General features: G+C 40.4%; 2 protein-coding genes and 1 pseudogene across 4 annotated transcripts; all 3 read right to left on the bottom strand.

Moving 5' to 3' along the window:
* Window positions 1-17,453: 17,453 nt before the first annotated feature.
* Window positions 17,454-18,166, bottom strand: LOC108590975 (large ribosomal subunit protein eL43 pseudogene; annotated as a pseudogene).
* A 7,741-nt stretch (window positions 18,167-25,907) lies between these two features.
* On the bottom strand, window positions 25,908-57,043 carry LRRC66 (leucine rich repeat containing 66). The gene is made up of 5 exons (XM_008993356.5): window positions 54,253-57,043; window positions 51,376-51,876; window positions 36,731-36,900; window positions 31,207-31,396; window positions 25,908-29,572 (listed from the first exon to the last, which is right to left on the bottom strand). Exons 2-5 carry the CDS (start codon window positions 51,869-51,871, stop codon window positions 27,303-27,305), a joined length of 3,126 nt encoding a protein of 1,041 aa, XP_008991604.4. The 5' UTR covers window positions 51,872-51,876; window positions 54,253-57,043; the 3' UTR covers window positions 25,908-27,302.
* On the bottom strand, window positions 54,654-71,243 carry SGCB (sarcoglycan beta). Of its 3 annotated transcripts, none has more exons than XM_017970566.4 (6): window positions 70,914-71,243; window positions 65,971-66,180; window positions 62,347-62,532; window positions 61,399-61,590; window positions 60,944-61,075; window positions 54,654-57,752 (listed from the first exon to the last, which is right to left on the bottom strand). In XM_017970566.4, exons 2-6 carry the CDS (start codon window positions 66,148-66,150, stop codon window positions 57,549-57,551), a joined length of 894 nt encoding a protein of 297 aa, XP_017826055.1. In that variant the 5' UTR covers window positions 66,151-66,180; window positions 70,914-71,243; the 3' UTR covers window positions 54,654-57,548. The 3 variants fall into 3 exon arrangements, with proteins under 3 accessions (XP_017826055.1, XP_008991608.1, XP_002745896.1); XM_008993360.5 differs by lacking the exon at window positions 70,914-71,243 and adding an exon at window positions 70,721-70,777 and having other exon boundaries at window positions 54,654-59,368; XM_002745850.6 differs by lacking the exon at window positions 70,914-71,243 and adding an exon at window positions 70,721-70,777.
* Between the last annotated feature and the right edge of the window lie 846 nt (window positions 71,244-72,089).

The following is a 72,089-nucleotide window of genomic DNA, read 5'->3' as shown; positions in this document are numbered from 1 at the left end:
CTGCTGATGGGGAGTCTGTGGGAAGATAGTACTTCTTGAAACGTGCAGCCTCCTGCATGCCCGTGGAGTTCTTCAGTTTCATGGTTGCTGATTAAGAGCCTACTGAGATTTGAACATTCTCCTTTCTCATTCTTCTTCTTCTTTTTGTTTTGAGACTGGGTCTTGTTCTGTTCCCCAGGCTGGAGTGCAGTGGTGTGATCATAGCTTACTTGGCTCCTGGGCCAAGTGATCCTCTCACTTCAGTCTCCCAGTAGCCAGGACTACAGGCATGTGCCACAATGCCTGGCTCATTTTTGTATTTTTTTTTTTTGTAGAGACAGGATCACAACATATGTTGTCGAGGCTGGTCTCAAACTCCAGAGCTCAATTGATCCTCCTGCCTCTGCCTCCCAAAGCATTAGGATTACAGGTGTGAGCCACCACACCCAATTCTGTTCTTTTAAAATAAGCAATAAGGCAGAGGTTCCAAGCTAGCAATGTTTTAATGGAGAATAACGAAAAGCAACCTGTGCATTCATAGCCAGGATGCACAATTTTTTAAGGAAAAACATTTCCTATTTTGTGTAATGGTAATCTTATTCATATACAAATGAATGCACATTTGCATTTCTTCTAGTGTGTTGAATTTTGCTCACGTATTGCATTTTGTAACATTACAGACTCAAAGATAAAATTTCCATATGCTTTCATCTGTAGATTTAGACTGTCCAAAGTGGTTAGGCCTTCATAAACTAAATGTAAATAAAAGCTGGTTCATGAATTTGCAAATTGATTTTTCTTCTACTGGCTCACGTAGGGACATAGCCTTTTATATTCTAGTAGTTTCGAATGCAATTTAACATCTATTATTTAGATATGTCATCTACACAACACATTGGTATTACTTCTGCGTAAATCCATATATTACTTTAAAATATGAAGAAAAGTCTTGCTTGCAGAGTCCCTACCTCCCTAGCTCTCCCCGTACTTCCTCTCCGCCATCCCTCCCTTCCCAAACATGGAGTTGATCTCTCTGGACAGCATATGTTTGAACTTTTGGTGTACGGATTTGTCTTGATTGTTAAAATGCATGCTCTGAATGAAGAGCCCCCAAACAGGCTTTATGTGAGCAACAAGGCTGTTTATTCACCCGAGTGTGAGTGGGCTGAAAAGAGAGCAGAGGGCGGTGGGTAGGAGTTGGTTTTATAGGTTTGTAGCGGGCAGTGGAAAGTTACAGAAATTATAGTTTAGGGCGTTTTTTTGCAAACTGTGAGAGGGTCATAGGGCCTGGAATCACAAGGTTGACTAAGGTTGGTTACGAAGTCCAATGGCCTTATTATTTGAGGCAGGAATAAGAAACAATAGAAGAATGTTTCAAGTTAGTTAGGCACGGCAGGAGTTGATCGTTCTTCCACTTTTCGTGGTCTTCTAGCTACTTCAGGTTTTGTAATTCCAGAAGACCCTCCAGAGGAATATGTGGGGGTCACGGGGGTCGCTATAGTGTCCATGGTGCCGTCAGTCAGCCTAACAGACCTTACGTTGATGAGTCTTTCTCACTGGATTCCAAGCTCTTTGAGGGCAGAACTGTATTGGCACAGCCCCATCTCTGTTCTCCCATCTACCCCACTCTTCCCATGGCTTGCATTGCATTTTGCGTAGTAGATGTGTTCGGCTGAATTGAGTGGTACATATTTTGCATGCATGTGTGTACAATTGAGCAAGGCAATGCAGTGCTTATAGTGTTTTTTTTAAATGCATCATAGAGTTAACTGAAAGTAATTCCTTCCAGGCTGCTGAGTCAGCCACAGTAAGAGCGGCTGCATTTTGAAGCTGTAGGGATGTCGTGGTAGAATTTATAGCATGGAAGACTCTGAGGAAGCCTCACCTTTTGAAACTCTCAAGCTTTTACGTAATCCACACTCTCCCTGCAAGTGACTCTCTGCTGTTGTGCAAGAAAACACTTTTGCAAGTATTTTGTTTTGTCATGGTTTATTTTGTTTTTCCTTGGCAACTGCAGGCAGGACTGGATGTTCTGGGTTTTCTCCCCTCTGGATTTGGGTGTGAGTGAATTTCCACTTTTACTGTTTTGTAAATCATTGCCTAGGCTTTGACAGAGGCACTTTTGTAGGCAAGGGTGGTATGTGCTTAACGCCTCATGGAGAACATACCAGACATGTAATCACTTCTTTGCTGCAGCAGATGAAACTCAGCAATATTTGCTTTCCTCCACCCTAGCTGGAACTGCAGAACCTTTCTGCACATTGCATGGAAGATTTTCCAGTTCATTTTATTTGAATACTAAAGTAGGATTGCCAGATAAAATACATTTCATCCAGTTGAATCTGAATTTCCGATAAGCAATGAATAATACATCAGTATAAATAGGTCCCAAATATTACATGGGAAATGCTTAAATATTAAAAAGTATTTATTGTTTATCTGAAATGCAAACTCAACTGGACATTCTGTGTTTTTATTTGCTAAGTTTGGCAGCCCTAATTAAAATCACAGTCGCAGCCAGTACTGCTGGCTGATACTCTCCCTCAGTAAGCGGGAAGATGTTTGATGGCACACGCTGGGTTGAGGCTGTCTTTAGCAGGAACAATTTCAGAACAAACACAGTCCAGCTACTTTTTAAAAAGGCAATTGAAGGCCACTTACTGTTGTTGCTGCTCTTGTGAATGGAGAGCTTCCCTGCTGCTGGCTGCAGGGTGTGCCCAGGTAAACCCGAGGGAAAGACGTGTGGGAATGGCATTGTGTGGAACTGGAAAGGGTGAACCGCAGGGAGTGATGGAGAAAGAAGGAGGACTTGGAAGTGCTCATCTTTGAAGCTGGCTCCATAGAGCCAACCTCAGATGCCAGGAAGATGAAAGTTCAGGCTGGAATGGTGAGCAGCACAGGGCTAAATACAACTGCAAATTACCACCCACTCTCTTGGTGGACGGAGAAGTTAGGCCATCAGACATGGCGTTGCTGCTACGGCAGCCAGTTCTCTTGGAAAGGAGTGTCTGTCTGCAAGATGCTGTGATCTTGTGGAAAGAATGTTTTCTAACTCCTCAGTGGCAGGGTTTGCCTATGAAGTGAGCAAGCCAGCAGGAGGCAAGCAACAGGAGTGGTAGATACAAGGATGAAGATTGTCCTCATTGATGGGAGACATCCAAGGTAAATTCTGGTTGGAAACAAGAGCTAGCTGGGTGACCTTGGGCCCACACATTTACTAATCAGTGCTTGCGTTTCCTCATCTACAGAATAGTTGGTCAGACTGGTGGGTTCTTCCAAGTCTGAATTCATTATTTAACTGGAAACTGCTCCAAATTGGAACAGCACTTCTTCACTATCAGTTCAGATATCTACATTAATCATAAGAAAGAACAGAATGACAAGTTGGGGAAAAAAGGGGAATGGGGTAAGATTTGTTATTCCCTGCCTAATTCTCGACATTTCTCATCTTCCAGCATCAGAAGCTTATTCCTCAGTGAAGGATATGTGGATGGCATTCAGGGAATGTGATAACATGAGTGAACTGCTGAGAGAAAAGAAAAAATAAATCTATGGTGTTTTTGGTGTTTACAAGGTGTCCATAAATAATACTGTTTCAGATGGAAGATATTTGTGACACAGTATGTATATTTCCCTATGTTTCTAGATGTTATGTACACCTTGTATAACTACTTGATTTCACATATATGTATATGTATGTGTATACAGATTATTTTTATGTATTTATATTTATATAATTTTTTTTTTTTTAGACAGAGTCTCACTCTTTTGCCATACAGGAGTGCAGTGACACCATCTTGGCTCTCTGCAACCTCTGCCTCCCAGGTCAAGCAATCCTTCTGCCTCAGCTTCCCAAGTAGCTGAGACTACAGGCATGCACCACCATGCCCAGCTAATTTTTGTATTTTTAGTGGAGACAGGGTTTCATTGGCCAGGATGGTCTTTATCTCTTGACCTCGTGATCTGCCTGGCTCAGCCTCCCAAAGTGTTGGGATTACAGGCTTGAGCCACTGCGCTGGCCAATAAATATTTTTTTTCAGAGAGAGAAAAATATAATTATGTAGAGAGACATAGAAAGAGAGGAGTCACATGTGGCAGAAATGTTAGTGAGTGTAAACATAGTCAATGAAGGTATAACTCTAGGTTTTTCACAAGTGTATTCAGGTAACTACTACTTAAATGGTCATAGAATTGAATTTGTATGCAAAATCAGCCTTTAAATCAATGAGCTAAAATAAATGACTGAAATATTAAGGGCATAAGTATAGAGAAAGACGACTTTGCATGAATTTAAATAATTTATGGAAAATAGCTAGTATTAATAAAATGTTCTCCTTTCCAGAAATAGACACTGAAGGAATAATTTTTGTTGTTGTTGTGGTTCATTTTGGAACTGTACATCTTATTTGAAAAGGATTTCTAATCTCTGCACTAAAATGTAGACAAAGTTGTAAGGACCATTGGGTCCCATTCCATCCAGCTACATCTGCATTGAGTGGGTCACAGTGCTCAACTTAGAATCAGTTAAGGCTCTGCTAATACCTCTTGTTTATTAGCTAAAACCTAGCTGATTTCATGAAAACTAAAGAGTCAACTCTATTTACTTTAGTTTGATGAGATAATTCACCAGAGCAGGATTATTTGAAATATGACTTTCCTTGAGGTCTGTTTTATACCTGATACTGGAATGTAGCGGGTAGGAGAAATGGACAAAACATGATCCTTGCTCTCAGTGACCTCGCCGTCTACATGCTGTAGGACACAGGTTACGATCTCCTGAGGACTGCAGTTTTAATTCCAGAGATGAAATTGGAAGCAGGTTCTTTTTCCTCTCTCCCTCCCTCTCTACCTCCCTCCTTCCCTCCCTCCCTTCCTGCCCTCCTGCCTTCTTGCCTTCCTGCCTTTCTGCCTTCCTTTCTTCCTTTCTTTTTTCTTTTTTTTTGAGGCAGGATATCACTCTGTTACGCAGGCTAGAGTGCAGTGGCATGATCTCAACTCACTATAACCTTCGTCTCCTGGGCTCCAGCTATCCTCCCACCTCAGCCTCCTGAGTATCTGGGACTAAAAGTGCGTACCACCATGCCTGGCTAATTTTTGTATTTTTTGTGGAGACAGGATTTTGCAGTGTTGCCCAGGCTGGTCTCAAACTCCTGGACTCAAGGGATCTGCCCGCCTCAGCCTCACAAGGTGCTGGGATTACAGGCATAAGCGACCACCCTCAGCCAGGTTCTTCTTTCCCTAAAAGTGGACCTTTATGCAGCCCCATGGAGAATGGGTAAAACCCCGGTAAGTTTCAGTGCTGTCTCCAGCTCCTTCCTTGGGGAACTCCATCCCAGAGTGGCACTGACCTGATGCCAGCTGGAATGCTCTTGAACAAGGTTTCTGACAACGTATGTTGTGGGGTCTCACCAGGTCAGGAGGCACAGGATCAGGGACCCACTTAATGAAGCACTCTGACTGTCCCTTGGCAGAGTGGGTGCACTGCGTTGGGGCACATCTCCCTCATCCAGACTGCCTGGAGTCTTCAGAGCCTGCAGGCAGGGAAGACTAAGTCCACTGAACCATGGAGAACGTGGCCATCCCTCCCAACTTGGGGCTCCATCCCAGGGAGGTGAGAATTCTGTCTGTAAACCCCTGGCTAGAGTTGCTGAAATTCCCACAGGGAGGCCCTGCTTGGCGAGGAGGGATGGATCCGGTTTCCACCTAAAGAACAGTCTGGCCACGATCTGCCATAGCCACTGTACTGTGCTGTGGGAAATTCCTCCTGTTCCAAACCACCCAGTCTTCCTGGAACCTACAGGGGAAAACAGCAGACTGGAACTGCAGTGATGGCAGCAGCCTCTCCGCTCTGGGAACTCGGTCGTCTTAGGCAGTCTCCAGTCTGCTGCTGTTGCTGGCTGCAACCTGAACAGCTGCCGACAGTCTGCATAGCTATGTGATTGAGACCCGAGGCCCTGGTGGCGTGGGCTCATGAGGGGATCTCTTGATCCACAGGTTGCACAGATCCGTGGAGAAAGTGTGGTTTCCCAGGCAGGGTAGCACAATCACTCACTGCCTCTTTTGGCTGGAGTGGGGGCTTCCCTTCCCCTGTGCAGCTCCTGACACCCTGCCTTGCTTTTTCTCATTCTCCATGGGTCACACCAACTGCCTAGACAGTCCCAATGAGAGAACCTGGATATCTCAGTTGAAGGCACGGGATTCATTCACCATTTTCATTCTTCTCCTATTTATTTTTAATTGAGAAATAAACATTGTACATATTTATCACATACAAAATATATCAAAATATATACATTGTGGACTGGCTAAATGAAGTTAATTAACATAAGCCTTACTTACTTCACATACTTATCTTTTTTTTTTGGTAAGAACATGTAAAATCTATCCTCTCAGCGATTTTCAAAACTACAATACATTGTTATTAACTATAGTCGCCGTGTTGTGCAATCTATCTCTTGGATTTAGTTCTCCAATATAACTGAAATTTGTACCCTTTGACCAACGTCCCCTTCACGCTACAACCGCCCCATTCCCCAATCCATGCTAACCACTCTTCTACTCTCTATTATGAATTCAACTTTTCTATGAGTTTGGGTCTTATATCTAAGTCTTCAACTTTTTGGATTTCACATACAAGTGAGATCATGTGATATTTCCCCTTCCGTGCCTGGCTTATTTAACATCGTGTCCTCCAGGCTCATCTGGGTTGTCCCAAATGACAGATTTTTCTTCTCTTTAAAGTATGAATTGTGTCTACATGCCATATTTTCTTTATCCACTCATTCATAGATGAACACTCAGGTTTGCTCTTGTGAACAATGCCACAGTGAAACAGTGAATGTGGGAGTGTAGATATTTCTTCAACATACTGATTTCATTTCCTTTGGATCACCCAGTAGTATGATTGCTGGATCATATGGTAATCCTATTTTTGATGTTTTGAAGAACCTCCATACTATTTTTCATAATGGCTCTACTAATTTACATTCTCACCAACAGTGTACAAGCGTTCCCTTTTCTTCACATCTGCTCCAACACTTGTTATCTTTCATCTTTTATGTAACAGCAATTTTAACTTCTGTGAGGTGGTATCTTTTAATTTGGATTTCTCTGATGATGAGTGATGCTGAGCATTTTTTCATACACCTGTTAGCCATTTGTATGTTCTTTTTTTGGAAATGTTATTCAAGTTTTTTGCCCATTTTGAAAATTGGGTTATTTGTTTTCTTGCTATTGAGTTGTTTGAGCTCCTTATATATTTTGGATGTGAATCCCTATTGTCTCTTCTGCGGTTTATTCACTCTGTTGATTGCTTCCCTTGCTGTGCAGAAGTTTTAAAATTTGATATAATCAAATTTATCTCTTTTTGCTTTAGTTGACTGTGCTTTTGGGGTCATATTAAGAAAAAAATCACTGCCCAGAACAATATCATAACATTTTTTTCTCTACATTTTCTTATAGTAGTTTTATAGCTTTGGGTCTTATATCTAAGTCTTTAATATGTTTTTAGTTGAATTTTGTATATGGTAGGAGATAAGGATGTAATTTGTTTTTCTACAAATGGCTATCTGTTGTACCAATATCATTAATCGAAGAGACTGTCCTTTGCCCATTGTGTTTTCTTGGCATTTTTGTTGAAAATCAACTAACCATAAATGTGTGGGTTCATTTCTGGGCTCTATTCTGTTCCATTGGCAAATATGTCAGTTTTTATTCTAGTACCATGTTTTTTTTATTATTATTTTGCTCAAGATTGCTTTGGCTATTCAGAGTTGTTTGTGAGTCCATCATTTTTAGAATTGTATTTTCTGTTTCCATGAAAAATATCCTTGGAATTTTGATAGAGATTGCATTGACTGTAGATTGCTTTGAATAGAATGGACATTTTAACAATATTAATTCTTCTAGTCCATGAATATGGGATATCTTGAGATCATGAACAGGATCTCTCTCTGTTACCAAGGCTAGGGTACAGTGGTGGAATTGCCCCTCACTATAACCTTGAACTCCTGGACTCAAGTAATCCACCCACCTCAGCCTTCTGTGTAGCTAGGACTATAGATGCATGCCACCATGCCTGGCTAATAAAGTCATCTTTTTTTATTTTTATTTTTGCACCAAGAATTACCAGAATCATGAAGTCACCTTTTTAAATAAAATGTCTGGCATACAGACTGGAATGCATGGGACAATTGGAGTAAGTTGGTAATCTCTCTCTTCATGTGGCTTCTCCCCATGGCTAGATTGGGCTTTCTCCTATATGGTGGTTTTAGGGCAATTGGACTTCTTACATGGTGACTGGCTTCATTCAGAATGAACATTTCAAGACACCTAGGTGGAAGCTGCAAAGTTTCTTATGACAATCTCAGAAGTCCTGAAGTGTCATTTTCTCTGAACTCTACTGGTTAAAGCAGACACAGGTCATTCCTCACAGAAATAGAAAAAACAATGTAAAAATTAATATGAAACCACAAAAAGACCTTGAATAGCCAATGCAATCCTGAACAACAAGAATAAAGCTAGAAGCATTATACTACCTGACTTCAAAATATACTACAAAGCTAGAGTAATCAAAACATCATGATACTGGCATAAAAGCAGACACATAAGCCAGTGGAACAGAACAGAAAACCAAGAAATAAACCTACATATATACAGCCAACTGATTTTAGAACCAGCCAAGAACATTTACTGGGGAAAGGAAAGTCTCTTCAATAAATGGTGCTGGGAAAACTGGATATTCATATGCATAAAAATAAAACTAGACCCCTATCTCTCACCATACAAGAAAATTAACCCAAAATGTATTAAGAATTAAATGAAAGACTCAAAACTATGTGCTGGGTCCGACCCACAGACCTTGACTCAGTGACAGATGAACAAACACACTCAGACACAGATATTCAGTGAAAGCAGACTAGGGGACTAGTCCACTCACAGACACCAAGGAGGGTGCTGTAAAGAGTCAGCAACTGTGGCTCAATAAGCCAGCCCCTTTATTTAGTACAGGTTTATTTAGTATAGGTTTAATGACAAAGGCCTAAATTTAATACAGGTTTAATGACAAAGGCCTAAAGCAAACACCATTTGTGGGTAATTAACATTGCCAACCCCCTAAGTAGAGAGCAGTCATGTACCCACAGAAGATCAAAGATTGGTCTTAGGACCACATGAATAAACAAGCTCTTTAAGTAAACTCCTCTATGTTCCCTTGTTATCTGCTTTATGCTATTAACTCAAGGTGAGGGGATTAGGCTGCCTTCAGCCATAAACTTTTCCTGATGCTTTTGCAAAAGCCTCCCAGCCTTCCAAGAAGGTTTATATCCTTTTCCTATAATTTCTCCCACCACCCTGACTGAACTTCTACAACTGTGAAATTACCAGAAGAAAACATAGGAGAAATGCTTCAGGACATTGGTCTAGGTAAAGATTTCATGGAGAGTATCTCAAAAGCACAGGCAACAAAAGCAAAAATAGACAAATGGGATTATAATAAACTAAAAAGCTTCTGCAAAGCCAAGGAAACAATCAACAGCGTGAATAGACAGCTTTCAGAATGGGAGAAAAAACCTGCAAACTGTTCATCCAACAAGGAATTAATATTTAGAATATACAAGGAACTCGAACAGCTCAAGAACAAAAAAACAAATAACCTGATTAAAAGTAGGCAAATGAGCTGAATAGACATCTTGAGAAAGAAGATATATAAATGGCTAGCAGATATATAAAAAAATACTCAACATCACTGATCATCAGGGAAATGCAAATCAAAGCCGCAATGAGATATCATCTCACCTTAGTTACAATGGCTGTTATCAAAAAGACAAAAATAACAAATAATAGTGAGGATGTGGAGAAAGGGGAACTCATATACACTGTTGATGGGAATACAAATTAGTACAGCCATTATGGAGAGCAGTTGTAAAGGTTCTTCACAAAATTAAAATTAAGCTGAGTGCAGTGGTGTGTGCCTGTAGTCTCAACTACTCTGGAGGCTGAGGCAGGAAAATAGGTTGAGCCCTTTAAAATGGCAATGTACAACAATCACACCTGTGAATAACCACTGAATTTCACCCTTGGGCCATACGGCAACATGTGAGAACCCATTCTTTAAAAAATAACAAATAAAAAAATGGAAATAAAATATGATCCAGTAATCTCACTACTGGGTATATATCCAAAGGAAAGGAAATCAATATGTTGAAGACATAGCTGTACTCCTATGTTTATTAAAGCACTGTTCACAATAGCCAAGATATGGAATCAACCTACATGTCCCTCAACAGATGGATAAAGAAATTATGGGGACGGGGTGTGGTAGATCATGCAGCACTTTGGGAGACTGAAGCAGGAGAATCATTTGAGGCCAGGAATCCAAGATCAGCCTGGGCATCAAAGTGAGACCCTTCCTCTTCAAACAATTTTTAAAAATTAGCCAGGTGTGGTGGCATGTACTTGTAGTCCCAGCTGCTTGGGTGGCTAAGGCTGGAGGATGGCTTGAACCTAGGAGTTTGAGGCTGCAGTGAGCTATGATTATGCCACTACACTCCAAAAAGGAAATAAAAAATTGTGGTACACAAACACAATGGAATGCTATTTAGCCCGAAAAAAGAACAAAAATGTCATTCATTGCAACATGGATGAGCTTGGAGGACATTGTGTTAAGTGAAATAATTCAGGCACAAAAAAGATAAATGCCACATGTTGTCACTCATATGTGGAAGCTAAAAAATTAGATTCATTGGGGGAGGACTCAAGATGGCGCTGTGAGAACAACCCAGGATCGGAGCTCTCGTTGAATCCGCAAACGGTGAGTCGGAGCTGCATTTCCAGACTGATCTTTGTTGCCCACAGAACGGGGAAACTCCCAAGTATAAAAAAGACACGGGACACCAGGCAGTAGGTCTGCCTGGCGAAGCCGGCAGCCGGGGTGGCAGCGGCCGGCCCTACCCAGCAATCCCCACAGGGTGCGCTTGTCCAGGTGCCCTGTTGAACCAGCAACCTGAGACTTGAGAGGGCTGGACTTGAGACTGAACGAGACTTGGACAGTAGGCCAGCCCAGGGGATTGCAGGGACAGATCGTTTGGGATACCCAGTGGGACAAACAAAACCGTGATTTCAAACTATCCCGAGCAGATGGTCCAAGACGCTCTGTGGTGGAGGGGCGTCCACCACTACTGAGGCAACCCACCCCAACTGAGATACACGCCCACTGCTGATGCAGCCAGCCATTGCCGAGGCAACCCGCCCCAACTGAGATACATGCCCACTGCTGATGCAGCCAGCCATTGCCGAGGCAACCCATCCCTACTGAGATACACGCCCACTGCTGACGCAGCCTGCCATTGCTGAGGCAACATGCTACAATGAAGAGACTCCACCGCAGGGCATGGCGGAGACCACAGCAGAGCCTCCAGGAACAGGGTGAATCACACAACAGCAGAGCGGAGCCTCGGCAGCCAAACAGTGGCTAGTCTGCCTTCTAGCTGGGCAGGACACCTCATCGGACATCGAAAAATAAAGCCCGAACCCCCCAACACAGAGCATTTGAGAAAAAAAGGGTTTTTTTTAATGAGCTCTGTTGCAGCAGAATCAAACATAGCAGCCTAACAGCCCTCAATGAACAACAGAGCTCACAGCTCAGCAATTGAGCTCCAAAAAAGTACAGACTGTCTCCTCAAGCAGCTCCCTGACCCCTCTATATCCAAAAGACTGACATTTGGCAGGCATCATCCTGGGACAAAGATAGCAGAAAAAGAAACCGGTAGCATCCCTCACTGTGCCACAGCTGCTAGAGGTGCACCCCAGACAAGCAGGGCCTGGAGTGGACCTCAGCAGTCATACAGCGAAGGGGCTAGGCTGGTAGAAGGAAAACCAAGTAACAGAAATACTTCATCATCAACAATCTAGGTGTCCACTCAGAGACCCAATCGAAAAGTCAGCAACTACGCAGACGACAAGCGGATAAACCCACAAAGATGGGAAGAAACCAGCGAAAAAAGGAGGAAAACACCCGAAACCAGAACACCTCGCCTCCTAGAAAGGACCAAAACTCCTCACCAGCAAGGGAGCAAAGCTGGACGGAGAATGACTGTGACGAAATGACGGAATTAGACTTCAGAAGGTGGATAACGAGAAACTTTTGTGAGCTAAAAGAACATGTATTAAATCAATGCAAAGAAACTAAGAAACTTAAAAAAAGATATGAGGAAATGATAACAAGAATGGATAACTTAGAGAGGAATATGAATGAATTAAAGGAGCTGAAAAACACAATATGAGAACTTCGCGAAGCATGCACAAGTTTCAATAGCCGAATTGATCAAGCAGAAGAAAGAATATCTGAAGTCGAAGACCAACTCAATGAAATAAAACGAGAAACCAAGATTAGAGAAAAAAGCGCAAAAAGGAATGAACAAAGTCTCCAAGAAATGTGGGACTATGTGAAAAGACCTAATCTACGTTTGATAGGTGTACCAGAAGGGGACGAAGAGAATGAATCCAAGCTGGAAAATACTTTTCAGGACATCATCCAGGAAAACTTCCCCCACCTAGCAAGACAGGCCAACACTCAAATGCAGGAAATACAGAGAACACCACAAAGATATTCTGCAAGAAGAGCAACCCCAAGGCACATAATTGTCAGATTCAACAAGGTTGAAATAAAGGAGAAAATACTAAGAGCAGCCAGAGAGAAAGGTCGAGTTACCCACAAAGGGAAGCCCATCAGACTCACAGCAGATCTCTCGGCAGAAACACTACAAGCCAGAAGAGAGTGGGGGCCAATATTCAACATTCTTAAAGAAAAGAACTTTCAACCCAGAATTTCATATCCAGCCAAACTGAGCTTCAGAAGTGAAGGAAAAATAAAATCCTTTGCGAACAAGCAAGTACTCAGAGATTTTGTCACCACCAGGCCAGCTTTACAAGAGCTCCTAAAAGAGGCACTACACATAGAAAGGAACAACCAGTACCAGCCATTCCAAAATCACACTAAAAGTTAAAGAGCATCAACATAATGAAGATTCTACAACAACTAACAGGCAAAACAGCCACTTAGCATCAAAATGGCAGTATCAAATTCACACATAACAATATTAACCCTAAATGTAAATGGACTAAATGCACCAATCAAAAGACACAGACTGGCAAATTGGATAAAAATCCAAAACCCATCAGTGTGCTGTATCCAGGAAACCCATCTCACATGCAAGGATACACAAAGGCTCAAAATAAAGGGATGGAGGAAGATTTACCAAGCAAATGGAGAGCAAAAGAAAGCAGGAGTTGCAATTCTCATCTCTGATAAAATAGACTTTAAAGCAACAAAGATCAAAAGAGACAAAGAAGGCCATTACATAATGGTAAAAGGATCGATAAAACAAGAAGAGCTAACAATCCTAAACATATATGGACCCAATGCAGGAGCACCCAGATACATAAGGCAAGTTCTTAATGACTTAAAAAGAGACTTAGACTCCCACACAATAATAGTGAGAGACTTTAACACTCCACTGTCAATATTAGACAGATCAACCAGACAGAAAATCAACAAGGATATCCAGGGCTTGAACTCAGACCTGGAGCAAGCAAACCTGATAGACATTTACAGAACTCTCCACCCCAAATCCACAGAATATACATTCTTCTCAGCACCACATCACACCTACTCAAAAACTGACCACATAATTGGAAGTAAAGCACTGCTCAACAAATGCAAAACAACTGAAATCATAACAAACAGCCTCTCAGACCATAGTGCAATCAAGTTAGAACTCAGAATACAGAAACCGACCCAGAACCGCACAGCTTCATGGAAACTGAACAACTGGCTCTTGAATGTTGACTGGGTAAACAATGAAATGAAGTCAGAAATAAAGAAGTTCTTTGAAACCAATGAGAACGAAGACACAACATGCCAGAACCTCTGGGACACATTTAAAGCAGTCTCTAGAGGAAAGTATATAGCAATAAGTGCCCATATGAGGAGAATGGAGAGATCCAAAATTGACACCCTATTGTCAAAATTGAAAGAGCTAGAGGAGCAAGATCAAAAAAACTCAAAACCCAGCAGAAGAAAAGAAATAACTAAGATCAGAGCTGAACTGAAGGAGATTGAGACACGAAAAACCCTTCAAAAAATCAATAAATCCAAGAGCTGGTTTTTTGAAAAGATCAACAAAATAGACAGACCACTATCCAGATTGATTAAAAAGAAAAGAGAGAACAACCAAATAGATGCAATAAAAAATGATAAAGGGGAAATCACCACAGATTCCACAGAAATTCAAACCATCATCAGAGAATATTACAAACAACTCTATGCACATAAACTAGTAAACCTGGAAGAAATGGATAAATTCCTGGACTCCTGCATCCTCCCAAGCCTAAACCAGGAGGAAGCTGAAACTATGAATAGACCAATAACAAGGTCAGAAGTCGAGGCAGCAATTAAGAGCCTACCACACAAAAAAAGCCCAGGTCCAGACGGGTTCACAGCCGAATTCTACCAGACACACAAAGAGGAGCTGGTACTATTCCTTCTAAAACTATTTCAAACAATCCAAAAAGAAGGAATCATTCCCAAATCATTTTATGAGACCAACATCATCCTGATACCAAAACCCGGCAGAGACCCAACAAGAAAAGAAAACTTCAGGCCAATATCCATGATGAACATAGATGCAAAAATCTTCAATAAAATATTGGCAAGCCGAATGCAACAGCAAATCAAAAAACTTATTCACCATGATCAAGTAGGATTCATCCCGGGGATGCAAGGCTGGTTCAACATACGCAAGTCTATAAACGTAATTCACCACATAAACAGAACCAAAAACAAAAACCACATGATTATCTCAATTGACGCAGAGAAGGCATTTGACAAAATTCAACAGCCCTTTATGCTAAAAACCCTCAATAAACTCGGTATCGATGGAACGTATCTCAAGGTAATAAAAGCTATTTATGACAAACCAACAGCCAATATCATACTGAATGGGCAAAAACTGGAAGCATTCCCTTTGAAATCCGGCACTAGACAAGGATGCCCTCTTTCACCACTCCTATTCAATATAGTTCTGGAAGTTCTAGCCAGAGCAATCAGGCAAGAAAAAGAAATAAAGGGTATTCCAATAGGAAAGGAGGAAGCCAAATTGTCTCTATTTGCAGACGACATGATAGTATACCTAGAAGACCCCATCACCTCAGCCCAAAAACTCCTGAAACTGATAAGCAACTTCAGCAAAGTCTCAGGATATAAAATCAATGTGCAAAAATCACAAGCATTCGTCTACACCAATAACAGACTTAAAGAAAGCCAAATCAAGAACGAACTGCCATTCACAATTGCTACAAAAAGAATAAAATACCTTGGAATACAACTCACAAGGAACGTAAGGGACCTCTTCAAGGAAAACTACAAACCACTGCTCAACGAAATCAGAGAGGACACAAACAGATGGAGAAACATTCCATGTTCATGGTTAGGAAGAATTAATATCGTGAAAATGGCTATACTGCCCAAAGTAATTTACAGAATCAATGCTATCCCCATCAAGCTACCATTGACTTTCTTCACAGAACTGGAAAAAACCACCATGAACTTCATATGGAACCAAAAGAGAGCCCGCATAGCCAAGTCAATTCTAAGCAAAAAGAACACAGCGGGGGGCATCACACTACCAGATTTCAAACTATACTACAAGGCTACAGTAATCAAAACAGCATGGTACTGGTACCAAAACAGAGATATAGACCAATGGAACAGAACAGAGGCACCGGAGGCAACACAACATATCTACAACTATACAATCTTTGATAAACCTGACAAAAACAAGCAAGGGGGAAAGGATTCCCTGTTTAACAAATGGTGTTGGGAAAACTGGCTAGCCATGTGCAGAAAGCAGAAACTGGACCCCTTCCTGACACCTTACACTAAAATTAAATCCAGATGGATTAAAGACTTGAACATAAGACCTGGCACCATAAAAACCCTAGAAGGAAATCTAGGCAAAACTATCCAGGACATAGGAGTAGGCAAGGACTTTATGAACAAAACACCAAAAGCATTGGCAACAAAAGCCAAAATAGACAAATGGGACCTAATGAAACTCCACAGCTTCTGCACGGCAAAAGAAACAGTCACTAGAGTGGATCGGCAACCAACAGAATGGGAAAAAATTTTTTCAGTTTCCCCATCTGACAAAGGGCTGATATCCAGAATTTACAAAGAACTCAAACAGATTTACAGGAAAAAAACAAACAGGCCCATTCAAAAGTGGGCAAAGGATATGAACAGACACTTTACGAAAGAAGACATATATGAGGCCAACAATCATATGAAAAAATGCTCATCGTCACTGGTCATCAGAGAGATGCAAATCCAAACCACATTGAGATACCATCTCACGCCATTTTTAATGATCGTTAGAATGGTGATCATTAAAAAATCTGGAGACAACAGATGCTGGAGAGGATGTGGAGAAAAAGGAACACTTTTACACTGTTGGTGGGAGTGTAAATTAGTTCAACCATTGTGGAAGACAGTGTGGCGATTCCTCAAGGCCTCAGCAATAGAAATTCCATTTGACCCAGCAATCCCATTACTGGGTATATATCCAAAAGACTATAAATCGTTCTACTATAAGGACACATGTACACGAATGTTCATTGCAGCACTGTTTACAATAGCAAAGACCTGGAATCAACCCAAATGCCCATTGATAATAGACTGGATTGGAAAAATGTGGCACATATACACCATGGAATATTATGCAGCAATCAGAAATGATGAGTTTGTGTCGTTTGTAGGGACATGGATGAATCTGGAGAACGTCATCCTCAGCAAACTGACACAAGAACAGAAAATGAAACACCGCATATTCTCACTCATAGGTGGGTGATGAAAAATGAGAACACATGGACACAGAAAGGGGAGTACTAAACACTGGGGTCTATTGGGGGGAAAAGGGGAGGGCGAGTGGGAGGGGGAGGTGGGGAAAGATAGCCTGGGGAGAAATGCCAAATGTGGGTGAAGGGGAGAAGGAAAGAAAAGCACACTGCCATGTGTGTTCCTACGCAACTGTCTTACATGCTCTGCTCATGTACCCCAAAACCTAAAATCCAATAAAAAATTAAAAAAAAAAATTAGATTCATTGAAGTAGAGAATAGAATGGCGGTTCCAAGAAGCTGGGAAGGATAGAGCTAGTGAGGGAATAACTAAGGGTTGGTTAATGGAGGCAAAAGAACAGCTAGAAAGGAGGAAGAAGTTCTAATGTTCTACAGCACTATCGGGGACTATAATCGAAGCAGGAGAGGCCACGAGAAACGGACCTCTCAGACAGGGAACTAGGAAGGAAAGAGTGATTTATTTCTGCCTAATAGCCAAGCTTGTCTAACAAGAGAAGCTCTGCCTTTATATAGGCTTACAACTCTAGATATCACACATGAAAGGGTCTTGGGTTTACAGCCTTAGAAATTACACGTGAAAGGATCTTGGGTTTATAGTTTTAGAAATTACATGTGAAAGGGTCTTGGTTTCATGCAGTAGGTGTGGGGTGGGGGTTTGATCTTGTTTAAGTAAAAACAGTGCCTTCTGGAAAGATTCCCTCTTTCTATGCCTGCTATCTATAGGAAGGCGATTTAGGAGGTGCCGGTTGGCCAGGCTTTTCTTTTATTGAAATGCATTGTGGAAGTCAAGGGGCAGGTGATCTTAGATGCTTGGGTCTCTTTCCTCATAATTAACAACAATTTTATTTATTTCTGTATTTATTTTATTACATAAATACACCCATTTATGATAGACTAGTGATGTCTCATATAGTGGAGCTTCTACTGATCTTTCAATTCCTTCAGTCTTCTGATGGCAACTTTACCAAGACAGTGGAAATGGTGTGATAGGTCCAGGCAGCACCAGCTACCATTTCCATGCAGGAACCACAGTGCCAGATCCCCACAGCTCATTTTTAATCTTGCTTTTGCAACAGAAGGAGCAAGTGTCCTTGGCATGCTGGCAAATTTAAATTTTCTTCGCCATTTTCTGGAGGGAGGCACCATATTGGGTCCCATAAATATTGATAATTCTGACTTTCTTGTTGGGTTTAACCATTTCACTACCAACTGGGTCCAAACCCAGACAGCAACAACAATTTATTGTATATTTTCAAATGGCTAGAAGAGCAAATTTTGAATATTTCCAAAACAACAACAAAGTTTGAGATGACAGATACGCTGATTACCCTGATTAGATCATTGCACGTTGTATACATATATTGAGATATCACCCCATACTCCATAAGTATGTTTAATTATTGTGTCAATTAAAATTAGTAATAAAAGGGAAAAAAGAAGTCACAGGTCAGCTAAGATTGGAGGTGAAAGAATAACCTCCACCTCTCAATGTACTTGCATGGTCAAAGACACAAGTAATTCATGATTTCACAGTGTGTTTCTATAATCTGGTTAGTTATGTGAAGAGAGACTGACGTCTATGTAACTGAGAAATCACGTTTGATCTGACCAGGTTTCTCCTAGGCAAGGGGAGCCAGAAGAATGGGAACAGAATCACAACTTTCTGTAGGAAAGAGCAAATCCCACATTTTAGTTGCTGTTCAGAGAGTGGGATGCTTCTAGCTCCGTTTTAAAAAAACGAAAAATGAACCCAGCATCAGGTTCTCTGGGGAGGCCCCCAGAGGTGTGTTCCAGCCTTGTGCCACTCTTGCTTGGTGCCTGTGCCCTGGGAGCGTCTGGCTTCGAGTTCCTTCTGTGTGCATTGTTCTGGCTCCCCAGCTCTGTTCTCATGCACCTGTGGCCGGTGTTTCCCCTCACTGGTTTAGGTGAATTTTTGGTCTCCACTGTTGTAGCCTCTAGCCATGCCCATCTGCCTGTCTGGAGCATTCAAGGTACCAGTGATTGTTTTTCTTAGTCTTCCGGTTACAAAGTTGACTACATTTCGAGTGGTTTCCCCACTTCATTTGCCCCATGAGCTCCGTGGCTTTTAGTTTTAATTTTGCAGAATGTGAGGCATTTCAGTAATGTAAATTTTACATGATAGCAGAAAAATCTGAACTATTTATTCTCCATTAATATAAAGCACCAGTCCTTAGAGAAACTGATTCTATTTTTGGGGTAATATCCTAGACTGGCTTGGAACATTTCTTGCCTCAAAGACATGATGCTTTAGAAATCCCAGAGAAAAATATTGAAACCAGCTTAAAGGAGGATCCTATTGGCCAAATTCTGATAATTTAAGTATAAAAAATACAATACAATAATTATGGTTAAAATAGATTGAGTCATAAAAAGCAAGAGTCAATGGTATTTAAAGAAAAATAGTGAGAGCTTTCTTTTAAAATAACACATGATATACTTAGATAGTATTCAAATGAGCAAAGATGTTATTCACTTTTAATTGTATGAGTAGTCGAGTATTACAAATACACATACACACACACACACACACACACGCACACACACACACACATACAGGTGGACAAAATATACGTCAGTCAAAGACTAAAACAATTTTATGCCCAGATACGGGACATCTTTGTTCACTATGGCAACTGAGGTACGTTCATTATATGCTAAATTATTAAGACAGTCTGCAAAGCCTTATAATTCACCAGCACTTTCTTTGGCCATATCATCTAGAATTTGCAGGTAGTAGTGAAACATTAAGGTGGGAATTTGGAAAAAAACAACAACTGGCTAAGGTTTTTGCAGATACTAGATTCAGATAGACAGAGGTTTTGTCTTCAAGCTGTCATGAACATGAGATTATCAGGCAACAGAAAGATGGGACCCTTACCCATACTCTTGAGTGGACAGGCTCATGAAAGCACTTGCTTTCTTAAGTCTGTGGCCTGCAACTTACATTTATTTGATGGCATATTAATCTTATGTAAAGCACAAATGAAATTCATCAAACCTTGTCACTCATAGGATGTAAGAACCCCTTCTCCCCATCTTACCTTTATCTCCCTTGGACCTGAAGTTCCTCAAAGAAAATGTGCATCTGTATGTGGAGTGTATTTTGTCTTTTTTTTTTTTTTTCTTGAGATGGAATCTTGCAGTGTTGTGCGGGCTGGAGGGCAGTGGTCTGATCTCGGCTCACTGCAACCTCCGCCTCCCAGGTTCAAGTGATTTTGCTGCCTCAGGCTCCCAAGTAGCTGGGATTACAGGTGCTCACCACCACGCCCAGCTAATTTGTTGTAGTTTTAGCAGAGATGGGATTTCATTATGTTGGCCGGGCTGGTCACAAACTCCTCACCTCGTGATCCACCCACATTGGCCTCCCAAAGTGTCTTTTAAACAGACTGAAATACATGGACATCTGCTTGCTGGCATTATTTTCTGTTTTGTGGTTTTAGCAGCTATTCCTGGTTACTCTTGGTCACTCCCACTTTTCCCCTTGCAGTGCATGGTCACCAAAAAGAACTGGACAAAGACTTCCCAAGAAGAAAGAGAGAATCTTAGGCCTCACACCCTGGACTACTGTAGAGAGATAGGGAAAAATTTTTGTCCATCTGATCCCAAAATGACTTTATGGAACCAGAAGGGGTTTTAGGAAGCAACATTAGAAAGACAATTCATGTAAGGCATTTGCTGCTCTTCAAGGAGAACAAGGTCTTATTGTTTCATATTTTGGATTTGTGGCCATAGGCCCCAGACTTATATAATGGTTTTAGGAAACTGTAAAGGTAAATTATACCAGAGATTTTCAAAATATGTTTCTTAGACTAAAATATGCTGATGCGGAATTGTTAGGTTGAAAAAAACATGTTTGAGTTACTCTGCTAAAGAAATACAAAGGGGGAATATGTTTTAATTTAAAAAATGAAATATGTTTTAAAAGTCATTTATGTAATAATGGGACTAGAGACATAACTGGAACAAGTGAAACTAAGAGGGAAAAACTGGGGTAAAAAGACTCCCCGGAACTCAGGTAGTTGAAAGTTTGAGGCAATTTGAGAACAGACTCCGAGGGTGAGACATTTTGCAAATCTGGTAGTGGAAGGCTTTAAATATCACTCGCATCAAGGCATTTTAGCCAAGCTTACGGCACGCATGTTGAGAAGGGTTTTTAAAATTTGTTTCTGCAAGAAACAAGGGGCTTGCTGAGAAATTTGCAACACCCACAATATAAACTGTGACATTTATGCCATGCTACCAAAAGCTTCTTGTGAAAGTTTAAACAAAACAAACAAAAATGGTGAATGCTGTATATTCCTTTTTTCTCTGTGCTGATGGAATAGGAGGCAATTTTTCACTTTATGAAATACTTGCCAGCCCTGAGATGACTTTATGGATTCCCAATCGGAGTGAACTCTTGGCAAAGCTGAATTTCACCTGAGTTGGAAGTTGGCCAATAGCAGAGTCTCTAGCAGATCTCAGTAAAGCCATGTGAAGCCTTGTTCCTTATACAATGCACAACACGGTAGAGTGGAGGCCCCAAGGAAGAAGGAATTGGTAGATTCTACTCGGGTGGAATAAGGGGAGAAAAGCTCATGGAGAATATAATCCATAAACAGCTTATTGAAAGTAGACACTTGACAGGTAGATGAGATGGGACTTGGTGGGGAGGCCAGAGGTGCCATCCAGAAAGCAGGCAGCAATATGGGCCAAGATATGGTGGAATAATATAGGCTGGTGAGTTTGTAACTGCAAGCAGTTTGGTGCACTGGCTTGAACTTTGGATGTTAGGATGGGGCAAAGCACCATGAAACATAAGCCTGGCGGTAAGCAGCGACAGATGTTAGATGTTCTTGTGAGCTGTACTAAAGTTTGCTCTTCCATTTATGCAATAAATGTATGTATTAAGAACCTACTCAGTGCCAAGTCTTGGAGAGACAGACACAATTTTTTTGTTTGTGTGCCACTTACAGTATTAAAGGGGCAGACAGACCCTAAACCAATAATCATAGAAATAATTATTTAATTTTACTTGTGATAAGCTCTCCTATGTGGAGGCCAATGCTGTTTAATGACAGAATTTGTAATAGGGACATCTAACTCACTCTGGAGTCCGAGATATCTTCCCTGAAGAGATGACAACACAGACGAGACCTAAGTAGGAGCTTATCAGCTACAGGAGGGCTCGTTTGTGAAAAAGCGCTTCAGGCAGGGGCAACATGGGCAAGGGCTGGGAGACAGGCAGACATGTGTGTAACCAAGTACCCCTGCTTTTCTAAGAGAAAGAGAATGAGTTGTGCTTTGTTTTTTCCTTCTTTTCTCTTTCCCCTTTTTCCCTTGTTCCTCACTTGTTACTTAGCTTGTTAGGAATGCAATTATAACCTTTACCTTCCCCTCACCATGTAGATGCTTCCTACACGGCAAGCTTACCTATTAGGTTGGTGCAAAAGTAATTTGGCAAAGTAATGGCAATAACCACAATTACTTTTCCACCAACATAACAACTATGTGCCAGAGACAGGAGACTGTCCCCCAGGTGATGGCCTCAACAGACAAGTCAATTCACAACCTGAAGTGTCCCTGCGACAGAGCTCTCTCACCTGGAGTGGATCTCAAGACAGTGGCCACCTTACAAGTTAGCTCTGCCCACGATGGTGCCAGCTCGGTAGATACAGCACCACAGCGAGTCATGCAGACCCTACATCTGCTTGCTCCCTCCCCTGCATGCCATTCATGCCAAATCCCCGCTTAAAAGTCTCTGCTTTCCGCCCCAAAAGTGAAGCGATGTCCTTAAAGGCAGGAGCCTGTACTTCTTCCCCTAAGCTATGCTTCGGAATAAAGTCACTTTCTTTATACCAGACTCAATCTTGTTAATTGGACTCTACAGGTGGTGAGTGACTGAGTCGGTGTTTTGGTTACATGCAGAGCTTTAGAGAAACAGAAAAATCTGTAGCCAATGGATGGGTTCTACTCAGGAAAGCCACATGTCATATTTGCATTTTAGAAACCACCTCCTGGCTGCAGTGTGGGGAATAGTAAAAGGAGGTGGGACGGGAGGTGTGATGGTTAATTTTATGTGCCTACTTAACGGGTAAGAGATTGCCCAGATGGCTGGTAAAGCATGGTTTCTGGGTGTGCTCTCACCTATGTGGGCAGACAGCACCCCATCCATTGAAGGCCTACATAGAACAAAATGGTGGAGAAAAGAGGGCTTTCATCTGTCTTCTTAAGCTGACACATTATCTTCTCCTGCTCTTAGATGTCAGCACTCTGGGTTCTCAGACATTTGGATTCAGACTGGGACTTACAACACTGGCTTTCCTGGTTCTCAAGTCTGGGCTTAAACTGGAACTCTACCACTGGCTTTCTTGGACCTTGATATTATAGACAACAGATTATGGAACCTCTCAGCCTCCATAATTACATGAGCCAATTCTTCATAATAAGTATTTTTCTATCTGTGTGTGTCCTATTGATTCTGTTTCTCTGGAGGATGATGACTAATACAGAAAACACAGAAAGCATTGTTACAATAGATCTCACAGTGTCAAGGTGAAAGCTGTAGCAGTGTGGACAGAGAGGATGGGATACGTTTAGAAGATACTTAGGAGCCAGAATTGGCTGTACTTAGTGACCAGTGAGTTAGATAAAAGAAGGGAAGAGAGAGACATCAACAAAATGACTCTTTTTTTTTTTTTTTTGAGACGGAGTTTCGCTCTTGTTACCCAGGCTGGAGTGCAATGGCGCAATCTCGGCTCACTGCAACCTCCGCCTCCTGGCTTCAGGCAATTCTCCTGCCTCAGCTTCCTGAATAGATGGGATTACAGGCACGCGCCACCATGCCCAGCTGACTTTTTGTATTTTTAGTAGAGACGGGGTTTCACCATGTTGACCAGGATGGTCTCAATCTCTTGACCTCATGATCCACCTGCCTTGGCCTCCCAAAGTGCTGGGATTAAAGGCTTGAGCCACCGTGCCTGGCCCAACAAAATGACTCTTAAATGTCTGGATGGAGCAGCCAGGTGGATAATGAGATAACACAGAGGATCGGATTCCCTGAGTGGAGAGGGTTAGGGAGAGCTGATGGGTTTCATTTTGTATACACTTAGCTTGAAGTGCCCATGGAGATATCTAGTAGGCAACTGGATGTGAGTGTAAAGTTCCAGAAGGATTTCAAAGCTAAGAGTTATAGAAAGGGGAAATATCAGCACTTAGCTAGTGGTTGAAGCCATGATGATTGATAGCTCACACGGAGAAAGAGAACTGAGTGAAAAGACCAAGCCCTGAGAAACATATGAGGTGAGTATAGAAAGAGGGGTCAGAAAAGGAGCTTGAGAAGATCAAAGAGAGCAAGAACAATTATGAGGAAATGTGTGCTGTATTCTGTTTGCCCTCCGAATCCACTTTCTATCCTTCATCCTGCTCTGTGGCCTGGTAGGCTGATTGTTGTGGATAACGTCAACTGCCTCTCCTGTTCTCTGGCTTCAAGAGTTCAGCCTCTGGGAGGCACTGCCAGGAGATTGGAGGGTGAGTAGAGAGAGGCTGGGGAGATCATCCCCTGGCTGCCTTCTGTTGTAAATGGACTGTTAGTGGTTATAGTCCCCCAAAGACCACGGCTCCTGCTGGGCAACCTCACAGCTGCAACCTGCCTTGTCTCTGCAGGTCTAAGGGTGTCAAGGCTTTCCCCTGTTGCTAGCCTATAGGTTTTTCACCTTCCCTTCCTAGTTTCCTTTAATCCTAGATCTTTGCAAATGATTCCTTCATTAAACTCTCTTCAGTCATTCCTGTGTCTTGCCATCTGTACACTCCTGGTATCTCATCTTTACAGAGGTATTTCACAAAAGCCACTGAAAATGAGTTTCAAGGTGGGAGTGGTCAACAGTGGTCAAAGATAGGAGCTGGTTCTTCTTCCTTCAGCTAAGCTTTGGGGAATGCTGCAGAGGTTTTCCTTGGTGAAGACTGAAATCTATTGTACTTGGCAACTGGAGGTTGTTGGTGACCTCTACTGGCACAGGTTAAAAGAAAGGTGAGCTGAAGCCAGGCTGCAGTGTGCCGAAGAGGCCATGGCGAGCCGCTGACCATCACTTGGAGGCACCTAGCTATGAGGGAAGAAGGTGGAATTTTGAGGGAGCTGCAGGGTGGCATTTTCTTTAATTTTAGTATTGTAGAGACTTGAGCGGGTTTATATGCTGTGGGAAGAACCTATTAGATAGGGGGAGGTTGGAAGAGCAAGAGAAACATGAATGGACCCATGGCCTTGGGTCATAGGAGGACAGGAATGAGGGTAGATGTGCACATGAGAATGTTTACAGCTAAGGAGTGGGTGAGTGAGGAGCTTCGTCCTCAATATTCTCGTGAAAGTTCAAAATCACCATTATAGCAATTGGGGAGAAATTGATGAGGGCCTAGAAAATGCCTAAAGGCTTTGCTGAAATAAATAAATGATTGATGTTACATGACATAAACCAGAATGTGGAGTGTGCAGTAGAGTGATAGTGTGATGAGATGAAATTGGGAAGGTAGTGTGGGTCTCGATTACAGAATTTGGTTTTTATACAGACAGTAGGAGTCATCAAAAGTTTTTGAGCAGGAGCGTGATGGGTTGGATATAAGATTATTTAGGGGTGAATGAGGGGCAAGAAGTACTAAAGGTCACAGTAATATAGGCAATAGACAAGGGAGGTGCTTTATTTGGGGATTGAGAACAGGTGTAATAAAGTTAAGAGTTAGATCCTGTTGGATTAGTGATAGTGCAAACAGGTGGACTAGGGGATCTTAAGGTCCTTCCACAGAACTCCAGCACCTTCCTCCTTAGTCTACCCTAAATAAATATACCTGTAAGTAAAAACAGTATGCTTTCTATGCAAACACTGGTTTAACACAAATTAGCTAGCCCCCTCTCCATATTGCCAGGCCTAAATGTCCCCCCGTATAAACATTCAGGATCTTCCACTGCCTAGAGCTTAGAGGCAGCTCAGCTATAGGAAATGAAAAGAAGGAGACAGATTAAGTCAGAAATTTTAACTGGGTTTACTGGGTGGATTTTGTGATACTGTTGACTAAATAAGGAAATATAAGAGATTATATTTGGGAAAGAAAATGATGAATTTGGCCAGGCACAGTGACTCAAGCCTGTAATCCCTGCACTTTGACAGGCTAAAGTGGGAGGACCTCAGCCTGTCAAAGTGCAGGGATTACAGGCATAAGCCCAAGAGTTCAAGACCAGTCTGGGTAATATAGGGAGACCCCGAGTCTCTTACTATTTTGTTAAAAGAAAACGGTGAATTTTAGGTGCTCAGATGAGCTACATGGGTTTGGGCAACTAGGGCTGAGAATGCAAGTCTGGAGTTTGGGATGGAGGTAGGACTTGCCATGCAGATCTGGAGTGTCTGTGTAGAGCTGGTTGTTGAGGCAGTGGGGCCCAAGGAGGGTGGGAAAAGAATCATAAAGAAAGACTAAGAAGAAACAAAAATGCTTGAAGAGTTCTGTCTTTAGGAGGGCAAGCAGGGGGGAGGGGGGTGGCATCAGGAAGGATGATGAGAAAACGTCGAGAAGCAGGAGGATGAACAGAAGGACACAGCTCATGATGCCCAGAGTGGGGTGAGTCACGCCAAGGAAGGGCTAGGCAAGGATATGCCAGAGAACCTTTTGCTTTTTTACAGGAATCATCAATTCTTTCCTTGAAAATGGATTTTTAATTTACACTTTGTTCTAAAAAGTGATCCCTCTTCTCTGTAACTTCTTTAAAAACATTTATAATTACTCAGAATTTTTCCAGTTTTGCAGTTTGCAGCCTCCAAAAAGTTGTGCTAGTGTGCATTCAGAATTCATTAAAATCTGTCCAGCATTTCCACTGAAGTGCTCAATATGCATGAAAAAGTGTCACTTAAATTCCCTCTGATGATCAAGTCGAACATCCTTGTCTTTGTCATGCTAAAGCTGTTCTTTACAGAGAGCCAACTCTCGTCAGATTGCTCCGGGTTTGTATTTGAAAAGGAAAGTGAAAATCATCTTTGTCTAACCACAACAGATTCGCCTCTGAATATTTACCCCAACCGATCGATGATGTGCTCCTGTGTTCTTGGTGAACTGGTTTTGTCTGGAAGCTCTTATTATAATGATGCATGGTTCTTGTTCTTGGAATGATCTCAAAAATTCCCCTCTATCTCTTTCACACTGAAGAGCAGGTTCATCCCCACAGGATGGTAACAAGTGTGTTTGGCTTCTAACCCTTCTAGAATCATCGTCCTCAAGTGCACACACATAACCCCCATTTGCATCAGTGTCTACCTGGTTGGAATTCATGTTGTCTCCTTCAAGATCTTGTTGTGAAGGTCTTAGTTTTCCCCTGCAGTGATCTTTAAAGGAATATTGTTTAGAGCGTGTCTATATCCTGAATGAAAGATTCTTATTTACAAATGTCCAAGTCTTTTTCATGGCAGGCAGCCTTATTAGGATCTGAGGGAACTTCAGCAGAACATGGTGGTGTTTGTGATGAAACATCCATATTTGAACATTCTAAGTCTCTAAGTGAGCAATGCCATTCTGCTGCCTTGGATTGAAGAGCTGTGTCATAATCATAGGTGGACATGCCCGGAATCTCATCCCCTAAGGGACTATTCCCCGGTGATCTGGGCCAGGGTGATGGGCCCTCAGATCTATCAGTGTCAGAGGCATTTTCCAGGTGACTCTTGTACAAGCCAGAGTCTGGAGAGGCAATGAGATGTTTTTCAAACGAATAGTCCTGATTCTCGAATTTCCCTGGAATTGTTTGGAAGGTGACATTGTCCTCAAGACTGTTTACTGCCATCATGTTTTCCTTGCTTGCCCTTGAGCTCTCGTTGTACAGAGGCTCCTCGTCCTGCAGGAGCTCCTCGTCATGCAGGGGCTCCTCGTCCTGTAGGAGCTCCTCGTCCTGTAGGAGCTCCTCGTCCTGTAGGGGCTCTTCGTCCTGCAAGAGCTCCTTGTCCTGCAAGGGCTCCTTATCCTGCAGGATCTCCTCGTCCTGCAAGAGCTCCTCGTCCTGTAGGGGCTCCTCGTCCTGCAAGAACTCCTCGTCCTGTAGGGGCTCCTCATCCTGCAGGGGCTCCTTGTCCTGCAAGAACTCCTCGTCCTGCAGGGGCTCCTTGTCCTTCAAGGGCTCCTCGTCCTGCAGGGGCTCCTTGTCCTGCAAGAACTCCTCGTCCTGCAGGGGCTCCTTGTCCTTCAAGGGCTCCTTGTCCTGCAAGAACTCCTCGTCCTGCAGGGGCTCCTTGTCCTTCAAGGGCTCCTTGTCCTGTAGGGGCTCCTCGTCCTGCAGGGGCTCCTTGTCCTGTAGGGGCTCCTCATCCTGCGAGGGCTCTGCCTCTTCAGGCACTGCCTCTTCAGTCTCGCTCCTTGCACCCTCTGAACTTACAGAGCTCAGAGTGAACAGAGACCCCTCATCAGAGTCACAGTCACTCTCCACCACACACCAAGTGTCAGAAGGAGTGGATTTCTGCACTGGTTCCTCGTTAGCAGGAGTGACATCCAGGCCACCGTCCCATCTTAGAGGAAAGACTGATGGGCCTGTGTCTCCTGGGTCACTGTGTGGGACCTTGCTGTAGTGGGCCAAAAGCTCTTTCTCAGCACTTGCTCCCGACAGCCTTGACTGCTGTATGCTCAGCAAATCAGTGGATGGTCTCACTTGCTTTTCCTTAGAAAATTCCATCTGTGAGTCCCAGAGTGACTGTTCAGTGCCCCCTCTTTCCTTACTCTCTCCAATCCTCTGTGCTTCTGCATGCCTTAGCATTTTACAGAGGGAAGTTGTCATTTCTCCAGGGTGGGACGGCTCTAATTCACTGGAATCATGACGGTTTGAGCTGGAGACAGCGTGTGACATGCCCACTACAGAAGAGATGCCCACTGAGTGTGCACTGAGAGGCTTTCCCTGAGCCACAGTTTCATGAGTGCATTCTCCAAGAACATCACTCCTATGGATGTGGTCCTGCGCTGTTGACATTAGTTCATGGTTTCTGGCATGTGGATGTCCCCGGAGAATGGAAAAGGCTGGACCGTTATTTCCACTTCCTGCTCCGGTGTTGTCCCCGCACTGTCCTGAGCTCTGCGGACTGCCAGGATCCTTGCTGCTCCTTCCCAGAGTTCTATCAGGAATTACAGTGGTGTGTGGCTGTGGCTGTGGCTGTGTCTCCCAGAAAGGTGTCTGGTTCTCATAGAGGCTTAGATCAGGAAGTGCTTGGCGCAGATGTGGTGTGTGTCCCGCAGCTTCGATGTCGTCGTAGAAGCCCTCGTTTGAATACCCATTGTTCCCGCCAGGGTTTTTGTTCCGGCACTTTCGTTGCCACAGTCTGTCAATATAAGGCCTCGTGAAAGCCCCCAGACAGAAGGCGACAAGGAATGTGCTGAACACTGACAGGCACACCGCCAGAGCCAGGTCCTGGGGAGCGTCCTCCTTTCTGCCGGCAGCCTGCACATCCCGGGCGCTTCTAACACTTCTTGGCAGCCGTCTCTGCTTCTCTCTGAGACCAGAGCTGGCCCTTGCCTTCTTTCGCAGACTGGAGACGCCTGTGTGCCTTCCTCCCCGGGGCCTCTCTGCTTTGCTCCTTATGAGGCTTTTCATGCTATACAGATGAATGGAAGGAAGGTGGGTTTCCCTGGAAATTCTGCTCTGGAGGGTTCCGCTATTGGCCTCCTCACTCCCTGCAAGTGGATAAAAAAAAAATACACATTGAGTGAACATTGAAATAAGATTCCAGGGGTTTTTCCTTTATTCAGGATTGGGGCCTCTCTCTGTCACCCAGGTTGGAGTGCAGTGGCACGATCATAACTCTCTGAAGCCTCAGACTCCTGTCTCAAGCGATCTTCCCACCCCAAGTCTCCAGAGTAACTGGACCTACAGGCGTGAGCCACCATACCCGGGCTGCTTTTTTTTTTCCACTTTATAGAGACAAGGGTTGTCACTGTGCTGCCCAGGCTAGTCTCAAACTCTTGGCCTCAAGCGATTCTCCTCCCTCGGCTTCCTGAACAGCTGGACTGTAGGTGTGAGCCACTGCCCCCATCTCCAGATTCTAGGGGTTTCAGAAGCTTCTGTGAGTCCTACTCAGTCCTTATCTAGCTATATATGTTAAAGTATACATTATGTGATAATAAGCAGTTTAAAAGTTTTCTTCATTCTTGTTTAATGCCAACAGTATGTCTGGCTTTCTGCATTCACACCTGGCTATCAGGCTGAGGTCTGTTGCTCAGAGGTCCAGGAGGTTGCATGTTCCTTAGGGTTCCTGCCTCACTGCTGCCCGTGGGAGGAAGAAGCCAGACTGGAGGAACAGCCACATGTACATGGCTTCTCCTTCCTCCATAGTCTTAACTACTCCATGTTTGCCAGAACATTCTACTAGCCTCCTGCAACACCTGTCTTGGCTCTACCCAGGTTTGCAATTTTATTTCCTTACCATTCTCCAGTGCTGGTAAACAGCAGAAATATTCAGTTTTTTTCTCCTGGTTTCTGATATTCTGCCCTCTACCCTCAGAATGCCAGTTGTGGAGTGAAACAATTGTGGCTGATGACATTAAGATTCTCTCTGATTTTCATGGATTTCCTCTAAACCTGGTCGGCATGGCCATGTTCCTACTTGAAAGGCAGTCCTGAATAGAACAGAATCTAGCACTCATTTTTTTTAATGGACTTTTTTTTTTTCTAGTTATAAGGTTGAGATTTAGCCAAGGTAGTTAATAGTGGAAAAAAAAAAACTTCCCAGAATATCCAACCCCAGGAACATATTCCAGCCCTTTGGAAGAGGGGTAAGGAACAAATCAAAGGAAAATATGCTTTTGTAATATGGTGTATGTGCATTTTGTGTATGTAGAGGATCACACTTTCAGAGTGTTAGCAAACATTTAAAATAATGATGTTTCTGATTTTAAAAGTTCTTTAACAGATTATTTGTTAAGAATTGGGATAAAACTGTGACATTAAATTTTATTCATGTGTGCATTCTTGTTTAACACCTACAGCATGTCTATGGTTCTTGAGAATAAAGTTTGGTGTGTCAGAACAGAACTCTCTTCTAGGGGAATTCCTCCTGTTGACCAAATCCAACTGATGCTGAGTGAGTTGAACTGTGTTTCTTTGACCGCATGAAGAAAATAATTGATGAACTGAGGAAAACAGTTGTTAGGCCCCAGTGATTCTTCTGTGGCACAGCCCAAGACTGACTAATGCCAGAGATCCGCATTTTTGCTTTCGGGGGACTGTCACTACTTCAAATGAGACTAAAATTTGTATGTGCATTTTTCAGTATAAATGGAGCTTTTTCAGAGAAACCTTATTGACTTACCTACAGACCTGTTGCAAATGACATTCCACTTTTTCCTCCAGGATTCAGAAATAAAATTTTGAAAGACTGCCACGCTATTGTCACACCGCCAGTGATTATCAGCCAAGTCAACCACCAGATGGGGAAGTTCTAGAGCCATGATCATCATTGGCAGGATGGTGGCCAGAGCATTGTTGCTGAGATCTAAGACCTGTTTGAGAAGAAACAAGTTTAGGATCATCTGTGGATAAAGACATTTAGAGATAAAATAAACGAGTTACAGAAAAATACTGTTTATGTCTCTATGGAGGCAATATGAATTTAATACTGGTTTACAAGTCAGGGAATAGCGGGTTTTACGTCTCTGTTCTACCTTTAAGAACTTCACGAGTCTTGACAAATGGTTTACTTTCGATAAGCCTCCTTCCCAGGGTTGCTGCGAGTATTGAAGGTATGTGAAAGCTTTAAGTATCATGCCTATGTTCAGTGCTTAATCATTTTCTCTTCCTTCTTTCCTGAGTGTAATTTGTACTGTTAAAGAAAACCTAGATGCTCATGTTTTCAAGATCTAGAATTGGATGCCAGATCAAGCATTTCTAAAAGTAGTATAGTCTTGAAAGTGGCAGAAAATACTGGATGATGAAGACACAGAACACAGAATTGTGGTTGACCAGAAATCTTATTTATGTATTTCTGGTGGAGATGAAATCTCACTATGTTGCTCAGTTGGTCTCAAATTCCTGGGCTCAAGTAATCCCCATGACTTGGCCTCCCAAAATGCTGGAATGACAGGCATGCACCTGGCCTCAAAGAGAGATCTTTTGCATCAAATATTATCTCAAGGGTAGTAGTACATTTCTCTGCATCCATGGCTTTCAGTATGTGCAGTATGACTAAATTTTTCTGGTCTGAACAGAAATGAAGGGGAAAGGGGAACAAGAAGGATCCAGTGTCTCTAGAAACGGAAAGCAGGATCTGCAGATGTCGGACACGGAAGGAGCATGACATAGCAGGGAAAGCACAGTTAGGAGAAGCTCTAGCTGCCATTTGCAGAGCCCTGCTGGGTCCCAGACATGCTACTGAGTGCTTTATGTACATGATCTCTGACCTTAACAATTTCCTCATTTTAACCTTTAACACAGAGGAAGAAACTGGGTTATGCCACACGGTACATCTCACATAGACCCTGGCACCTGGTACATAGCAGGTGCTCTGTGAACAATAGGAAGGAAGGAATGCAATGGTAGAGCTGAGGTCTCATCTGGCTTCACAGCTGTGTGTCTTCCACTGCAGAACATACCCTCCCAGAGCCTGAGCCCTGCTGCACTAGAGTGAAGGAAGGGCGGGGTTGAAGAGACCAGGGGCTGAGGCACCAAGATGGCTCACGAGGTTTGGGGAGGGGCAGGTAGTTACTAAGAGAAGATAAAATTATAAAAAAAGAAAATACAGTCCTTGCTTTTAAAAAAGAGGACAATGAATGAAAGCCAGAAAGGCTGAATGTTATCAAGGCCAATTGTTTTATAGACACCCGGGGGCAAAATCAGCATTTACATCTTGGGTTATATAAATTCCTAAAGGGCTTATTCGAGCAAAAAAATCAAACAGTGCCACAAACAAGACCATCACATATAGAATCAGAATTTTTTTGTGAACTTGGGTAGTAAGGGTGAATTTTCCACTGTTGAATAGCCAAGCAGTATGGACTTTCAAAGGAAGGTCGCCAAAAGTTGGAGGCAGGAGACTGCGGGATTGGAAAGAAAAACATACTTAGCTTGGCCTGTCTTGGTGGGGATCAGTAGCTTTCTTACGTATCCCTTGATGACAGATTGAAACATTCTGATGTTTTTCAGGGAATTATTTGCTTTTTAGTGCATGTCTGCATTTATTTTTTGTTCTAGCATCTTATTATATTACAAATCACGGAACTGAAAGCAAAACTGGAGGGAGGACAGAATATTAATAAAATGATTCAGGAGGAACAATTTCTGAGACAGGAGTAAAATAGAATGGTCCCATTTGGCTAAAGAAATACCCATCTACCAGCATTCGAAAGGAGTATATATTATGGAAAGATTGGGAGAAGCACATACAATATCGCTTCACAAATCACTGCATTTAAGAAGAATGGGATAAGATTAGGAAAAGAAATGCTAATTTGAAATGTCAGTGAAACTTATTTCATCCCATCAAAACATGGTGATGAATTTATGCTGTGAAGAATCTATCTGGCTTCTGAAAAGATTTCCACATGGGAAAACACATAGAATAGTGCAAGTATTAAATTCTTCACCCAGAAGAAAAACGATATCCATTTTGATATTCAGCCTTTTGGTACCGAATATGTTCATCATGTTCCAAAACCAGTTTTTAGAGTTATTGCCAAACATGCAGAAGGGATAATAGAGAAGAAATGGTCTGATTCTGGGGCAGTTCCAGTGCATTGAGAATTACTGCTGTTTTTAAAACATTCTCGGGGTTGATTTTTAGTCTACCTGTGGCATCTATCACCTGTGAGCTGCAGAAGACTAACAGAGCTCAATAAAAGGGCACAGGAAATACAACAGATGAAGGGCAAATTACATATACCAAGTATATAAAATACTAAGCGACGTGCCCAGGCAATCTGACTGCCTGTTTGTGGTAAACTGGGGAGCACTACCAAGTTAAGTGGATCTTCTCATCTGTCCTCATGACTACTGTAGCAGGCAGACTCCAGGATGGTCTCCAATGATCCCGCCTCCTCGGTGATCATGCCCTTGAGTACTCTCCTCCTCTTGGATGCAGGCAGCACCTGTGATTTGTTTCTAACCAACAGACTATGAGAAGCAATGGAATGTCACTTCCATGATGACATTACGAAGAATTGTAATGTTCTTGGTAGCAGACTCTATCCCTCGCTGACTCTGAAGCAAACTGCTATGTTGTGAACTGCCCTATGGAGAGGCCCACATGGCACAGAACTGAGGGCAGGCTTTGGCCAATAGCCAGCAAGGAACTCAGCTGTTCCTCCAGCAGCCCACTAGGAACTGAATCCTGCTGATGGCCACGTGAACTTGGAAGTGAATCCTTTTCTAGCTGGGCTTTTAGGTTAGACTCCAGCCTTGGCCAATATTTTGATTACAGCCTCTTGAGAGACCCTTAAGTGGAGGCCCCAGGTAAGCCTGGATTCCTGTCCCATAGAAGTTGTGAGATAATCTGTGTGTGTGGTTTTAAGGTGATAAATTGTCAGTAATGTATTACATAGCCATAGATAACTCATACGCCTACCTATGTCCATCACCCATTTATTCATTCCTTTGTTTATTCAACAAGTATTTTAAAATATGTGTCAAGTACCAGGCATATGCTAAACACTGGAAAAGAAAGAGCTTTAAAGCTTTTTGTGTCTTTAAAGCTTTCTGTCTAAAAAAGCTTTATGTCTTTAAAGAGCTTACCAATAGGGTAGAAGGGTTTGAGGGCACAGGCATTGACAATTAGCCATACCTAAAACCAAATAATTTCAGCTGGGATAAGCGCAATGAGGGGAAATGAGCAGCATGTCATAAGTGTTTATAAAAGGGGAGCTAATTTAATCTGGAGGCCCAGGGAAGGCTTCCCTGAGGAAATAATATTTTAGCAAAACTGACAGGTTTAACAGAGGTTGGCTCTTCCAGGCAAAGGACCAGCAAGTGGGGAGGGCTTGAGGTGAAAACAGAGGCAGGGGTGGAGGGAGCCAGGGAAGCGTGGCTTGAAAGAAGGCTGGAGAGACAGACAGGGTCAGGTCCTTGCAGTGAAATCTTAGAAGCATTTTCACCAAGAAGTGGTGTAATCAGATTTCTGTGTTAAAAGAGCAGGGGACACCTGCCACTTTAAAATTTCTATACACAGACTACATTTAGAAAGTGCTTACTGTATTCTAAGCACTGTGTATGTATTAAACACTTAATTCTCACAAAACTCTGAAATATCTCCATTTCTCAGAGGAGAAAGCTGAGACACAGAGATTTGATAACTTGCGTTAAGACAGTATGGCTGGAAAGTGGCAGAGGCTGGATTTAAGTTCAGGCAGCTGGCTTATGGCCACACTCCCCATCACTGACTGCTTCCCTAGTCTTCCTTCTCGAGGGACTCCAGGAGCCATTCTGGTTGGAAGTGGGGAGCTAGAGGCTTATCTTGCAGCTATGCCTGAATAGCACTTTGCAGAACACTGGGAAAATCTCAGTTGTCTATGTTGACATTGCTTAATATGATAGCCACTCCAATAGATAACTAATACACCTATCCACATCCATCATCCACTTATTCATTCCTCTGTTCATTTAACAAATATTTAAAAATATGTATCAGGTACTGGCATATGCTAAGCACTGGAAAACCAAACAGATGTGTTGTATGTCCTCAAAGAGCTTACACATGGCAATCGAGCAATTAAAACAGGGGTGGTCCAAATTGGGTTGTGTGGTAAGCATAGAAAAGCCCCTAGGTTTTGAAGCCTTACTATGAAAGGGGATATAAAATATCTCATTAATAATTTCTATATTAATGACATGTAAAAGATAATATTGGGTAAATAATACTTATTACTAAGATGAAATTCACTTGCTTATGTTTACTTTTTCACTCTAGCGACTGGAACATTTAAAATTGCATGCATGGCTCACGTTGTATGTTTCTATTGAATGATGCTGGCCTATGCAAAGAATGAGAGGTGTGGTGAGGTTATGGAGATGGAGGACTACAGACTCTTCCAAAACATCTCTTAGTGCCACACTGCAGGCCACTCTGGTGTTGCTAAAGGACTACAGAGACGAGATTTTACAACGTCCTCCCAAAGGGGAAGGTTGTGGAGGAAAGTGCTTGGAGGAGAAGAGGCTGAAGATGCCAGACCTAGAACAGGGCTCTGGGAGTTCTTCACCCTTATAGCTGTTGGCACCTTGAAAGATTAACTGCAGTGTTCCAGAGACAGGAACTATGGACCCAAAATGTAACATAAATCTCCCCAGTATGGGTTGGATGTTTAGAACTGCATGTGGCACATGGTACATGCTATACAAGTGTCAAAATATTATCGTTATAGTTTTTATTATTTCGTGTCCAATTTTGATATGGAAGCAACAGGGTCACTTGCTTTCAGAGGCCCACATAGTCCTGGATCATTGACATTTTAGCATCAGCCTCCTCAGGCATTCCAGATTGCATAAGATCCCTGAGACCTTTGACCAATCTTGTAGCTTAGGGAGATAGTCTCACTAATAACTAAGTTTTAATTTCTTGCCAACTGCTAAGTGGAAATTTGGAGTTGGATTTAATTTGATTTAGAAAAATAACATGTCAATTCTTGCTGTCGAGTATTATGTTGGAGTAAAATTCATGCCCCTTATTGTGGCCTTTCATTTCTGAGGCAAGAAAAAGATTTCAGCTCTTTTAAGGGATCTTAAAATAGACTAACAGTTTTTGATTAGTAGCCAGTACTACTGGACATGAAGAAACTCTTCAATGGAAATATGCTTCTAATATAATTGCCCGTGTATCTGCATATTCAAGTATTATAAGATGATTTTGGAACCTGTAATTGTTTGAGGTCCTTGAAGGCTTGTGGGTGAATTTTGAATATCTTGTTGCTCTTTAAATAGAGATTCTCCAGTTGCAGGCAATTCTGAAAATCAGACCACCCAATTTGCAATATCCCATTGAATGACAGATCCAAACTCTGCAATGACTTCAATTTCCACAGTCCTGTTAAAATGAAAAAGTAAGTTAAAATCTAAACTGGTGACATTTACTCAGCACTGTTTGTAATGGTAAAAAGTTGGAGACAACATTAAGAATTCTCAATTGAGGTACTGTTAAAACAAAGTATGGTATTATTAATGCTATAAAATAATACGTGGTCCCAAAGGAGATTGAGACAGATTAACATGTAAACTGAACAGGAAGAAAAAAGTTAAGATGCAGAATAGTATAGAGTATATGTCCAATGTCCTTGGGGAAAAACAGCCATATGCAAACATATATATAGATTTTGAGCGAGCAGAGAAAAGACCTGGCAGGAGACGCACTAAATTACTAACAGGAATTACACTTAGGAATATAATGGTTGAGGAAAGTGAAGAGGGACGAGAAAGGAAATGTTGAGGCCAGGCGCAGTGGCTCACGCCTGTAATTCCAGCACTTTGGGAGGCCAAGACAGGTGGATCACAAAGTCAGGAGTTCAAGACCAACCTGGCCAAGATGATGAAACTCGTCTCTATTAAAAATACAAAGTTAGCCGGGTGTGGTGGCAGGTGCTTGTAATCCCAGCTACTCAGGAGGCTGAGGCAGAAGATTCGCTTGAACCCAGAGGTCGGAGGTTTCAATGAACCAACATCACGCCACTGCACTCCAGCCTGGGCAACAGAGCGAGACTCCATCTCAAAAAAAATTAATAATAAAGAAAATGTTGTTTTGAGCACTTTTGAATTTTTTCTTTGAATGAGCATGTACTACTTTTAAAATAAGAGAATCAGTTAAAAATATAACCTTGATTGAAAGACATGATAAATATTTATTTGATTGAACTATATAGTAAAACGAATCTTGCCAAACAATAGAGGAAAAATGTTGTTTTGATGCTTTATTTACATGGATGAATTCTTCCAGTTCTAAGATTTTCTTGTTCTGTTTTTTTCTGAAACACAATCTTGCTCTGTCATCCAGGTTGGAGTGCAGTGGCACAATCCCCACTCACTGTAACCTCTACCTCCCAGGTTCAAGTGATTCTTCTGCCTCAGCCTTCTGAGTAGCTGGGATTTTAGGCACCTGCCTCCATGTCAGGCTAATTTTTTTTGTTTTTTTGTATTTTTAGTAGAGACGGGGTTTTGCCATGTTGGTCAGGTTGGTCTCGAACTGCTGACTTCAAGTAATTCACCCACCTCGGTCTCCCAAAGTGCTGGGACTACAGGGATGAGCCACCACCACACCCAGCTGTTTCATTTTATTTTATAGCCAAGTCCTTTCTTATAGCTACTTATTGTTGATACTATGACTATTTCCTAGGGATTCTTGTGTTTTCCAAAGGTAGTAAGTTATAGCTAGATTTTGTTTTCCAGCAAAATAATCAGATTGAATTTTGGTCTCTGCCTTGGTATTTCACTTGATTTCAGAGAGTAACCAGGAGGTCCATTTGGCACTGAAAATAAATAAAGGTTGAGAATGAGGTGCCAGTCGTAGCAGTCTCTCAAATTTCATTTCCCATATGGGTCTCAGAAGGAAGTGCCTGCATTTTTACATTTCCTTCTGCTCTGTTCTTGCATGTAGCCTGTGTCTTTAATCAACTACTACATAACAAGATGAGGTTGGTTCAATTCCAGGAGGCTTTATTCCTTGCCTACTGTCTGCAAGGTACTTATTGTAAGATTGATTATACAGGGATATGATAACTTAATTGAAATGGCTGCACCATCAAGGTTGTCATATGTTCATTTAATTATATACGGGCTGAGCAAGAGATCATGAGGACAACAAATCAATCAAAACCTTATGGGCAAGGTAGTCGGTGCTGAGAACAAGTATAGATAGCATAGAATCTTTACTCTAAAAAGAGTTGAATCTGGTCCAATGATAAGACATACTAAACTCAAGGTAAAGTTACTAGTTAAACAGAGTAGTTCATCGCATGCACCATCCAACCACAAAATTAACTTTTATTTGTTTGTTTGCCTGTCCATCAGATGACCAAGTCCCATCAGGGCAGAATTCACATCTTTGAACTTTTGCAATGTTTGGTGGAATATAGTATACATTCAATAGGCCAGAGGCCACCGTGTTTGGCCTGCACAGAGATTTAAAAATCATTATGCTGACACTAAAAATTCAATAAAAATTTGCATTTCTGGCCTCTCTTAAGAAAACTGGAAGTTCTAATTGACACAAGATGACATGTGGCTGGTGCTGAATGAAGGCTGCCTGCTGTTGATGGGGGAATGAGCTTATAGAAGATCATGATTTCGATCTACTCATTTCTCTATCAAAAACAGGAAAACAGACTGGGTGCAGTGGCTTTCGCCTATAATCCCCGCACTTTGGAGGCCGAGGCGGGTGAATCACTCGGGGTTAGGAGTTCAAGATGAGCCTGGGCAACACAGTGAAATCCTGTCTCAACTAAAAATACATAAATTAGCCGTTTTGGTGGTGTGTACCTGTAATTCTTCTACTCGGGAGGCTGAGACAGGAGAATTACTTGAGCCTGGGAGGCAGAGGTTGCAGTGAGCTGAGATCACAGCAGGCACTGTACTCCAGCTGGGACGACAGAGTGAGACTCAAAAAAGAAAGAAAGAAAAGAAAAAGAAAAACCCAGGAAAACAAAGGATAGGCCAAGAAGACTTTTCTGTTTGTTTGTGTTTTTGAACTAAGGCTTATATTCATCTGGCATATTGTGGTTAAAAAAAACTTCCATATTGGTTTGGAAATGACCATTGCCCAAGTCCCTGGGCACTGCCCTGCTGCCCTGAGCACTCACTTCTGTCTGTTCTCTCCCTGCCCCCAGTCCAGCAGCACCTGGCTCCAGCACTAGGGCCAGGAGGCATCTAACTGTGGAGCCCAGGCTGAAGACCAGTTGTTAAATATTTTGAATATAACCTCCGGAGAAAATGTTTCTTTGTGCAGAGAAGCATATTCCTACATCTTTTAATATGCAATGTATGGGTCTGTCAGAAAAATGCAAAATAAGGCAACCATATGAAAGAAGCTACAGCTTTCTTAACATTTTCATGATACCTGCCTGGCCTATATAAAGATGTGAATTCATGATTCCTAAAATATCTCAGTGCTTAATTGAATTGAGTAAGTGCCCTAGGAGCTCAGCGGAGGGAGCAATCATGCCTAGCTTTGAAGTGAGGGGAGAAATTATTTTTAAACTCCTAATTGTGTACTCTTTATGCTCTAAGCATTTCACAACCATCTTTTAATCTTCACAAATCCTGAGGAGTTATCAACATTTTACAAGTGAAAAAAACCTAGGTTCAGTGAAGGAGAGAATTTGCCCAACAACACCATGGTAGGTGGAGCTGGAATCAAAATCCAGCTCTCTTAATCATGACCCTTTAACAATATCCACCTTTTATTAACTAAAAACAAACAAAAAACCTTCCCCCAAAATCACAAAAGCGTTGTATTGCCCATGGAGTACATAATGAAATTGCCAGAGGTATTGGGGGTTGCTTAGTTAACCTGCTTATATCATGGAGTAATAGGGTCCTAGAGAGGAACTTGAGACTGAGGTTTATTCCACCTATATTTGTGACTTTTTGTTTCTGTTTTGTTTTGAGACAGGATCTTTCTGTGTCACAAGGCTAAAGTACAATGGTACAATCATAGATCACTGTAACCTCAAACTCCTGGGTTCAAGTAATTTTCTCGCCTCAGCCTTCAGAGTAGCTACAGGTGCATGCCACTATGTCTTGCTAATTTCTTTCTTTCTTTTTATTGGAGACAGAGTCTTGCTCTGTCACCAGGCTAGAGTGCAGTGGCTCGACCTTGGCTCACTGCAACCTCCGCCTCCTGGGTTCAAGCAATTCTCCTGCCTCAGCCTCCCAAGTAGCTGGGACTACAGGCGCGCGCCACCACGTCCAGCTAATTTTTGTATTTTTAGTAGAGACAGGGTTTCACCATGTTGGCCAGGATGGTCTTGATCTCTTTACCTCATGATCTGCCCGCCTTGGCCTCCCAAAGTGCTGGGATTACAGGCATAAACCACTGCTTCCAGTCCTGTTTGTGACTTTTGATGTGAACCAAAGAAAATCACTTACGGCTTCCATGCTTGTTACATTCCTTAAAAATTGTTTCTCATAGCTGGAATTGAGATATGTCTTTCATTACTATAATCGTCCAGCTCTTGGAGTACAGTGAAAGCTGGGTCCATTAGTTTGGATGATTGTTCATCAAATATTCTGTCCTGTGGGCAGAATACACTTTCCCATCCCACCAAGTTGAGTTTGGCCATGTGATTTGCCTTGGATGGCAGCAGAGGTGATGAGAGCAAAGATCTGAAACATGATTATGTGGTAGGGCTTGTTCTCTTGGCTTCTGCTAGTGTCATTAAAAGAACATGGCCTGGTGGCCTGCTGGTCCAAATGAGGGCCTTGTGGAACAGACTTAGACCCCTGTGTAACTTTCATGATAACAGGTATGAACCCTTGAGGAATGATAACTAACTATATTAGAGTAGGGTTAGAGCTCTTGACTGCCTTTTTTTTTTTTTTTTTAATAGAATCAAAGTTGTTTAATGAGATCTGGCAGGAGTTCCACTGGCCTCAGGTGACTGTGTGTGTATCATGCTGGACTAAGTTTTTTAAGTACTGACAGTATCTTGTGAATGGGCTGATGCTAGGATGGAGATGAAGACAGAAGCTCTTTGCTAGGCTAGTATCAAAGATGGCTTCCCAGCTCAGGTCGGCAGAAAATCCAGGTCATGAGACCCAGCGGGCCCTGACCAGTGGGGATGAGATGCTCTGAGATCAAGGTTTCGGGAAAAAAGCTCCTGATTAAACAGTTTGACCTGGGTGAATTCTGGAGATCCACGGCAGACATCATTCTGATCTCCACCCAACAAAGTAAATTGCAGTTGGATTATAAGCATAACATGCCTGAAAAATCTTCTCCTACAATTTTGCCATCCATGGAGTTAAGGCATATATATAAATAAAAGCTTGGTGTAGTTGCACACTGGGAAAGCTGTTTTTGAGATTAAAAAAAGAAATAATAAAGGAAAATATTAACACATTTGATTGCCAAAAATTTAAATTGAGTGTATGTCAGGAAACTATAAAAAGAATAAAGATGGCTGGGCGCAGTGGCTCAAGCCTGTAATCCCAGCACTTTGGGAGGCCAAGGTGGGTGGATCACGAGGTCAAGAGATCGAGACCATCCTGGTCAACATGGTGAAACCCCGTCTCTACTAAAAATACAAAAAATGAGCTGGGCATGGTGGTGCGTGCCTGTAATCCCAGATACTCAGGAGGCTGAGGTAGGAGAATTGCCTGAACCCAGGAGGCGGAGGTTGCAGTGAGCCGAGATTGTGCCATTGCACCCTAGCCTGGGTAACAAGAGCGAAACTCCATCTCATTAAAAAAAAAAAAAGGAATAAAGATAAGGATGAGAGCAGATTTCTTATTGGAAACAATGCAAATTCAAAATAATGGAGTAACATTTAAAGAAAACCTGAAAATCTTTAAAAAGATCAGCTTAGAATTCCTTAGTGAGTAAAAGCATATTTGAAAAAAAAAGGCAAGTAAAGACCTTTCCAATAAAGATTTGAAAGTATTCATCAGGAGTAGGCCCAGACTAGAAAAAATGTTCAAGGAAGTCTTTTAGAAGAAAAATAAAACTAGACAGAAGTCTGGATATAAGAAAGGAACAAAGAGCTCCAGAAATGTATGTAGGTTAATTTAAATATTTTTATTATATTTAAATCTATGTAAAAGCAACAGTGTGAAGCAAAGATAGTAAAAACATATTGTGGAATTTATAACGTATATAGGGGTAAAATGTAGGACAATACTTGCACAAAGGCCAGAAGGGGAAAAAAATGGAGAACACCATTGTACGGTTCTTATGTTACAGGAAAGTAGTATAATACCAAATAAAAATAGACCGTGATCTTAAGATACATGTTGGAAACCCCAAACTCTAGGAAATCCATAGATAATTGCAGATTCTTAGTACACTTCTAAATAACCCATGGGACAAAGAAAAATTAAAAGAGAAATAAAGTATTTTGACTAGACTAAAAATGAAAACATCACATATCAAAATTTGTGGGATGTAGCTAACGCCACTTTTAGAGGGAAATTTATTACTAATTTATTATTAAATTGCACTACATGCCTATTAAAGAGGAAATGCCTCAAGTCACTGACTTCAGCTTCCCCTTTAAGAAACTTGCAAGAATGAATGAAATTGAAAGTCAGAAGAAAGGAAATAATAAAGACCAGAGAAGAAATAAAGTAAAAAAATGTAAAAAAAAAAAAAATAAAGAGAAAAATCAATAAAACCAAAAGCTGGTTCTTTAACAACAATAAAATTGATTAAAAGAGATTTCAAGCTAGGCTGATCAGAAAAGAGAAGACATAAATTATTAGTATCAGTAATAAGAGAGGTGGCATTACTACAAGGTCTACAGATATTAAAAGGATAATGAAATATTGTGAACAGCTTTATGCTAATAAACTTGATAGCTCAGACAAAATGATCAAATTCCTTAAAAGGCATAAACTACCACTACTCACTCAAAAAGCAATAATGTGAATACCCCTGCCTCTATTAATAAAAGTAAACTTGAAGTTAAATACCTTCCCATGAAAAAACTCCAGTTCAGATAGCTTCTCTGGGGAATTCCATGAAACATTTATGGAAGAAATAAAGGCAATTCTAAACAAACAATTCCAGAAAATGGAAGAGAAATAGATATGTCCCAATTCATTTTATGAGGTCTGCATACTCTAATACCAAACCTAGACATCAACAATAAGCAAAATAAAATAATAACCCAATATTCCTCATGAACATAGATGTAAAATTTCTTTAAATTTTAGCAAATTCAATCCAAAATACATAAAAAGGATAATCAATTATGACAAAATGGAATTCACCCCAGGAATGCAACATTGATTTAATTTAATATTAGAATACTTGCATAATTCTCCAAATTAACAGACTGAAAAAAAAAAAGCCCCATATGGTGCTCTCAGTGGATCCAGAAAAGGTTTTGGGCAAACTAGGAATAGAGAGAATTTCATCAACCTAGCATAGAGCATATATGAAAGATCTAGCAGTTTTATTTTTAATAGCCAGAAAGACAACTTAAGTGTTCATCAACAGATAAATGAATCCACATGATGGAATTCTACACAGCAATGTAAAGGAATGAACTTTCCCCCACAGTTCACAGAACTTTTTCTTTTTGGCTTTTTAAAATAATGTCAACTTTTTTTTTTTTGAGGTGGAGTCTTGCTCTGTTGCCCAGGCTGGAGTGGGAGTGCACTGGTGCTATCTGGGCTCACTGCAACTTCTGCCTCCCATATTCAAGTGATTCTTCTGCCTCAGCCTCCTGAGTAGCTGGGACTACAGGTGCGCACCACCATACCTGGCTGATTTTTGTACTTATTAGTAAAGATGGGACTTCATCATATTGGCCAGGCTGGTCTCGAAATCTTGACCTCGTGATCTCCCTGCCTCAGCCTCCCAAAGTGCTGGGATTACAGGGATGAACAATAATGTCAACTTTTATTTGAGAGTACATGTGCAGGTTTGTGACATAGGTATATTGCCTGACGCTGAGGTTTGCAGTACAATGATCCCATCACCCAGGTAGTTAGCATAGTACCCAACAGGTAGTTTTTCAGCCTTAGTCTCCCTCCTCCCTCACCCCTCCTCCCTCTAATAGTCCCCAGTGTCTATTATTTCTATCTTTATGTCTGTTTGAACTCAAGATTTAATTCCCCCTTATAAGTGAGAATATGTGGTACTTGGCTTTCTGCTCATTCATTACTTTGCTTAGGAAAACGGCCTGCAGCTGCATTCATGTTGCTGCAAAGGACATGAATTCATTCTTCTTTTATAGCTATGTAGTAGTCCATGATGTATATGTACCACCCTTTCTTTATCCAATCCACTGTTGATGGGCACCTAGGTTGATTCCATGTATTTGCTATTGTGAATGGTGATGCGATGAACATGAGTGCATGTGTCTTTTTTGTAGAATGATGTATTTTTTCTTTGGATATACACACACTAATGAGATTGGTAGGTCGAATGGTAATTCTCTTTTTAGTAGGAATGAACTTTTAATATATACAACAACATGGACAAGTCTCAAAATAATTATGCTGAAAAAATAGACCAAAAATAAGAGTACATATTGTATGATCCCTTTTATATAAAATTAGGGTTAGAAATGCAAGTGAATCTTTAATGATGGAAAGGAGATCAGTGACTACCTGGGTTGGGGAGAAGGGATGGGTGGAGAAGATAGATACAAAGGGGCATGAGGAAGCTTTTGGGGGTGACAGGTAGTTCATTATCTTGACATGGTGATGGTTTTATGAGTCAGTGTGGTTCAGAAAGTCAGAGGACAGATCAGCCAGTGCTCAGAAAAAGGAAGAGCAGGGGCCTCCAACATTATGCAGACCTATATAAATATGAACAGAGGCAACAAGACTGTTGGTGAATACTCTAAACATTTGAAGGCAGAGAGTGAGAATCCCCTTTAATTATCTATTGTGCCTGGAATCAAGGAAGTTACCATTCTAGCAAAGACCACAACAGGAAACACAAAATTAAAGACTCAGGATGATCAAGTCACACTAAAGGGGAACTAAAGTTTTTTGAACACCTGCTGTGTGCCAGGCACTGTGAGAGATGTTTTACATATATCTTCACTCTATGATAGTCTTGATACACACTGTCTCTAACCCTCATACCAACCCTACACATATAATTATCCCCAGTAAAGGTAAGGATCAGGAAGCTTGTTTAGGTTAAGTGACTTGTTTAAGGTCAATAAACAAGTATATAGAGTCGTGTAAGATGTGTAAAAGAATTATAAGAATAAGTAGGTCAGGCATGGTGGCTCACGCCTGTAATCCCAGCACTTTGGGAGGCCGAGGCAGGTGGATTACTTGAGGTCAGGAGTTCAAAACGAGCCTAGCCAACATAGTGAAACCCCGTCTCTACTAAAAATTCAAAAAATTAGCTGGGTGTGGTGGCGGGGGCCTGTAATCCCAGCTACTTGGGAGGCTGAGGCAGGAGAATCTCTTGAACCCAGGAGGCTGACGTTGAAGTAGCTGAGATTGTGTTACTGTCCTCCAAATGAAAAGAATGGGACCCGAACATACCCAAGAATGCCGAGAGAGAGTGATTTTGAACGCAGTTATTAGGGCATCCTCTTATTTAACTCCCCCATAATATCAAGCTGCGATTTCCCAAGAAGAAGGTAAACGTCTTCCGGAGATGAGAATAAAGACCAAGAAGTTCAGTTACTCCTTGTGCATGCAAACTTTTCCTTTACTTTCAATTTTAGATAATGAATATTTTATATTTTTAAGGGAACTGGTTTGATCCTTACAAATAACCTGGTTTGTTTAGGGTCTCGCAAGATGGAGTTGGGAAATTTAAGAGAACTCGTGCACGGTATTTGGCTGCACTTCTCAATGGGGGAAAATGTGTTCTTTCAATATTCTTGCTTGGTGAGTCAATGTTTAGGAGGTAGTCAGATGAGTGAAAGAGGCTACATGGTGCATTCATCCCTGACATCAGGGGTAGATTTTATTTTTCAAGAGAGGAGAGCTGAATGCTGGGAGGAAAATATAGTGGTACCTAATTCTCTTTGTGGAAAGGGAATTATTAATTGAACTGCTTTCTAATGATTACATAGGCCATTGCAGGCAGGAATTTTATTACCCTTTGCATTTAAGTGGCTAGAGGCAGTTTTATTGTTTCCAAGAAATAATGTGTCTATCAGAAAAAAGGCAACAGAAAGGATACTCAGACATTGCACTATCTTAGTAAATACTCCCTCTGTACTATGAACTTCTTAAACGCTCTCCCAGTGTGACAACCTGATAACATAAAGCAAGAATATTCAGGATTATGGCTTTTAGTCTGAAGAGCAATAGGAATTGAAATAGAGTCTAGAATGGGCCTGGGTAAGATATTTGATTCATTAGGTCAGATCTTACTGTGGTCAAATTATGCAGGTGAACCAAAGGCGTTGCCTTCTTAGTTTAATGTCTTATATACTTTTTGTTTCTTTAGAACCTGAATTAGTTTTGAGAACATTGCATATTGATAATTCCATAATCCAGTAGCAATCAGGATGAAATCTTTAATTTTCTATGAATGGAACACAATATTGTTTTTTATAATACACTGTGTATTTTTATTTTAATTCCATCAGTTTCAAATGTCATTTCATCTTATTTCTGACACATTCATCTCTTGGATTCTGGAACTTAGTGGGTTAATGTGAGGTTGCTACATTTGGTGTATCAGCCCAACCAGAATCCCAACAAGACCTTGTTACGTTTCTAGGTACTCTGTGTGCACTTCAAAAATATTGCTTGATGAAGGTAAGACAGAGTAACCAGAGACTGATCCCATTGTTTTCATGTTTTTTACACTAGTTTTTCAGTTATTAATGCTGTACTCCAAAAATATGGGAGGAAGGTGGAAGCACCATTCTGATTAAATTCCTGGCTGGAGTCTGCTTTATCAATTTTATTGGCAGCACCTCTTCTGGGTGTTTTCCCAACATGAAGCTTACTGGTGACACCACAGCTGACTCTGAAGTCAGGGTTAGTCCATGTGATATCTCAATCTTTCAAAAGTGGGCTTTCCTAAGTGAAAGTAACTTTTCGTTGGTTCTAGAGACAGCCACCATTTAAAAATATGTGGTACATAGTTACGGAGCTTGCTTAACTGTTGCTTTCTGAAATCTCCCTAATTTATTATTATTATTTTAGATGACTGCAAGTGTCTATATAGTCAGACACAAATAATTATCTGCTCATGAATTATAGTGGGCTACTACTGCAATAGCTGTTTAACATTTAAAAAAATAACTTGAAGCTGAGTGCGGTGGTTCATGCCTGTAATCCCAGCACTTTGGGAGGCGGAGGTGGGCAGATCGCTTGAGGTCGGGAGTTTGAGACCAGCCTGACCAACATGGAGAAACCCTGTCTTTACTGAAAATACAAAATTAGCTAGGCGTGGTGGCACATTCCTATAATCCCAGCTACTCAGGAGGCTGAGGCAGGAGAATCGCTTGAACCCAGGAGGCACAGGTTGCAGTGAGCTGAGATGGCACCATTGCACGCCAGCCTGGGCAACAAGAGTGAAACTCCATCTCAAAACAAACAAACAAACAAACCTTTAGATTTAGACAAAAACATATAATTTATTTCTAAATATACTGTTATTCTCAATTTGTTCCAAGAGAATAAAAACTAGCATTTGCAAGGTAATTCACAAAATTTTGAAGTGCTTTTTACATATTTAAATTGCCACTATTTCTTATGCCAAACACCATGTTAGGTTAGGTCCTTGAGATACATATTTTCATTTAATCCTCAGAACGATCTGATGAGTAAATCTTATATTATCCAGATGTCACCTCTAGACAGACTTAGAGTGAAGAACTGAAGAACAAAGATAGGGTAGTGTCCTAGGCAGCATCTCTCTTACCAGCAATTTCCTTCAACATGGAATTTCGAAGTTAGAGTGACTCAGCCATAGTCACAGAACTATAAAATAGGAAAAGTTGTTAGAGGAGATTCAAACTAGTAAACACTAACATGATGATTATGGGAAAATAATTTAAATCACAAAATACTATGGATAAAAGAACCCTGAATTATATCCAATCAGATTCATGGCTTATACTGAACTTCCAACATCCAACTCTGTTGCTCATCTCTCTATGGTTTCATTTGCTAGAATTTTAATAGAATTTCAGATATAGAATTTGCTCACTTCACTTCTTTTTTTCTTTGCTCTTCAAGTTGAACATGTTTCTTGATCTTTTGGGAGGTAGAAGCTTAACTCAAAAAAGAACATGGATCGGTATCTGCATTTACAGGGGTATTTGGTCTTTAAGTGGAACTGTACTTGTCCCAACCCGCAGTTAGCTCAGGGGAATGCATCTGCCCTGAAGAGAGAAACTCAGCACTTCTCTATTCACTCTTGTGGTGGAGTAATATTTTGACACGTTAATCTCTTCCCTCCCTATATTTTCCACTTGCTCTTTCTCTCCAGTCACACAGAAAGTAGGCTCCATGTTCATTGTCCCAAGGAAGGCACATGGCAAGGCAGAAAGTAGGTAAGTCTACAAGTCTTTCTGGCTTTTGTTTTCCAAAACCGTAAACCTTTAGAAGAAAGTGTTTTCAAGACAGAAAAAAAAAAAAAAGGGGAGAAGAAATGTTCTCCAAACTGAAAAGACTGAAAAGTAATATTTTCTGGGTAGCAGGGGTAAGGAACATGCAGGCCTCGATGCTTTGTTAAGAGTATACGATTCTAGAACTGGGTACAAATCCCGGCAAAGGCAGAGGAAAGCTGATGAAAGACTGATGTTAGGCTGGGTGCGGTGGCTCAAGCCTGTAATCCCAGCACTTTGGGAGGCCAAGGCGGGTGGATCACGAGGTCAAGAGATCGAGATCATCCTGGTCAACATGGTGAAACCTCGTCTCTACTAAAAATACAAAAAATTAGCTGGGCATGGTGGCGTGTGCCTGTAATCCCAGATACTCAGGAGGCTGAGGCAGGAGAATTGCCTGAACCCAGGAGGCGGATGTTGCAATGAGCTAAGATTGCGCCATTGCACTCCAGCCTGGGTAACAAGAGTGAAACTCTGTCTCGGAAAAAAAAAAAAAAGACTGATGTTAATTAACTATCCCTATGACTCCCCTAATGGGGGCTCAGAATCAGAAATTATGTTGCTACAAACAATAGAAGGCTTTTTTTTTAAGATAATAATAAAAAAACCCCTTCACCTATATCTGGCATTTCTCCCCATGTTATCTCTTCCCAACTCCCCACCCTCCGCTGTCCCCCCACTATTTCTCCCCAACAGACCCCAGTGTGAAGTGCTCCCCTCCCTGTGTACATGTGTTCCCACCGTTCAACACCTGCCCATGAGTGAGAACACGCGGTGCCTGATCCTCTGCCCTCACGCCAGTCATCTGAGAAGGTTTTATCTCTAGTACACTTGAATTTGTGGATTAAGATTCACATCTACCAAACCAGTTAAAAAATTTTGTTTTATCATACGGATATATGTAGCTGTATGGACGTCCATCAAAAAACAAAACCTGGAAATAACCTAGTGCTTGATTAAACCAATTACAATATATGCATATATAAAAACTATTCAACTATTTAAAATATTTATGAGATTGCTTAATTATATAAAGACATTAAAATATTCTATGATATAAAAATACAAATTAGAAATATGGACAGAATGATCCAATTTTGAAATAAAAAGGCATAAATAGGAATAAAAAACTTGAAGAATATATATGAGTGACTTAAATTTTTCCCTTTAAATTTTTCTTCAGTTTTTAAATGTTCTATAAGTAATAGGTATTCTTTTTGTAATAAAAACAATACAATAAAAATCATAAAATAAAATGCAATTCATTTACACTGAAAATATGACACACTACTTTTATGGAGAAGGTCAGGGAGAGAAGACTCCCATGCTTCTCACACAATTCTGCTGACATAGTGACTGGATTAATTCCTATACCTGCTAGGCTATTATTGCCAAAATGAGGCTTATAACAAAGCTGGAGAAAGAGCATGAAAATAAAAACATGAAATATCAGAACTGGGTAATAAGAAAAATATGCACAACTTGGAATGGAGAAAGAGGACAATATCCTTATACTTTCTTTTTCTGCATAGTGTTATATAAAGTAGGTGCTTAGCAAAGAGTGAACAAGACTGAAAACAAACAAGGAAAGGATATTAATTGTCTAGCACTCTGGAATATAAAAAGGGCAAAGGAAGTTTTGCTTTATGAACTTGGTGCATTCTCTAAAGAAAACATTGGTGTATCCATTAAGAAACTCCAACATGTATAGACTATTGAATGTCAGATGAGAATTTATGATAATAAGAGGTGATTTGGAGTACCCTATTAGAAACTAGGATAAGGAATTCTGATTTTGACTTGATAATCAGAAGGTTTACATACCAATCTATCATATTAGGATACTTCTTCTGTATTTTGGAGGACAACTAGATAGAAAGAGGCAAAATGTACTCAAAAAAGAAAAATATTACTAATATGGCAACATTTAATTTGAATTGCCTTATACATTAAATGTATTTGAACTAGTTATTTCTCAGTGCTTTTCTATATTAACAAACATATGATGCTCAAAGTAGGTAACTTAAAATCACTCATTATTATTTAGCACTTAAATATTTCCTAGTGTCTCAATAAATGCATGTAACATTAATGTCAGATATATTAATGGAAAACTAAATTGCATTAACTGTAAATTTCGCATACTGTAACCTCCAGTGCCACAAGAAACTTTATTATATGTGCTCTGATCAAATTACTGTCCTTTCAGCTGTCTCCTTGAACCTGAAAACAAAGGTAGAATCCTTATGGACATGAAACAACTGCGTGCAAGCACTGTTTCTCTGTCTAGTCAAAATTGTACTCACCCTTGGGAGTGTCACTGAGTTTATTTCTTTGAAGAATGAGCACCTTCAGCAATGGAAACCTCTTTCTGAAACCGCTTCTGTGGCATTTCACCCATGAGGATTTAGGATTGAGTAGATCCAATGAGAGGGAGTGGATGGCGTTGTTGCTGAGGTTTAACACTTCCAAAGCATGTAAATATGCAAAAGGGCTTAAGGTTATTTTTGATATGAGATTGTTACTGAGGTCCAGATGTTTTATTTTCCATTCTTCTTTTTTCGTGTGACACTCTAAGAAAACTCTAAAGAAACCAAAACTTACATCCACGGTGGCTGCTGTCTGTGATGTGTCCACAGGTACATCATGCTTTCCGGTAAAAGAACAATTTGTCAGAACATATTCATTCCATTGGCATTCAGAATTCAATAAAATATTGCTTTTTCTTGATGCCTTTGTCATTATTCCAGTAAAATAAAGACCTATAACTATGGTAATGACTTTGAAATAGAGGTTTTTCATAATGCCTGGAAAAAGGAAAAAAAATGGACTTATTCACAATAATATATAAAAACTAACAGAAAATAAGAAGCAGAAAATTTAATTTTCAATTTAAGATTTAGGAAAGTTATCTTGCCTTGGTTGCCAATTTAAGAAAATGTTTGATTTATTAGATATTGGGGCATGAAAATGTAGCTACCAAAATGACATAACTATAGCATAAAATTACACTTATGTCGCATTTTAAAGAAAGGACATACATATTCACTTAGGCCTCACCTCTGCTTTTCCAGTATTGCTCACTCCACAGTGTGCTTTGGGATGAATAAAGCCTTACTAAGATTAGAGACTTCTCTGTTTCTTTGCAGGCCATGAATACAGAGCAAAGTCTATTATGCTTATCTGCAGCATTGTAATCAGCCATGTGGTTTATTACATGAATGACAACCAGTTACACTAAACCATGGACCTCTATAACTCTATGAGTAAAAAGTTCAACTCACAAAAGAGGCTCTTATTTTTCATAAATAGAAGAAACATAAGCTTTGCTGTGTGGCTTTTGCGACTTTTCAAATCATTATGAAATCATTTAGATATATGCAACATAATGTGTTATCAAATATATGTTCTGGCGCCAAACCATGAAGATGTAATAAGATACAGAAACATTAAGTATCTTTTGTACCAAAAATTCTTGAGAATGGAAAGTTTATAAAAAAAGAAGTATAAATTACAATGGCTGAATGTATCACAGAAATTATTTTAAAGATGGATAATTTTTGTGATTTTAAACTAAATTCCACTTAAAAACCACCGTGTGTACAAATAATCACATTATTCAGTATAAGAGTTTCCAACCGCCCATCCCTTCCTTTCTGTTCTAATAGCACTCAGTTTAGCTTTCATCACTGCAGTCTGAAATGCTAAAATGATTTAACTGATTTTCTTGTCTCTGCCTCTTCACTTCCCTTCTTCTTGATCCATCCTAGGTGATTCCAAAGGATTATTTTCCTACAATAATGTTTTTTCCTTTATTATTTCTTCATTTGAAATCCTCAAAGGGCTCCTTATTGCGTATAGTCCAAATCCCTCAGGTTGGTATTTAAAGCCCTGTGTTATCTAGCTACACTTATGACCTGGCTTGATAAGTGCCTGTGGAGCCTACAAGATGTGATTGTGCAAAGAACAATACATGCATATCTCATGCTGAAATTCACTTTCAGCTCATTCCCAGTTCCAAGTTCAATGCCTTCTCCTGTTAGCCGCAGTCTTACGTATCCTTCCACTCATCTCACATCCTATGGCCTGGTCCTTTTTCCTGATTTAGCCTCAGTATTTGTCGTAATGTTTACAGAAATCTTTCAGTGAATATTGAATGAATGAATACACGTTGGTAACATTCAGCATTGCTACTGCTTTGTTTTGTATGTGTTCTGAGATCCCTAAAAGAAGGAACATATCTATCTATCTATCTCTATCTATGTATCTATTTATCTATCTATCTAGTGTTTTATATTTTTAATAGCCTGAAGTCTGTCACTGGGTTATGCTATTTGTGTTTAAATAAATACATGAAGTGAATGAAATTTATAATGTCACTTTAAAACTTTTGTTTCATGCAATGTCAATCCTCCCTTATTTTCAAGGGCATCTAAATTCAGGTACACATGGCCATGAACTGCAAAGGTGCCCTACAGCATGGAGGAGTGATTTATTTTTGTAGTGTGCTTTTTATGTAATACCAGAAATTGAATTGATTTGCCCAGGAAGAAAGATATTTGTTTCTACATTCAAAGCTGAAATCATTATATATACAATTGTGTACCAAGCTAATCTAACAACATCAGCAACAAAAAAACATAGTCATCATTCACAGGTACATTATTCTGTAGTACTGAAGAGAAAGACATGGTTGAAAAATACTTTTTCTTAAGCTGACATGAATTAAAATTGCCCTGGTTCTTTCTAAGTTGCACAGATTTATACATGATAGGTTTAAGTTCAAATCAGCTAGACAAGGACAATCTTGTATCTTAAAGTGAAAGGTATTAATTTCTAAAAAAATTATACTATTTATAAATTTATATGTATTAGGTAAGGAACCACTGAGAACTCCAGAACAAGTTGCTGACGAAACTGGAAACAATTAGGTAAAATGTAAATTTCAGAATGGACATAGTCAAGCACAAGTATGAGGAAGCAGTTAGAAATACTGGGTGTGTATGTCAGTGAGTGAAACATAGGAAGAAGGCAGCAGAGTAAACAAAGTGTTATAGAAAGGAAGTGAAGAGTTCATTTGTACATAAAAGAAAGAAAGGTTTGCAAAACTGAAGGAAAAAAGCAACAGAGGCTATTTTGGCTGAGGACAAGATCTGGTAAGTAACATTGCTTCTAAGACATACCTTTGTATCCTAGGTGGTTTTCAAATGGGTGGATATCTGGATCAAGCCAGGTGGGGATTTAAGACCTGAGCCTTTGAGGCTCCACCCATCCTGCCATCAAGGCTGCCCAGTGGCCAGCCCTCACCCTTTCATCTCCGGATCTGGCCTCCTGCCATGGTGACAGTGTGCACCTTCCCCTGGGACACTAAGGAAGCAGTACTGGAGAGAGGCCTTTTGCAACGAACAGAGGGGAGGGCATTCAAAACTGGGAATGGACAGCTTTCTAACTTTGAGTTCTAGGAGTCCAGAGAGATTACATAAATACTGACAGTGTCCCATTTCAATCCATATTTAAATTTACCACATTTGCATGACTAAGCAGAAACCAGTTAATATATAACCATCAAAAAATTAACAGCAAACCATTTACAGAATTTTTATTGTAAACAGAAGTTCATTACTAGTTATTACAAACTGAATTAACTGAAACTCAAGTTAGCAACCTGAAACACATTTATAGGCTTATTTTTGTATGGCATAATTGGTCATCTTTGCCCCCTCAATACTTTTAAGAATACTGCTAACATTTTCAGCATTTCAATGGTCTCTTCTTTGTCAAGTTTAGCACCATGACATTCTCATTCCCTTAAAAAAAGCACGCATTCAAAACTAGGTAGATCTTCTACCTTTCATCATCAAAACTATCACACAAAATTTATTTTGTTTTTTTTTACAATGCAAAAAAACACAAATAAGTATATTTTAAAATACTATAGGCAGTCCCTGTTTTGTGTTGTTTTACATTTTTCCTGTCTGCCCATTAGTCTGTAAGAAATCTGGCATTGATTTCATTTGCCCCCTTGTCATTGCAGCCTGCCTCTAGAATACTGTGGTAATTGAAACTAGCGTGTACCTGCGCCCCCTCCTGGGGTCCTATCTTTGTCTCCCACCTCTCCCGTGGCTATTGCTTGTCATCTCTGTGCTCAGTGCAGGGATGAGTGTACAGCAGGAAGGGGCAAAGTCAGCATTTCAGTTTATAGAAAAATACCATCTGGTGGAGATGAAGAGTTGTTGAAGCTTTACTGTGAATAAAAACAAGCCATAAGTAAAATAAAGAATTTGTTCCTGTTCTGCTTTCCAGTAGATTTTCCAAGTCTACGTTTCAGGGAAAAAGCCAGGACTACCTGTAAAGTATCCTAAAATACTATTCCTGATAACAATCAGTTCTAGAAAAACATCAGAATAGCCTCTCGTGTCAAAAGCACTTAATGCGGATGTATCGAAAACACAAGTATTTCTCAAAAAAGAGTAAAAATAGATTATTTCATGAACTCCATTTAATAAATAATACTTTGTAATATAGTGTTTCTGGTTTTTGTAAAAATATTTACTTAAACTTTTAAAGCAAATCTAAATAGAGCAGACAAGTAATGAATATGCAATTTAATTTACTGAGCATCTGAAAGAAAATTCTGGCAATTGTTTTTCTGACTATAATTCTGATATTAAATGACATTGAATATATTCAAATGAGTTCAAATATCACTGCAACACCACTCAGAGGTTATAAATCTCAGTTAAAAACTGTGCTCAGTGTTAGGTAGTAAGTCAATCCAATTTCAGTATAATTTAATGACTTCATATCTCTAAGGTATTTGATTTTTCTACCAGAGAGAAATGTTACAATATTGAGTACTAATTGTTTTTTGTATTGGTTTTCTTATGTACACAATTCAAAGTGACCCTAACAGAATGCTGTTACACTTGAATGCAGGGATGGGCCGATGCCTCATCTCTACTGTCTATTGGACAGCAAACTCCTTTGAGGGCCCTGCCCCTGATTCTGTGTAAGTCTTAATAATACCAGAGAGTTCTTTTCCAATCAAATATATTAAAAAATCAACTGGTTTGAGGGTTATCAATAATTATAGTGGGATAGTAATATTAGGAGCAGAGATAAATTACTTTCCTTACCTAAAAATTATGTGTATTTTTTCCTGCATTTGCACTCTTTAGTCCAGTGCTTCCGGACTTATTTTCAAGGCATTGTATACTTAACCGGGCCATGCCTGGCCCGTAGGACTTGCTTGGGTCTACGGCCTCCCCACTTTCCACTGTGTCGCCCTGAGGGCTGAGGGTATAAATATCATGGCAACTCTGTCAAGCATTGTTACTCCAGTGTGCCAAGGCCCGTTGGTTGGGAAACTGAGGTAACTCACAAGTAGGTAAATTTGACCTCTCCATGGTATATTTTGGAATTGGCTCAACATAGTTTAAAATCTGACAGTGATTGATCCTTTTTGGGTCTGACATGAGACTTACTTTCTTTTTAAGTAGAGTAAACATCTGTTTTGTATGAGTCTCATTTTCTTGGGTAAGTTTAAATTAATCTTCATTCATCTTTCTGGAGTTTCAAATAATTAAAAAGTCAGTGCAGACAGTGAAAACAGCATGGCATTTGGAATCAAGCACATCCAGGTTTGAATCACGCCTGAATTCCAGTCCCAACTCTGCTACTCACTATGTGATGTTGGGCAAGTTTCTTAACTTCTCTGATCTTCAGTTTCTTAATAGGTAAAGCTTGGATAATACCCGCTACTTGCAGGGTTGGGGTGAGAATTAGGGATATTAAACATGCGATGCCTAGGATGTAGAATATGCCCAGTAAAGATGGCTATCATTATTATTTAAGAGTTAAAGCTGAGATGGTATTTTAATTTCTACCACATTGTGAACACTTGACGTTTATCATTATTTAAAATAAACATTCTATTACGAAATATTTTCTTCCTAGAGCAAAATTAAGGGACCCCTGTTTCTATCTTGCATATGTAAAGTTCTTCAATGACTTCACTTGCATGTGAGAATATGGCTCAAGCTTAATGCACTAGAAATCTGCATCTTTGCTTTCAGAAGCCAAAAGGCAGAGCATAAAATATCCAATACCTCACGTGGGTCTATCCCTATTAGAGTTAACAAAGTTTACTTACAGTGAGTCTAAACAGCTGCTTCAGCCCTTTGTCCATTAGAAAAGGGTTAGTGGAATTTTAAAAACACTTCTTTAAACATTAATTTTGATTATATTCACTTCTCATAATTATTTTAGAGAACAGTAAATATGAAAATTAGTGCAACTTAATAAAATGTATTAGAATGTCGGCTCTCAGAGATTTTAACGATGTAGACCGTATAGCAGATACAGTAGTGCTCTGTCGTTAAAATAATTATGAGTTATCACATACTCTGTAAAAACAATGATTTGCATGCATAAAACAGTCAAGTCAAGATATAAACATGTTGATGACCTCTGGGTTCTTCTAATGAGTATTTCCACAGGGGTTGTCTGAGATTTGGCAGCCCATGTTCTGGCTGGTTACTTGCACCTTGAAGAGTGTCCCGTCGGCACACATGCAGAGCTTGTAGCGCACCCAGTCACCACTACCCAACTGGTCTCCACTGGAGGAACTGGGTAGGCGGGTAGTGCTGACCATCACAGATCCATTTAGGATGATACTGTTTTCCTATTAGGAGAATAGTAATATATTTATTTACCTCCCAGAACGGTACAGAACAAAATCAATAAAATTTACTGAAATATCAATGAGAAAAGAAGGCAGTAAGAAAGAGTAAAGTCACGACCAAAACAACAGCAACAACAACAAAAACAAACTCAATATCAAGATTCAACGAGTGACTTCACTGCTTCATACATCCGTAATGTATGTTAGTAAACCTGCAACATAATTTATTAATTAAAATTAAATAGAAATTCCTAAGTGCATAATAAAATGGATGCTGATAAAGTTTCAGATCATTTTCATTTGTTAAGTCCTAAGAGAACTATAACAAAGTTACTGATTGGTAAGTTTGTGATCATGAGTACAAAGAGACTTTTCCCCATAGAGGGAATTAATTTTAATTTCCAATGTTTTGCAACACTGCGAATGGACCAGGCACTCAAAAGGAAACTGTCTGGAGGTTCTTCACGCCCAGTGTCCCAGAAACACTTTTGTATTGTAGTTCCTTAAAATCCTTTCTTTTTAGGGACTCTAAGGCCTCTCTTTTCCTTGCTTTCTCCCTTTCCTCCTTTCTTCCTTTTATTCACTCAACGAATAATTACTGAGTGCCTGCTATGTGCCAGACACTATTCTAGGTGCTGGGGAATACAACAGTAAATAAAATAGGCAAAGCCCAAGTTCTTATTGAGTTGATGCTTTAATGGGTAAGCGCAGACAATAAAAAAGAGCAGCAAATCACATATGACATCAGGTGGGATGAATGCTACGGGGGGGATATAAAGCAGGATAAGTAGACAGAGCATGAGCAGGTGGGGACTGCGTTTTACACAGGGAGCTCAGGAAGGACCACATGTAGTCTGATAAGGTCACATTCCAAGAGAAACTAGAGGAAGTGAGGGAGGAAGCTGCGTAGGTAACTGGGGAAGGGTACTCCAAGCAGAGGTAACAGTGCCTGCAAAGGCCCCGAGGTGAAGATGTGCCTGGGTTCCAGGGACAGCTACGAGGCCAGTATGCATGGAACACGGAGGGCAAGGGGAGCAGCTGATAGGAGATGAGTCGAAGAAATAACTGGGTATCAGACATGTAAGCAGGGAATGGACTTTAGATTTTATTCCATATTATACAGGAAGTCATTTGGAGGATTCTGAACAGAGAAATGACACGATCTTTTTAAAATGACCACTCTGGCTGCTGGGTAGAGAACAGATTATGGGGGTGAATGTTTGGAAGCAAGAAGGTCAGCCAGGAGGCTGCTCCAACCATCCAGGCAGGAAATGATGGCAGTTTACGCCAGGGTGGTGATGGTGGAGGTGGTGAGAAACAGCCAGACTCTGTATTTTCTGAAGGTGAGCCAGAAGGCTTTGCTATGGCCTGATGGGTGTCATTTAATGGTACAGGAGTACTGAGGAAAATGCATGCTGTGCTCGCTTCGGCAGCACATATACTAAAATTGGAAATGCATGCTTGTGAGGAAGAGAGGATATCAAGATTTTCAACTTGCTAAATTTGAGATGTCTACCAGATATCAAAATAGAGAAGGTAAGCAGGCAGCTGGATATGCAAGTCTTAATTCAGAGGCACAATTCCAAATTTGGAAGGCATCAGCTTACAGAGGGTATCTGAAGCAAAGAGAGAAAACTGGTTATAAATAATGGAAATGCTAATTGATTATGCAGTGTTAGTAGATGGAATAGACCTTAATTCGTGACTAGTTTTCCAATTTTGTTCCAATGCTGCCATCTTGTGGTCATTTAATTTTACTTTCTTTAAATTGTTAAACAGCTTTTTCAAAACAGCAGTTTAATAAAATTATTTCTAATGGTTGGCGTATACACTTTAGAACTAACCACTGATATTAACTAAGTTATAAAGATAATTATCATTTAAATACTAGGTTCTTTTCCATTAACAGTGGAGAAACTGATATGTGTATATGTCTATTTCAAAGTATTTAAATATTTGTCATATTTACTGCAAGGTAGAATGGGACCAGACATGGCAGGTAGAAAAAAATAAACGGTTTGGTAACTTGCTAATGGTCTCTATACAAATCTCTTGCTTCTGCAACTTTCCAGTGCTGAGAACAGCAGTTACAGTGGCTACCCTCTGACTGTTCTTAGAAGAATGGCTTCTTACACCACAATATATGTACACATTAACTCGGTAGGCAACTGAGTTCCTGGCAAGAATTACGTTTTATGTTCATCTTTATTTTTTAGAGATGGGATTATGTGTTGTAGGGGAAACTGCTTATAAAAGTGAAACAACTACTTTTAAAAAGCTTTTCCCCCCAAGAACTATGAAATTGAAATTTTTTAAATAAGAAAGAATGGTAAGTCCTTACGTTTAAGTTCACTTGTCATGTAACACTTGGTACGACAAATTTCATTACCTTTAGTAAAATAGCATATTGTAGGTACACAAAGGCATTTTGAATAAGTATATTTTGACCAGAATTGTGAGTCATTAAAAAGTTTTTGGAATTATGGCACATGAAATACCATGCTTGTTAAAGCTCAGATATCATCTGTTAAGCACAGAAAATTCACTTTCGACAGCCACAATAAAGAAAAACCTTTTTCCTTTATAATTAATAATAGATTAAAATACATTTTAATAAGAATGTCTAAATAAAATAATTTTATACATTTGCTAATTGCTTTTTTTCACATCACTTGATATAAAACCCAGGAAGGGATTAAAGATTTAATTAAAAAATCTTTAATTAAAAAAAAAACTTTAAGGCATGAATATTTACTTTGATCTTCCAGAATTCTCTTTTAGAAGGTTTTTTTTTGTGCCTTCTAAAGTAATCCAAGTGATCACTATACCAAAAAAAAAAAAAAAAAAAAAGAAAGAGAGAGAGAGAAAGAGAAAATACAGACTAATAGAAATAAAAATAGAACAAATCGTCTGTTATTTTGCTATCCATAGCTAAATATTGTTGACATTTTTGACATACCCTGCCAGGTTTTTATAAATATAAACATGCATACGTTCTGAAAGATAAAAAGAATGTATTTCACAAATTGTTTTGTAACTTTCTTTTACTTCACAACCCACTTTGACCATCTTTCCATGTCAAAAAAATAGACAATTATATCATCATCTTCAATAATTGTACAATATTCCACATATGGTTTTATGTATCCAAGAACCTAATAATTCTCTTATGCTCTTAAAGGAATACTCACAGCCTTTAACTCCATGTTACCACCCATGTGAAATTCAATAGTTTTGCCCATAATGAATACACCTTCATTTCCACGCACAATAGCACGCCCATCAACTTTTATATTTAAATCACTGGTAGCATTGCTGGTGATCTGAAAATTTAAAAAACAAGTACTAAAAAGAGTTTCTAAATTAATGTAAGAATTGTTATCAGAGATAGAGAAATAGTAGTTTCAGTCATGAGATATGAAACTCAAATGTTTATATTAATGTTTTAGAGATGTGGAAATTGAGATAAAGAAAGGTGACGTGATACTGATCACAGAAGCTAGTTAATGACAAATCTGGAATTAATCCTTTCCAGTGTTCTGGAATATATTCTTTCATACTACTTTAAAATGGTACAACTCTCCTCCCTCTTTGTAACTGTAGAGAATAACTCTCCCATTAGCAAAGCAAAGCCAATCAATCATACCCTTTCAGTAGATGCTTTTTGAACATTCAAACTTTTCACTCCGCTTGGCAAATGAAACTCATGAGTTTCATAGTCTGTGCTGAATAAGATATTTTGAGTCCTTGGGTCGAAAAACTGCATGCCGATGTCACTTGTAATAGAAGTTTTGTTGTTTTCTACACTGAGCTTTGTTGTCCCTTGCTGAAAAACAATCTTTTTAAAAAAAAAACAACAGTTTATTGTGAATATATTTTCAAGGAAGACTGCAAACAAAATTCTTGAACATTATATTTTAAAAATTACAAAAAATACATCAATTTAAAAACCACAATAATAGACTAACTTCAAATACTTTTAATTGGGTCTGTCCTCCCTCTACCCACTTGGAAGAAGGGTTCTTTAGAAAGAAGGCTTATCTGTTTATTGCTTACTTGCTCTGCACAAATACATGAGTCATGAGAAATATGGTCCAAGGCCTAAGATGGGCAGGGATGGTGGTAAGAATACCTCCTTGAGGTTTTATTCAGTTGAAAACATAGTTTTCAACTCTTGGCATGAGATGCCAAGATTGGCATATTCTCTTCCAGAGTTCCAAAACTACAGAGTATCCTCACCTGGGAAAGTGCTTTAATGGCTTCCTCGTATGGAGGAGAAAAGAGTAACCTGTATTCTCATACTAATTATATCTGTCATAGAAAATGCTACCATTGAACAAAATCTCAAATATGAAGAAAGCATCTAATTTCAACAGATTATAAAAGCAATAATATTACTAAATATTTATATTTATGGATATCTTCTAAACTGTATTCACTATATTCATACATTTATAGATATATTATAAATATACTAATTTTTCTAAGGAAAATATCTCTTTACAATAATAAACTCTAGGTTTTTGCAAAGAATTTTCCTCTATCTAATGCCCCTCTACTGTTTGCATTTCTTTCAGTGAATGTGGCAACTTACAGGCTGGTTGTTGCCAGTGATGACCAAATTTTCATTTCGCCTTCCTCCTACTGTGCTTTTATAAAGAGGATGGATAACTCCCATGTCAGATACTTGCTTAAATCGAAGCAGGCCACTTTCATGGAACTCCATGCTATCACAGCCATTTGGTCCAATGCGAATCACAGCCCAAATAACAAGTGTTATCTGAAAAAGAACACAGGTCCACTGTTGGTAGGAGCATATGTTTAGTGTAATTGGAAAACAAATAGAAAATATTATCACCAAAATGTTAAAGACCTCCTAAGTTTAATCAGTGACATAAATATCAATTTGTTTTCCACTTAGAAACAAAACCAACTTTAATTTTTATTAAAGTATTATATGCAAATAGCTGAAAGCCAAAATGTGCTAAAAGGTCCATAATTTAAATTATTTTTCTACCCTATCCACATCTCATTCCGAGGAACAACCACTTTCAACAAACTTAGCTATTTCATTTAGAATTTATCTCCGTATTTCTAAGTATATGTATGCTGTTATTTCTTCATTTATCAATTTTAGGCTTTATCTATCAATTTCCTATTTTGGCAGATGAGAAATTTAGCTCATTTATATCTCTTTTCTTTTCCAACTCCAATCTCAAGTTTTCGTTAGATCCAAGGTTCATTATTTTCAGTATTACAACCACGTAAATACTGTTCCTTACTAAACCAAATACTGTCCGATAGTGGCAGTTTCTTTCCTGTACCATGTCTCTCAGAGCTTAATCCTTTCATTTCCTTAGTTTCTTTAAAAATCTAATTAATCTCAAATCCTATAATATGTCTGTAAAATCTTTCAATACAATTTTCTGTAGGTCCAAGCCTCTGAGATAACATATTAGTTCTATTTTTCTCTCTCAGGAAATCTTTCTGGAACCCCTATCTTTCTGGACTGGTCTGTATGGACTCCCTGCACAGCTGTAATCATAAACTTTCCCTACTTTCATGCTGAACTTCCTTTTGTCTTTCTTCTGTGCTGGACACCCAGTTTCCTATATCCTCGTCTTTCTTTTGGTAGAGCACATCCTCCAGTGGCTTCCTTAGAAGCAATGGATGAGAAGTAAAATTTTTTGGAAAGTGTGCATGGGAAAAATATGTCTTTATAATGCTTCACATTTCATAGCTAGACTGCCTAGGTATACAGTTCTAGATTTAAAATTCTTTTCTTTCTGGATTTTGAAAGCCATTGCTTTATTGCCTTCCAGGTCGCGATGCTGCTTTTAGGAGATCCTATGCCATTCTGATTGTGTATTCTTTATAAAAGGAATAAACCTCATGTTTTGCTCCCCTCTGGAAGATATTAGGATCTTATCTTTATTACTGGTTTCCTAAATTTCATAATGGCCTCGGTGAGTCTTTTTTATGCATTACGTGGGATCCAGAATGGTAGTTTTCAATCTGTTCTAGAATATTTTTCTTATTTATGTGTTTGATCATGCCCCACCCCACCGGTGCTTTCTGTGCTCTTTCTGAAACTCCTTTAAACAGCGTGTCAGTCTCCTGCATTGATTTCTTAATTTTGTTAAACTTTGAGTTCTTTTTATCTTCTAATATCTTCTATCTGTTCTATCTATCTATCTACGTACCTACCTACCTATCCATCTACCACCCATCCATTCATCTGTGTGCACAGGTGCGTGCATTTCTATGAGTTCTTAATTGTTCCTTTTTTTTTTTTTTGGTAGAGACAGAGTCTCACTTTATCTGGCATGAGCCACTGTGTCTGGCTTGCTCCTTTTAAACGGCATATTATTCTTGTTTCATTGATGCAGTATATTCTTATTTCTCTGAAAATACTGAATTCAGTTTTTTGGGTCGTTTTTGTGGCATTTTCTCTATTCCATGAGTTTCTACTTTCTCCACGGTTTAGGTGGTTCAGACTCTATCATTTTTCAATTCTTGGCACTTTCCTCAAAAGTCTATTGATCCCTGGCTCAGTATTCATACTTAGCCATGAATACATAGAAAATTCTTTGAGGGGTGGGGCTTGTGACTGACAGGTGTCACAAGAGGGAGATAAGATGGCTTTTTCACTGGGACTTGCCAAATGACAGTATCTTCAGATCTTTTTTCTACATGCATCAGGAATCCCAGAGAAGGCTCTTCTGTCTCTGGCCTGGCTGCCAGGGAGCTGGAGGTGGAGGATGAGGATAAAAGAGCATGGGAAAGGGAGTCTCAGGACTGAGACTTCCCTGTTTCAGTATAGAAACCCAACCCCTACCCTCCAGTATCTTCAGGCAGAAAGAATCCTCTCTGGTCCAGTGTGTTCAGAGACTCACTAGTTTTGTATGGCGTTAGGAGGGGTAGCTGTCTAACTGCTGGCTGGAAGGGAGAGTAGGCCTAGGGATCTCACTGCCTCTTATACAGATTTTTTAAACGACTTCTCTGTTTTCAGTTGCTGCCTTACTCCTCTTTTCAAGGTACTGGAGTTTTTAATTCCCAAGGCCTTTTAGGGTTCTATAAGGTGTACTTCCACCAACATACCCTCCCCAACAAGCAGGTTGTCTTCTCTGAGAGTCAATCAACAATCTGCCATTGTTCTTCCTACTTTGTGTCTTCATATATTATGCTTGAGGATTCCAGTTGCTTCCCACTTTCTTCAAAGATATTTCTGTTTCTTAACATTTCTTTGGAACAAAGTTTTTAGAGAAGAAGATAAAATGTCTTTATGCTGCCATCTTGACCAGAAGTCTCCAATAAAATAAATTTATAAAATAAAATCCATTCAGAATTTGTGCTCCTAGTAAAAATCTGTAGTACCTACAATGAGGTATGTAGGAACAGGTCTTTCTGATTTGAGTGAAGAATTAGACAGAAGTGCTTTTGACATACATAAATACAAAAAGACTGCCTTGCATGCATTACAAGTAGGAAACATCACAAAATAATCACTTTAAAACTGCTGCAGACCATGTTCATGATCAGTCTTAGGTATACCAATAATCATTCCCTCTGAAAATGTCTGTCCACACACATGCCAAAGAGTATCAGATAGTCACAAATTCAGATTAAAAGAATTTCATCATTAAAAAAGCAACTATCTTTGGAAAAGGCATCCTATCAGGTCCTCAGTACCTTAGTGTGAATCAGCCTACCAGATCCTTGCATCCTTTGACAGCAGGGATTTAGGACTATACGATATAACCCTTTACTGCCATCAAAGGGTTTGCAATTTTGCAATCCAGCTGAGGAGGAAACATTAAATGTAGGAAAAGCTAAATGAAAACATAAAGGATTATATTTTTAAGGAGACGTTAAAGCAATAAAATTGTCTTGGCAAAGTTCTTGTCTATAGAGTGAATCCTATCCTTGTTAAAAGTCTCATGCTGTACCACCTGAGCTAGCTGGGAGCCTCACAGTTCCACCCTTGTTAAAAATTAAGTCCCTTAAAGGGATAAATCCATGCACATTTTTTTTCTAAATGAAATTAATATATGAAAATATTTGCATGCTAAGCTTTTATATGGAAAGTATTCATTAAAATTCAATAAGAGACAAAACATGTATAGAAAAGTAGAAAATAAAGTCTATGATTTCACTATAAAGCAGATGAAAAATTCCCCAGGGAAATTAAAAGGAGTATTCCGTACAATATACTCACAATTAAATTGATGACAGCCAGGATAAACAGGAGGATAATCACACAGATGGCTAAATTGCCCTTTCGTCCTCTCAACCCTGTTTTGTGGAGACGATCTTCATCAATCGGAATGTATCCAGCTTTAAAGTTACTATTGTGCTCCTTATTGACATTCCTTCTCTCAACAGCCTTCTCACGCATGGACTTCTTTACAGGACCATTGGAACTTTGCTAAACATGACATACAACATCATGGTACAGTTATACCCTCTTTTTGATGCATGTATCTATTAGGTGCAAATTCATACCTAGAGCAAGCTGAATTGGTTACTAGCAGTTTCCACGAATAAACTGCAAGTCACATTGAGTTGCAGTTCCAAGTAAGGGCATAACTGTGTAGAGGGAGAATACAGAAGAAACTTCAAGGTGACTCTTTGATATTTTTCCTCTCTGCTTTCAATAGTCCCCCCGTCAAAGTACACAGCTCGTTTCTGAGCAGAGCTGTCATACATATCCTAAGGAGGTAACTCTGTTTTTATTAATAATGTATTATTTTTTACATATACAATTGGCCCTCCATATCTGTGGGATCCATATCCATGGATTTAACCACTGTGGATCAAAAATATTTGGAAAAAAGGTGAATGGCTCCATCTGTACTGATCATGTACAGACTTTTTTCTTGTCATTGTTTCCTAAACAATACAGTATAACAACTGTTTACATAGCATTTACATTATGTTTAGTGTTACAAGTAATCTGGAGATGAATTTAAAGTACACAGGAAGATGTGCAGAGGTTACATGCAAAGACTATACCACTTTATATAAGAGACTTGAGCATCAGTGGATTTGGCTATCCTTTGGGGGTCCTGAGATCAATCCCCCACAGACACTGAGGGACAACTGTATATATTTTCATTTATATGAAAATAAGTCTGGAAAGGCTGACACAGTTTGCTATTTATAATTTCACTGACTAGAGCTTACATTACCCTAGATCAGCAGTTTTCAAACGCAGGGTGGGGAGTCCTGGAAGTGTTCCACGAACCCTTTCTGGGATCTGTATTTTCAAAATAACACTGAGATATTGTTTGCTATTTTAACTTTCCAAGGCCCATGAATGTATAGGCTACATGACCAATGTGATGACATCATCATTTAATGGAATGTATATTTGTTTCGCCCTGTGTCTTAAAATTTTCTCCGTTTTAACTTCTCCTATAGTAAATTTCAATGAATATAATCCACATAAACCAAAGCTTTTTGGAATCCTCCATAATTTTTAAGAGTGTAAAGAAAACCTGAGACCAAAATGATTTGAGAACCTCTGACCTAGACTATAGTTGAATAACATTTTGAGTAATAATCCTGAATATCAAGAGCACAAAAGAAATAGGCAGAAATGGATACTGTCCTACTTATTGCTTAGAGCTCTGAGAAAATTCAGTTGTTGAATGGGTATGGATTAAGCACTTTTTGCTTAAACACGAACTCCATAGACAGGAATACAAAAGAACTATAGGAAAGGATCCTTATCTTCTATGTATTAACAGAAATGATTTGTGTACATGTTAACATAAAATAGTTAACAATGCAATAAATCACTCTGTGTGTTGGGGTGCCAAAATAAATAGGCAATACACACTGCAGAGTTCAAAGGAAGGAGAGACAGGATGACCTGGAGTTGTTAGGGAAATGAGGAGGAGTAGACGGGTCAGATATGGCAAGGCAGGGAAGAGGAAGTTGGAAAAGTAGGGCCACATTGTGAAAGTTCTTGGACAGCATGGTACAAATTCTAGTCTTTACGCTGTGTTTAATTAGGAGTCACTGGAGGTCTTTGAGCAGAAATGACCAATATTTCAGAATGTTAAATGTGTGGGCACTTGGGAGAGAGAGGAAAGAAGAGCACCAGTAAGTAAGCTGCTGGGGATGTTGTAGTAATGGACATTTGAGGTAAGAGGACCTAAACTAAGGTGGAATTAAAAAGGACAGATTAATACTTTAAGAGAAGACTTAACTGAATTTGTAGTCAGGTTCCAAAAAAGAACCTCAGCATGGGCTTCTGACAACCCTAACAAATGGGCGACTTAAAAGTCTTAGCCAGAGTTTGAATATAGGTCCACAAAAAAAAGAGAAAGGACAAAATTGACACCTGCTGAGATGTATTCTTTACTCTTCTCTGCCAATCCATGCAAATTACTGTCTTCATCTTGATGCACTTAACACTTACTAGTTACTATAAGCCAGGTGCTCCAAACTACCAGGATGAACATAGTGTCCACTCTCAAGAAACTTAATTATAGGCCAGGCAGGTAGACAGACAAGGTCACTAACAGTTTATACAGCATGGCAAGTGCTGCAGTGGAGCAATGCATACCATGTGGAAAGGGTACAGAAGAGGAATGCATCTTCACCTAGCAGGCAAGGGCATCAGGGAAGGTTTCTAAGAAGAGCTTAGTTGACTTGAGTTGACTCTTGAAGGATGGACAGGAGTTAACCAGGCAAAAGAGCCGAGAAGGCCATTCTAGGCAGAGGAAAAAGCATGGAGACTTTGAGAGCAAATCATCTCTGGGAGAACTAATTTTGGTCACTTTATGTGGATGGTGAGAAGGCTGGGAATAGGGATGAAGCAAGAAATATAGTGAGAGATGTGCTTAGGGGCCAGTCAGTGACATAAATACCACGACAAGAACAATGGACTTTATCCTGAAGTCAAAGGGGAATGCTGAACAGTTAAAGTAGGTTTCTAATACAATCAGACTTGCACTGCAGCAAAATCACTCCAAAAAGACATGAACTGGAACTGAAGAGGCTAGAGATGAAGATTCCAGAGTGGGCTTCTCTAAGAGTCCCAGTGTGGTATTTGGTTTTCTGCTCTTGTGTCAGTCTGTTGAGAATGATGGTTTCCAGCTTCATCCATGTCCCTGCAAAGGACATGAACTCATCCTTTTTTAATGGCTGCATAGTATTCCATGGTGTATATGTGCCACATTTTCTTTATCCAGTCTATCATAACAATCCTGCATGATCTGCACATGTACCCAAGAACTTAAAAGTATAATAATATAAAAAATAATAAAAATACATACATACAAAAAAAAAAAAAGAGTCCCAGTGAGGTTTGACTTTGAAGCTGAAGACTGGGGAGAGGTGTTAAAGAGGTAGAACTTTTAGGATCTGGTGATTATTTGGATATGAGTGTGGCACAAAGGGGTCAAAGATCACTCCCAAATAGGACTGAGTATATAATTTGTGGGGCCCAGGGGAAAAAGAAAATTTGGGTCTCACTGTTTAAATATCAAGCCCACAAAAGCAGAACATTAAACCAAGTGCAGGTCCTTCTCAGCTCCCTTACACTAGCCTTGGTTCTAAGTTTCTGGCTAGGTTAACCAAGTGAATAGATGGTTGTAGCCTTTTTAACAGGAAATATGACGGAGTCCAGTTTTGAACATTTTTGAGTTTGAGATACCTATGGATAATTCAGTAAAGTTCAGGGCTGAGGCATAATGCACAAATTGGAATGGCTCAGACTGCCCCACTTATGCGTAAAGCAAAAATAGAACCAGATGGAAAAAGAATCATCTGAAACAGAAGCTGATAATTTAGGTGGGAAATGAGAAAAGCCAAGGAACAATCTAAATCTCAACAACTCCAAGAAGTTTTGCCTCCTTCCAGTTTCACTCATTTCTCTACGTTTTATTTAACTGTTACGAATCTGCAGTTTGTCTATTGTATTTAGCTGATTTACCTGCATGTATTTGGCTGTTCGACTTTAAGCCACTTGAAGGCAGATTTTACACCTTTTATTTTTAGAATGAGCCCTCCAGTCACATATACCCATTAGGTCTCTAAAAAGTTAATTATCTAAGAAATGGCTGCATAGTATTTCCAAAGGTCAAATAATGTTAAAAACGTGACTCCTTTTTTTTCCAACAATGTTTTAGAATGAGACTTTGTCAAGAGAAACTACTCTAATTGTTTAAAGGAAAACAATAGTTAAGGGGGAAAGTGACTGAAAAATTATCTGTATTATAATAAATCACCCTAGCGATTACGTGTATGTATATATTAATACATAGATACATGTGTACACAGCCATATTCATGTTCATGTATGTATACGTATAGCTAGATTTTGGGGGGAATAGGGAGCCTTTTAAACCATCCTAAGTTACAAGTTTACAATGCAGGCCAGGAAATCTTGGATAAATCATTTTTAAAAGTGGACAGGAGATAGTTTTAGACTGATGACTAAATCTTCAAAAACCAAAGCGGGAAGGGATATCTGGGATGTCTGCGTATTGGAGATGGCAGAAACAAAAAGTGGCTGCAAGCTGACACCCGGGCAACAGCTGACCGTTTCTTGGCTGGTGTCAGGGGAGCCTGCTGGCTACGGCTGAGGTTATTTTTATCTCAATCTCTGCTGGATGCTGCACAGGGTCCGTCCCTGACATGGCCCAGCGCAGGCTCCAGGCTGGCTCGACCACCTCCCAGGCTCTCTGGACTGAGATACCTCCTCACCTTCGCTAAGGGTCAGTCAGTCATGCCAGGCCGGGCCGAGGCCGCCGCAGGCTCCGGGTCCCCAGCCTGTGCCAGCATCCTCGGCGGCGGACAGCTCCTCCCGCCCCGCCCCGCCCCGATCAGCCACGACGAGCCCAGACCCTGCCGCCCGCGCGGCCCGCACCCCCCGCGGGCGCTCCCGCGGGCCCAGCCAGCAGGACCCGGCCCCCCGCGCTCCTCCAGCCCGCGGCCGCGGCGGGGCTCACAGACCTGCTCGGCCGCCGCCGCCGCCGCCGCTGCCGCCATCTTCCCGCGCCCGCCGCCGCCGCTGCGCTCCCCGCCCGGCCGTGCCCGCCCCGCCGCGACCGCACCCCGCTCGCCTGCGCCTGCGCCCTGGCGGAGACTGGGGGGACCCGCCGTGCACACCCTCCCCTTCCCAGCCTGCACCCCAGACGACCCGCACCCTAGACGACCCGCATCCCGGGCCTGAGGGCTCAGGCTTCGCCGCGGCTCCTGAACCTAGGACCGTGGCCTCAGGCGCGTGGTATCGCGCAGGGGCCAGAAGGGGCCTATGGGGATTCCACGCCGCCTCGCGCCGCCTGTAGATTCCTCGGAAAGGGCACCCTCAAAAACCGAGGACGCTTCTCCCCTTCCATTCCGTTCCCCATCGCCGAAAGGTCGGTGCCATCTCGTGCTGTGACGCCCTCCTTGCTTTTCGGGCCAAGGTCTCCGTGGCTAGGGTGGGAGCGGCCGATATCAAGACCACACGTGGACGTTGACCGGCGTGGTGACTGCGTGGGCAGAAGTGAACAAATGGTCACTTAGGCGGCTGGAGGCTTGCAGACTGAGAGTCTTCAAAGAGGACGTTGAATCACTTCAGGCTGCTTAAATTTGGAGGACTATGAAGTCTAATGTTTTTTTCCTGTGATACTGGGTTTTTCCATTAAGTATTGGAGATAGCGTTACCATGTATATCCTTGGGAACCTAACTGAACGGACATTTACTGCACACCGGGAAGCCACTCAAATCTGCGAGTTGAGTACACATTCATTGTTCCCTGTTGTAGATATAATCCAATAATCATTTTAGCTGGAAAAAAAAAGTGCAGTGAAGTCAGTAACAACCAAGGTGCAGAAACTGCCCCTCATGTAGCTGAATGACCTCTAGTAAGCACCTTTAGGCCCTAGTACTGTCTAACTCAGCAGGAAGCACCAAAGAGACCAGCTGGTGACGGCTTCCTTTCTCTTGGAATTAGGTCAGTTTTGCTTTTTGATAATCTGAGCTGTTATTTCGCTGCTCTACTTTTACATCAGAGGATTGCTGTGAAGTTTAAATGAGATAATCTGTCACATAGTAAATTCTGTAATCTTTTCCCCTTTTTCCCTAACTTTGGCTAATGTCAGCACCTAGCTGGTCATCAGTCTGTCTGCATTTCTTTTTTCCCAAACGCTGGAACCACTTGACTCATATCTCTAGACTCACTCCTCTCTGAGTCTCTGGGACAAACCTGCATTTTAGGTAGGAAAGCTGTAAGTTAACGCCCAATGATGCAGGAGTCAGCAGTAAGGCTCTGTGTTAATATTCTTCCTGTGACTTCATTGATCAATTTGCACATGGGCTTTTGACTGATCTGAGTTC

This window comes from Callithrix jacchus, chromosome 3 (genome assembly GCF_049354715.1).
Source record: "Callithrix jacchus isolate 240 chromosome 3, calJac240_pri, whole genome shotgun sequence".
Lineage (NCBI taxonomy): Eukaryota > Metazoa > Chordata > Mammalia > Primates > Cebidae > Callithrix > Callithrix jacchus.
Note: the sequence above shows the minus strand (reverse complement) of the source record. Positions and strands in the feature narration are given on the sequence as shown.

Bases quoted from the DNA above. Each gene is read 5' to 3' on its own strand.
- LRRC66 (XM_008993356.5), bottom strand. From the start codon at position 51,871: ATGAAAAACCTCTATTTCAAAGTCATTACCATAGTTATAGGTCTTTAT. The intron at 36,901-51,375 runs GTGAGTACAATT...TCATTTTAACAG, and splicing joins ACTCAGTGACACTCCCAAGG to GACTGTGGAAATTGAAGTCA. The intron at 31,397-36,730 runs GTTCCAAAATCA...CTTCTCAAACAG, and splicing joins AGGACCTCAAACAATTACAG to GTCTTAGATCTCAGCAACAA.
- SGCB (XM_002745850.6), bottom strand. From the start codon at position 70,756: ATGGCGGCAGCGGCGGCGGCGGCGGCGGCCGAGCAG. The intron at 61,076-61,398 runs GTATGATTGATT...TTAAATTTTCAG, and splicing joins AAAAAGCATCTACTGAAAGG to ATCACCAGCAATGCTACCAG. The intron at 57,753-60,943 runs GTGAGTATTCCT...TTCTCCTAATAG, and splicing joins GTAACATGGAGTTAAAGGCT to GAAAACAGTATCATCCTAAA.